Genomic DNA, 57,760 nt, shown 5'->3' on the forward strand with positions numbered 1-57,760 from the left:
GCACACCTGGGAGGGAGCTGTGAAGGAGGAAAGGTTTCCACACACTAGGAAGCCCCTTCACTGGCGGAGACAGGGGGTGGCGGGGGTGGGGGGAAGCTTCAGAGCCACAGAGGACAGTGCAGCAACAGGGGTGTGGAGGGCAAAGTGGAGAGACTCCCGCACAGAGGATCAGTGCCAACCAATACTCACTGGCCCGAGAGGCTTGTCTGCTCACCCACCGGGGCAGGCGGGGGCTGGGAGCTGGGGCTAGGGCTTTGGTCTGATCTCAGGGAGAGGACTGGGGTTGGCTGCGTGAACACAGCCTGAAGGGGGCTAGTGCACCACGGCTAGCCGGGAGGGAGTCCGAGAAAAAGTCTGGAGCTGCCTAAGAGGCAAGAGACCCTTGTTTGGGGGTGAGCGAGGAGAGGGGATTCAGAACACCGCCTAAACGAGCTCCAGAGACGGGCATGAGACACTAAGGCTGCTGCTGCCGCCACCAAGAAGCCTGTGTGTAAGCACAGGTCACTGTCCACACCTCCCCTCCCGGGAGCCTGTGCAGCCCGCCACAGCCAGGGTCCCGGGATCCAGGGACAACTTCCACAGGAGAATGCACGGTGCGCCTCAGGCTGGTGCAACGTCACGCCGGCCTCTGCCGCCGCAGGCTCGCCCCGCATCTGTACCCCTTCCTCCCCCCGGCCTGAGTGAGCCCCTAATCAGCTACTCCTTTAACCCCATACTGTCTGGGCGGGAACAGATGCCCTCAGGCGACCTACACGCAGAGGTGAGGCCAAATCCAAAGCTGAAACCTGGGAGCTGTGCAAACAAAGAAGAAAAAGGGAGATTTCTCCCAGCAGCCTCAGGAGCAGCGGATTAAATCTCCACAATCCACTTGATGTACCCTGCATCTGTGGAATACATGAATACACAACAAATCATCCCAAAATTGAGACAGTGGACTCTGGGAGCAACTGTAGACTTGGGGTTTGCAGTATGTGACTGACTGGTTTACGGTTTTATGTTTACCTTACTTTAGTATTTAGAGTTTATTATCATTGGTAGATTTGTTTATTGATTTGGTTGCTCTCTTCCTTTTTAAAAAAAATAGTTATATATTTTTCCTTTTTCTCTTTTTGTGAGCATGTATGTATATGCTTCTTTGTGTGATTTTGTCTGTAGAGCTTTACTTTTACCATTTCTCCTAGGGTTCTGTCTTTCTGTTTTTTTTTTAATATAGTTTTTAGCGCTTGTTATCATTGGTGGATTTGTTTTATTGGTTTGGTTGTGCTCTTCTTTCTTCTTTTTTATTACTTTTTAATTTTTTTAATTTATTTTTAAAAATAAGTTTAATTTTTAAAATTTTTTTCTTTTTAATAATATTTAAAAAATATAATTTAATAACTTTATTTCTTTTTAATTATGTTTTTCTTTCTATCTATCTTTCTTTTTTCCTCCCTTTTCTTCTGAGCCATGTGGCTGACATGGTCTTCGTACTCTGGCCAGGTGTCAGGCCTGTGCCTCTGAGGTGGGAGAGCCAAGTTCAGAACACTGGTCCAACAAAGACCTCCCAGCTCCATGTAATGTCAAACAGGGAAAGCTCTCCCAGAGATCTCCATCTCAACACTAGCTCCAGCTCCACTCAAAAAGCAGCAAGCTCCAGTGCTGGACACTCTATGCCAAACAACTAGCAAGACAGGAACACAACCCCACCCATTAGCAGAGAGGCTGCCTAAAATCATAATAGGGTCACAGACACCCCAAAACACACCACCAGACGTGGACCTGCCCACCAGAAAGACAAGATCCAGCCTCATTCACCAGAAGACAGGCATCACTCCCCTCCACCAGGAAGCCTACACAACCCACTGAACCAACCTTAGCCACTGGGAGCAGACACCAAAAACAACAGGAACTACGAACCTGCAGCCTGCAAAAGGAAGACCCCAAACACAGTAAGCTAAGCAAAGTGAGAAGACAGAGAAACACACAGCAGATGAAGGAGCAAGGTAAAAACCCACCAGACCAAACAAATGAAGAGGAAACAGGCAGTCTACCTGAAAAATAATTCAAAGTAATGATTGTAAAGATATCCAAAATCTTGGAAATAGAATGGAGAAAATACAAGAAATGTTTAACAAGGACCTAGAAGAACTAAAGAACAAACAAACAATGATGAACAACACAGTAAATGAAATTAAAAATTCTCTAGAAGGAATCAATAGCAGAATAACTGAGGCAGAAGAACAGATAAGTGACTGGGAAGATAAAATACTGGAAATAACTACTGCAGACCAGAATAAAGAAAAAAGAATGAAAAGAATTTAGGACAGTCTTCTTCAATTTAAGAAAATCGAAATCATATCAAGAATCTTTTACGACCACAAAGCTATGAGATTAGAAATTAATTACAGGGAAAAAAACGTAAAATACACAAACACAAGGAGGCTAAACAATATGTTACTAAATAACCAAGAGATCACTGAAGAAATCAAAGAGGAAATCAACAAATACCTAGAGACAAATGACAATGAAAACACGATGATCTACTACCTGTGGGATGCAGCAAAAGCAGCTCTAAGAGTGAAGTTTATAGTAATACAATCCTACTTCAAGAAACAAGAAACATCTCAAATAAACAATCTGACCTTACACCGAAAGCAATTACAGAAAGAACAAAAATCCCCCAAAGTTAGCAGAAGGAAAAAAATCATAAAGATCAGATCAGAAATAAATGAAAAGGAAATTAAGGAAGTGATAGCAAAGATCAATAAAACTAAAAGCTGGTTCTTTGAGAAGATAAACAAAATTGATAAATCATTAGCCAGACTCAAGAAAAAAAGGGAGAAGACTCAAATCAATAGATTTAGAAATGAAAAAGGAGAAGTAACCACTGACACTGCAGAAATACAAAGGATCATGAGAGGTTACTACAAGCAACGCTATGCCAATAAAATGGATAACCTGGAAGAAGTGGACAAATTCTTAGAAAAGCACAACCTTCTGAGACTGGACCAGGAAGAAATAGAAAATATAAGCAGACCAATCACAAGCCCTGAAATTGAGACTGTGATTAAAAATCTTCCAACAAACAAAAGCCCAGGGCCAGATGGTTTCACAGGCGAATTCTATCAAACACTTAGAGAAGAGCTAACCCCTATCCTTCTCAAACTTCCAAAATATAGCAGAGGTAGGAACACTCCCAAACTCATTCTACGAGGTCACCATCACCTGGCTACCAAAACCAGACAAAGATGTCACAAGGAAGTAAAACTACAGGCCAATATCACTGATGAACATAGATGCAAAAGTCCTCAACAAAATACTAGCAAACAGCACATTAAAAGGATCATACACCATGATCAAGTGGGGTTTATCCCAGGAATGCATGGATTCTTCAATATATGCAAGTCAATCAATGTGATACACCATATTAACAAAATGAAGGAGAAAAACCATATGATCATCTCAATAGATGCAGAGAAAGCTTTCAAAAATATTCAACACCCATTTATGATAAAAACCCTGCAGAAAGTAGGCACAGAGGGAACTTACCTCAACATAATAAACTCCATATATGACAAACCCACAGCCAACATCGTTCTCAGTGGTGAGAAACTGAAACCATTTCCTCTAAGATCAGGAACAAGACAAGGTTTCCCACTCTCACAACTATTATTCAACATAGTTTTGGAAGTTTTAGCCACAGCTATGAGAGAAGAAAAAGAAATAAAAGGAATCCAAATTGGAAAAGAAGAAGTAAAGCTATCACTGCTGGCAGATTACATGAGACTACACATAGAGAGTCCTAAAGATGCTATCAGAAAACTACTAGAGCTAATCAATGAATTTGGTAAAGTAGCAGGATACAAAATTAATGCACAGAAATCTCTTGTATTGCTATACATTAATGATGAAAAATCTGAAAGAGACATTAAGGAAACACTCCCATTTACCACTGCAACCAAAAGAATAAAATACCTAGGAACAAACCTACCTAAGGAGACAAAAGACCTGTATGCAGAAAACTAAAAGACACTGATAAAAGAAATTAAAGATGATACAAACAGATGGAGAGATATACATGTTCTTGGAATGGAAGAATCAACATTGTGAAAATGACTATACTACCCAAAGCAATCTACAGATTCAGTGCAATCCCTATCAAACTACCAATGGCATTCTTCACAGAACTAGAACAAAAAATTTCACAATTTGTATGGAAACAGAAAAGATCCTGAATAACCAAATCAATCTTGAGAATGAAACATGGACTGGAGGAATCAGGCTCCCTGACTTCAGACTATACTACAAAGCCACAGTAATCAAGACAGTATGGTACTGGCACAAAAACAGAAATATAGATCAGCAGATCAGGATAGAAAGCCCAGAGATAAACCCACACACATATCATCACCTTATCTTTGATAAAGGAGTCAAGAATATACAATGGAGAAAAGACAGCCTCTTCAGTAAGTGGTGCTAGGAAAACTGCACAGCTACATGTAAAAGAAGCAAATTAGAACACTCCTTAATACCATACACCAAAATAAACTCAAAATGGATTAAAGACCTAAGTGTAAGGCCAAACACTATCAAACTCTTAGAGAAAAACATAGGCAGAACACTCTATGACCTAAATTGCAGCAATATCCTTTTTGACCCACCTCCTAGAGAAATGGAAATAAAAACAAAAATAAACAAATGGGACCTAATGAAACTTAACAGCTTTTGCGCAGCAAATGAAACCATAAACAAGATGAAAAGACAGCCCTCAGAATGGGAGAAAATATTTGCAAATGAAGCAACTGACAAAGGATCAATCTCCAAAATTTACAAGCAACTCATGCAGCTCAATATTAAAAAAACAAACAACCCAATCCAAAAATAGGCAGAAGACCTAAATAGACATTTCTCCAAAGAAGATATACAGACTGCCAACAAACACATGAAAGGATGCTCAATATCACTAATCATTAGAGAAATGCAAATCTGAACTACATGAGTTATCACTCACAGCAGTCAGAATGGCCATCATCAAAAATCTACAAACAATAAATGCTGGAGAGGGTGTGGAGAAAAGGGAACCCTCTTGCACTGTTGGTGGGAATGTAAATTCATACAGCCACTATGGAGAAAAGTATGGAGGTTCCTTATAAAACTAAAAATAGAACTACCATACAACCCAGCAATCCCACTACTAGGCATATACCCTTCGAAAACCATAATTCAAAAAAGAGTCAAGTACCACAATGTTTATTGCATCTCTATTTACAGTAGACAGGACATGGAAGCAGCCTAAGTGTCCATCGACAGATGAATGGATAAAGAAGATGTGGCATATATATACAATGGAATATTGCTCAGCCACACAAAGAAATGAAATTGAGTTATTTGTAGTGAGGTAGATGGATCTAGAGTCTGTCATACAGAGTGTAGTAAGTCAGAAAGAGAAAAACAAATACCATATGCTAACACATATATATGGAATCTAAAAAAAAAAAAGTTCTGAAGAACGTAGGGAAAGGACAGGAATAAAGACGCAGACATAGAGAATGGACTTGAGGACATGGGGAGGGGGAAGGGTAAGCTGGGACGAAGTGAGACAGTGGCACTGACATATGTACACTACCAAATGTAAAATAGATAGCTAGTGGGAAGCAGCTGCGTAGCTCAGGGAGATCAGCTTAGTGCTTTGTGACCACCTAGAGGGGTGGGATAGGGAGTGTGTGACAGACACCCAAGGGAGAGGGGATATGGGGATATATGTATACTTATAGCTGATTCACTTTGTTATAAAGCACAAAGTAAGATACCATTTTAAAGCAATTATACTCCAATAAAGATGTTAAAAAAATAAAAAAGAGCACAGGAGCCTATTATGGAGTAATGCATTAAAGCAAAGGCACAATTTTTGAAAGTCTGAGACACTTTCATAGCAAGACAATGGTGAGGAGAGAATGTACGTTTTCAGAGTCAGTTCCTTGTTTCGAAAGATGTTAAATAAATAAATAAGATTTTTAAAAAATTATATAATCTATCCCTAGGTGTAATACGTGGTAGGTACTCTGTTGTGTTTGTCGTGCTTAAACTATGGAGTTGAGACCACATTGCTTCTGGGGTTGGGACTGGGGTCTCCCCTGAAAACAAAGGGCTTACCAGTATCAGTTTTTTGTAAAGGAGGTGATTTATCAGGAAAAATTCTCACAGTTCTTTGGGGTAAGACATCTAAGAGTGTTTCTGCTTGGAACAGATGTGGGACCACCTGCAAGAAAGAGTTAACATAGGAGCATATCAGGTTTTGTTGCTTAGAGGGGGCAACAATTCTCAGCAGAGAGAACTTGTGAATTGGTGGAGTTATCACCAAGTTTCTTTGGGCTGTTCAAGGAACAAGCTGGCCTGTTTCATCTAGCTCCACTGGTGAATAGCATCTTTTCCACATTGTTAGGTTGGTGGAAACTGTGAGTCCCCCTTTGGTGAGTGCATTTAAATGGCTGCAGCAGCCTCTGATGTCTGCATGGTGATGGTAGTGATGTAAATGGAAGAGCTCCAAAGGAATGCAAATCCTGAGGGGAAAAAGAATAAGGCTGCAAGGTCCTCTCATCCCTTCCCACTTGGAAAGTCTCCTGCCAGTGCTAGCTTTGGAAGATTGAGGTTTTATTAAATTGAGGAAGTTGTGGGTAGATGCTCATCAATACCACTTCTTCTCCTTGGGCACTTTGGAAGATTACATTTCCCAGCAGTTAGTTTGAGGCTGGTGTGACCCATGAGATGTGGGCAGAAGTGATACATGCCACTGTTAGACCTGGATCCTGAAATCTCCTGTGAGGTTCTTAGCTTACACTCTCTGTTCCTTATCCAACTGCATGTTAGAGCCATTCTATGGAGGCAGCCCAGTTCCCTGAGTATTGCATAGTGGCAAAGTGCCCAGGAAATTCATTTACCCTATGCTGGACTGAGACATGAATAAGAATTAAATTTCTGCTGTATTGAGTCCCTGAGATTTGAAGGTTAATTTGCTACAACATCATTGCCCAGTTTTTGTACAAAAAGGTTGAAAGAGCACTAATCAGTGAACTGTTGCTGATTATCTGCAGAAAGGGGTACAGTGGTATATGACACGGCTCTGCTTTCTGCCTGTTAATGATCTAGATGAGGACACTGGTAGTTTGCTGATCAAATTGGAAACTGATGGGAGACTGGAAGGGATAACTGTGTACCTGATGGTATCATAGAAATTTAAAAATAAGTAAAAAAATTAGAATAATGGGCCAAAATAAACCTCTGTAGGGCTAAATGGAAACACCTAGACATTTGCTCATGGCCATTTATATATCTTCTTTGGAGAAATGTCTATTCAGATCCTTTCTCATTTTTAAATTGGGTTGTTTGTCTTTTTATTGTTCACCAGTATTGGTTCTTTTTAGAGTCTGGATACTAGACTCTGAACAGACACATGATTTGCAAATATTCTATCCCATTTTTTGATTTCTCTTTGTAATTTGTTTTTTTTTTTAGATTATTAGAAACAAATTACAAGCATATTCCTTTTCTCATATTAAAAAGAAAGTATATGACTGGAAATATTCAGAGATGAAAACTGGGTTAAACCAATTCCCAAGTCCTTATCAAATAAGATATCAATAAAGGAAAAGATATTTTGGAACTTAAAATTAGGGAAACCTATACACAATTTAGAAGGGGGGAAAGAGAAAAAAAACTAACCACAATAAAGTCAGAGTGTTTACATTTTACAGTCTTTAAGCACAAAAACTGTACTATTTAATATATTTCTCCATGAACTTTTTGTGAAATTCAGATTGCAGCATATCATTCACAAATCTTTTTCTTCTGATCATCCACACCTTTTGCACAGTCTTTGAAAACAAAGTCATCATCCCACCTTCTTTTAACTTCGAAGTTGGCCTGAGGCTGGGATGGACCTCCTTAATCTCAGTGAGATTAAGGAGAGGATTTCCATTCAGAATGTTTTTCATAGGAATCCTTTTTTCTTCACCTTTTTGTTCTTGTTCTTTCCTGGCCTGCTCTTCAGCTCTTTCTTTGTTAATCTTTTCCAGTTCTGCAAGAGCTACAGTATCATCATCATCACTCTCTTTATCAAAGTTTTCATCTTCATCTTATCCGTTAGAGGATCAGCTGCATCAAGGTTGGCAGTGGGAATCTGGTCTAATCAAGGCTTCTTTGACACTGAAGAGGAGGTTGTATGTTCTCGGTTGGAATCTCTCTTATTTTTTTCTCTCTCTTTCAACTCTCTCCTGAAATCATGGTTCCTAACCTCTTCAGGGACATCCTGAGTGGTTTGTCTATATTTTATCTGTATGAGAGGGTAGGTCTCTACTTGAATATTGCTTTGAGAGTTGGCTCAAATCACCTTCTCCTTTTCCTCTCCTACCTATTGCAGGTTCAAAAGTTGGCCTAGCTACTGCTGTCATCTTTTATGGGTGGCTGAGGTCCAATGCACCAGTCTCTGGAGGTTATACAGACACCATTATGACTCTGTAATTTCTTTTTTTTTTTTTTTTTTTTTTTTTTTTTTGCGGTATGTGGGCCTCTCATTGTTGTGGCCTCTCCCGTTGCGAAGCACAGGCTCCGGACGCGCAGGCTCAGCAGCCATGGCTCACAGGCCCAGCCGCTCCGCGGCATGTGGGATCTTCCCAGACCGGGGCACGAACCCGTGTCCCCTGCATCGGCAGGCGGACTCTCAACCACTGCGCCACCAGGGAAGCCCTGTAATTTCTTGATAGTATCTTTTGATGCACAAAATTTTTAATTTTGATAAAATTCAATGTATTTTCTTGTTGGTTGCTTGGGCTATAGGTGTCATATCTAGGAGGTTATTGCCTAGTCCAAGACCATGAAGATTTAACCTAAGTTTATTTCTTACATTTAGGTCTTTGATCTATTGGGGGTAAATTTATTTTGAGCAAAAATATGGTGCAAGGTAGAGGTCCAACTCCATTCTTTGCATGTGTATATTCAGTTGTCCCAGCACCATTTCTTGAAGACTGTTTTTCTCCCCCCTTGAATGGTCATGGCACCCTTGTCAAAAATCAATTGAACATAAATGTGTGGATATATTTCTAGACTTTCAATTCTATTCCATTGATTTATACATCTATCTTTATACCACTACTATACTGTTTTGACTTTGTAGTAAGTGTTGAAATTTGGAAGTGTGAGTCCTCCAACTTTTTCAAGATTTTGGCTATTCTGATTTCCTTGAATTTCTATATGAATGTTAGGATCAGCTTGTCAATTTCTGCAAAAAAAGAAAGCCATCTGGATTTGTGATAAGGATGGCATGAATCTGTACATCACTTTGGGGAGTATTGCCACCGGAACAATATTGAATCTTCCAATCTGTTCACACGGGGTGTCTTTCTGTTTAATTAGGTCTCCTTTAGTTTCTTTCAATGATGTTTTATAGTTTTCAGTGTATAAGCCTTGTACTTGTTTTGCTAAATTTAAACCTTAGTATTTCATTCTTTTTGATACTATTGTAAGTGGAATTATTTTCTCAATTTCGTTTTTAGATTGTTCATTGCTAGTGTATAGAAATACAACTAACTTTTGTTTATTTTTTATCCTACTACTGTGCTGAAATGGTTTATTAGCTCTAAAATATTTTTTTTGTGTTTGTGTGAATTCTTTAGAATTTTCTATATACAAGATTATGAGTTTGGAAGTGTTCTCTCTTCTTCAAGTTTTTGGAAGAGTTTGAGAAGGTTTGGTGTTAATTCTTCTTTAAATGTTTGGTGGAATTCATCAGTCAAGCCATCTGGTTGTAGGCTCTTCTTTGTTGGGAGGTTTCTTATCCCTTGAGCCACTCTATGTCTTTAGGTTGGTGATTTAATATATTACATTTAAAGTAATTATTGATAGATAAGGATTTATGATCACCATTTTTGCTAATTGTTTTCAGTATGTGTTCACACACACAAAATATATATATATTTTGTAGTGGTGTGAATTGATTCCTTTCTCTTCATCTTTGGGGGTCTATTAAAGGTTTTTTCTATGTCATAACTAGGAAGTTTATATAAAATAGCTTGTATTTAAGATGTTATAAGAGCCTATTTAAAGCTTATAACTTCAGTTACATACAAAAAACATAATTTTATGCCCCATATTTTGCATTGTTAATTTACATATTTTAAAATTGTATATCTATTATTCTAGTTATAGTTATTTTAAATAGTTTCACCTTTTAACTTTTATAGTAAACAGTGACTTACAAGGCATATCATTTTCAAATTATAGAAAATCAGAGATAAAGAAAAAATCATGAAGGAAACCAGAGGGAAAAAATATCTTACCTATAAAGGAACTAAGATAAGAATTACATCTGACTTCTCAGAAACCATGTGAGCAAGGAGTGGAGTAAAATAAAGTATTGAGAGAAAAAACCTTACAACCTAGTATTTTGTACACTGGAAATTATTCTTCAAAAGTGAAGAAGCAATAAAGGACTTTCATAGGCTATTAAAAACTGAGAGAATTTACTGCCAGTACACTCGTTTAGTCTGTTCTTGTTGCTATTTGTTATTGTTTGTGCATTTGTTTCATGACTTGTCTGAACTAATGTTGTGAAGTCTATATTTTTTGCTATGTGTGGCCACTTAAGTCTCTGCTCAGTTAGCTAAATGGTGCTGGGGAAGTAGGCTATACATGTAGAATATAGAACTTGACTTCTAGTCACCCCCCATACAAAAAATAATTCCCTATGGATTATAAATCTGTATCTTAAAGATGACATGATAAAGTTACATTTGGATGAGTTCTACATGATTTCAGAGTATAAAAACATTCTTAGCACAGTAAAGAAAGGTACTAACCTACAAAAATTGATGTTGAAAAAAAATTGATGTTGATTTATTTTCCCACATTCAAGAGTAAAAGAAAATATGATTATCTCAACAGATGCAGAAATTCAACATCCTCTCATGAAAAAAGCAAAGCAACAAAACAAAACAAAACCCCAGAAAATAAGAAATCCTTTGCTAACTAACAATAGAAATGAGTAGTTATCATAGATGAGTATCTTTCTATGTGTAGGCCTCTTTTTTTTTTTTCTGCAGCTACTGATATGATCATACAATTTTGCTTTCTTTTTCTGATTCAGAACATTTTAAATTTATTTTTTATACAGCAGGTTCTTATAAGTTATCTATGTTATACATATTAGTGCATATATGTCAATCCCAATCTCCCAATTCATTCCACACACCACCACCCTCCCCTTCCCCCCTTGGTGTCCATATGTTTGTTCTCTACATCTGTGTCTCTGTTTCTGCCTTGCAAACTGGTTCATCTGTATCATTTTTCTAGATTACACATATATGCATTAATATATTTGTTTTTCTCTTTCTGACTGACTTCACTCTGTGTAGCAGTCTCTATGTCCATCCACATCTCTACAAATGACCCAATTCCATTCCTTTTTATGACAGAGTAATATTTCATTATATATATGGAATATTACTGTTGATGGGCATTTAGGTTGCTTCCATGACCTGGCTATTGTAAATAGTGCTGCAGTGAACATTGGGGTGTATGTGTTTTTTGAATTATGGTTTTCTCAGGGTATATGCCCAGTAGTGGGATTGCTGGGTCATATGGTAATTCTATTTTTAGTTTTTTAAGGAACCTCCATACTGTTCTCCATAGTGGCTATATCAATTTACATTCCCACCAACAGTGCAAGAGGGTTCCCTTTTCTCCACATCCTCTACAGCATTTGTTGTTTGTAGATTTTCTGATGATTCCCATTCTAACCAGTGTGAGGTGATAACCTCATTGTAATTTTGATTTGCATTTCTCTAATAATCAGTGATGTTGAGCATCTTTTCATGGCCATCTGTATGTCTTCTTTGGAGAAATGTCTATTTAGGTCTTCTGCCCATTTTTGGATTGGGTTCTTTGTTTTTTTAATATTGAGCTGCATGAGATGTTTATATATTTTGGAGATTAATCCTTTGTCCATTCATTAGTTTGCAAATATTTTCTCCCATTCTGAGGGTTGTCTTTTTTTAAAATTTTTATATTTTATTTATTTATTTATATTTTTGGCTGCATTGGGTCATCATTGCTGTACGTGGGCTTTCTCTCTTTGTCACAGGTGGGGACTACTCTTTGTTGTGGTGTGCGGGCTTCTCATTGCGGTGGCTTCTCTTGTTGTGGAGCATGAGCTCTAGGCATGTGGGCTCAGTAGTTGCAGTGCACGGGCTTAGTTGCTCCATGGCATGTGGGATCTTCCTAGACCAGGGCTTGAACCCATGTCCCCTGCATTGGCAGATGGATTCTTAACCACTGTGCCACCAGGGAAGTCCTGAGGGTTGTCTTTTCATCTTGTTTATAGTTTTCTTTGTGGTGCAAAAGGTTTAAGTTTCATTAGGTCCCATTTGTTTATTTTTGTTTTTATTTCCGTTACTCTAGGAGGTGGGTCAAAGAAGATCTTGCTGTGATTTATGTCAAAGAGTGTTCTTCCTATGTTTTCCTCTAAGAGTTTTATAGTGTCCAGTCTTACATTTAGGTCTTTAATACATTCTGAGTTTATTTTTGTATATGGTGTTAGGGAATGTTCTAATTTCATTCTTTTACATGTAGCTGTCCAGTTTTCCCAGCATCACTTATTGTAGAGACTGTCTTTTCTCCATTGTATATCCTTGCCTCCTTTGTCATAGATTAGTTGACCATAGGTGTGTGGGTTAATCTCTGGGTTTTCTATCCTGTTCCATTGATCTATATTTCTGTTTTTGTGCCAGTACCATATTGTCTTGATTACTGTAGCTTTGTAGTATAGTGTGAAGTCAGGGAGTCTGATTCCTCCAGCTCTGTTCTTTTCCCTCAAGATTGCTTTGGCTATTCGGGATCTTTTGTGTCTCCATGCAAATTTTCAGATTTTTTGTTCTAGTTCTGTAAAAAAATGCCGTTGGTAATTTGATAGGGATTGTGTTGAATCTTTAGATTGCTTTGGGTAGTATAGTCATTTTCACAATATTGATTCTTCAAATCCAAGAACATGGTATATCTCTCCATCTGTTTGTGTTATCTTTTATTTCTTTCATCAGTGTCTTATAGTTTTCTGAGTACAGGTCTTTTACCTCCTTAGGTAGGTTTATTCCAAGGTATCTTATTCTTTTTGTTGCAGTGGTGAATGGGATTGTTTCCTTAATTTCTCTTTCTGATCTTTCATTGTTAGTGTATAGGAATGCACGAGATTTCTGTGCATTAATTTTGTATCCTGCAACTTTACCAAATTCATTGATTAGCTCTAGTAGTTTTCTGGTGGCATCTTTAGGATTCTCTATATAGAGTATGTCATCTGCAAACAGTGAGAGTTTTACTTCTTCTTTCCAATTTGTATTCCTTTTATTTCTTTTTCTTCTCTGATTGCTGTGGCTAGGACTTCCAAAACTATGTTGAATAATTGTGATGAGAGTGGACGTCCTTGTCTTGCTCTTCTAAGAATTTGTCCATTTCTTCCAGGATGTCCATTTTATTGGCATAGAGTTGCTTGTAGTAGTCTCTTAAAATGCTTTGTATTCTTCCAGTGTCTGTTGTAACTTCTCCTTTTTCATTTCTAATTTTATTAATTTGAGTCCTCTCCCTCTTTTTCTTGATGAGTCTGGTTAACAGTTTATCAATTTTGTTTATCTTCTCAAAGAACCAGCTTTTAGTTTTATTGATCTTTCCTATTGTTTTCCTTGTTTCTATTTCATTTATTTCTGCTCTGATCTTTATGATTTCTTTCCTTCTGCTAACTTTGCGTTTTGTTTGTCCTTCTTTCTCTAGTATCTTTAGGTGGAAGGTTAGATTGTTTATTTGAGATTTTTCTTGTTTCTTGATGTAGGATTGTATTGCTATAAACTTCCCTCTTAGAACTGCTTTTGCTGCTTCCCATAGGTTTTGGATCATCGTGTTTTCATTGTCATTTGTCCCTAGGTATTTGTTGATTTCCTCTTTGATTTCTTCAGCAATCTCTTGGTTATTTAGTAATGTATTGTTTAGCCTCCATGTGTTTGTGTATTTTACGTTTTTTTCCCTGTAATTAATTTCTAATCTCATAGCTTTGTGGCCGGAAAAGATTCTTGATATGATTTCAATTTTCTTAAATTTACTGAGACTTGATTTGTGACCCAAGATGTGATCTATCCTGGAGAATGTTCTGTGTGCACTTGAGAAGTAAGTGTAATCTGCTGTTTTTGGATAGAATGTCCTATAAATATCAATTAAATCTATCTGGTCTATTGTGTCATTTAAAGCTTGTGTTTCCTTATTAATTTTCTTTCTTTTTTTTGGATGATCTGTCCATTGGTGTAAGTGAGGTGTTAAAATCCCCTACTATTATTTTGTACGTGTCAATTTCCTCTTTTATAGCTGTTAGCATTTGTCTTACGTATTAAGGTCCTCCTATGCTGGGTGCATATATATTTATAATTTCTATATCTTCTTCTTGGATTGATCCTTTGATCATTATGTAGTGTCCTTCCTTGTTCTTGTAACATTCTTTATTTTTAAGTCTATTTTTTCTGATGTGAGTATTACTACTCCAGTTTTCTTCTGATTTCCATTTGCATGGAATATCTTTTTCCACCCCCTCACTTTCAGTCTGTATGTGTCCTTAGGTCTGAAGGGGGTCTCTTGTAGACAGCATATATGTGGGTGTTGCTTTTGTATCCATTCAGCGAGCCTGTGTCTTTTGGTTGGAGCATTTAATCCATTCTCACTTAAGGTAATTATTGATATGTATGTACCTGTTACCATTTTCTTAATTGTTTTGGGTTTGTTTTTGTAGGTCCTTTTGTTTTCTTGTGTTTCCCACTTAGAGAAGTTCCTTCAGTGTTTGTTGTAGACATGGTTTGGTGGTGCTGCATTCTCTTAGCTTTTGCTTGTCTGTAAAGCTTTTGATTTCTCTGTCGAATGTGAATGACATCCTTGCCAGGTAGAGTAATCTTGGTTGTAGTTTCTTCCCTTTCATCACTTTAGATATAATGTGCCTCTCCTTTCTGGCTTGTAGAGTTTCTGCTGAGAAATCAGCTGTTAACGTTATGGGAGTTCCCATGTATGTTATTTGTTGTTTTCCCTTGTTGCTTTTAACAATTTTTCTTTGTCTTTAATTGTTATCAATTTGATTACCATGTGTCTTGGCATGTTTCTCCTTGGGTTTATCCTACCTGGGACTCTCTGCACTTTCTGGACTTGGGTGGCTATTTCCTTTCCCATGTTAGGGAAGTTTTCAACTATAATGTCTTCAAATATATTCTTGGGTCCTTTCTCTTTCTCTTCTCCTTCTGGGACCCCTATAATGTGAATGTTGGTGTGTTTAATGTTGTCCCAGAGGTCATTTATGTTATCTTCATTTCTTTTCATTCTTTTTTCTTTATTCTGTTCTGCAGCAGTGAATTCCATTATTCTGTTTTCCAGGTCATTTATATGTTCTTCTCCCTCAGTTATTCTGCCATTGATTCATTCTAGTGTATTTTTCATTTCAGTTATTGTATTGTTCATCTCTGTTTGTTTGTTCTTTAATTCTTCTAGGTCTTTGTTAAACATTTCTTGCATCTTCTCGATCTTTGCCTCCATTCTTTTTTCAAGGACCTGGATCATCTTCACTATCATTATTATTAATTCTTTTCTGGAAGGTTGCCTATCTCCACTTCATTTAGTTGTTTTTCTGGGGTTTTATCTTTTTCATTCATCTGGTACATAGTCCTCTGCCTTTTCATTTTGTCTGTCTTTCTGTGAAAGTGGTTTTCGTTCCACAGGCTGCAGGATTGTAGTTCTTCTTGCTTCTTCTGTCTGCCCTCTGGTGTGTTGTGTAGGTGTATCTTTAGACGCTCCATTCTACTCCATTGTTGCATTTGTCTGTCGTAGCTCCAATATCATACTCTCTTAATTTTCAAAATGTGATGTCCAGTAGAGTTGGCACTCTAATATTTTTGTGCTTCAAAATTATACTGATTTTTGGGCTTCACTGGTGGTGCAGTGGTTAAGAATCCACCTGCCAGTGCAGGGGACACAGGTTCAATCCCTGGTCCAGGAAGATCCCACATTCCACAGAGCAGCTAAGCCCATGTGCCACAACTAATGAAGGTCACATGCCTAGAGCCAATGCTCTTCAGGAAGAGAAGCCACCACAGTGAGAAGCCTGTGCACTGCAACAAAGAGTAGCCTCCACTAGCCGCATCCAGAGAAGAGCCCGAGTGCAGCAATGAAGACCCAACACAGCCATAAATAAATAAATTAAATTAATTTATTTAAAAAATTATACTGATTTTTATCTTTTGTATTTCCATGTAACATTTAGAATCACCTTGTCAATTTCCAGAATGAAAACACTAAAACATGTTGGTATTTTCTTTTGGAGTGCATTGAATTAATAAATCAGTTTAGGGAAATTGATATCGTGACAATGTTGAGTTTCTCAATGTATGTACATATACCTACTTAGATATTTTTTAATTTCCTCAGTAATATTTTATAGCTTTCTATGTAGAAGTCTTGCATATGATTTTCTGTTTGATTTTTTTCACAGATATTTTATGCATTTGGATGTTATTGCAAATGAAATCTCTTAAAACTTTATTTTCATTTTTTTCTGGTATAAAGAAGTATGATTAATTGGCATAATAGGGTTGTTCAGATAAACAGAACCAACAGGATATATATAAGTATGTATGAGGAGATATATTTTAGGAATTTGCTCATGCTGTATGGAGGCCAAGAAGTCCTTTGACTTGCTGTTTCCAAGCTGGAGAACCAGGAATGCTAGTGGCATAATTCACTCTGAGTCTGAAGGCCTGAGAATTGGGCTCTGATGGCATAACTTCCAGTGTGAGTCTGAAAGCCTGAACGCCAGGAGCACTGAAGGGCAGAAGATGGAAGTCTCAGCTCAAACAGAGCAAATTTGCTCCTTTTCTGCCTTTTTGTTCTTTTCAGGCTCTCAAAGGAATGGATGATGGTCACCCATGTGAGTAATGGAGATCTTTAAGCAGTCTACTGATTCAAATGCTAATCTCTTTCAGAAATACCTTCACAGACATACCCTGAAATAATGCTTTACCAGCTATCTTGGCATCCCTTAGCCCAGTCAAGTTGGCACAGAATATTAACCATCACAATTGATATATTTACCCCATGAAAGCTGTAACCTTATAAATATGATTTTAAATTTTAATAGCTTGTAATTGTACTTTGAACTTTCTACATATACAATCTTGCTTTCTGCAAAAAAGAAAAAAAAAAAAGAGGAAAGTGTTGTTTTATTACTTCTTCCTCTCCAACACGTATATACTTATTTCTTTTTCTGCCTTCACTGTGCTGACTAGAACTTTTATTAAAATGTGAATATAGTGGGTTGTGTAAGCTTCCTGGTGGAGGGAACTAGTGCCTGTGTTCTGGTGGAAGAGGCTGGATCTTGTCTTTCTGGTGGGCAGGTCCACGTCTGGTGGTGTGTTTTGGGGTGTCTGTGGACTTGTTATGATTTTAGGCAGCCTCTCTGCTAATGGATGGGGTTGTGTTCCTGTCTTGCTAGTTGTTTGGCATAGGGTGTCCAGCACTATAGCTTGCTGGTCGTTGAGTGAAGCTGGGTGCTAGTGTTGAGATGGAGATCTCTGGGAGATTTTCCCCATTTGATATTACGTGGAGCTGGGAGGTCTCTTGTGGACCAGTGTCCTGAACTTGGCTCTCCCACCTCAGAGGCACAGCCCTGACACCTGGTTTGAGCACCAGAAGCCTGTCATCCACACAGCTCAGAATAAAAGGAAGGAAGGAAGGAAGGAAGGAAGGAAGGAAGGAAGGAAGAAAGGAAGAAAGAAAGAAAGAAAAAGATAAAATAAAATAAAATTAAAAAGTTATTAAAATAAAAAACAAAAAAAATTATTTAAAAAGTTTTTTAAAGTAATTAAACAAAGAAAGAAGAGAACCAAACCAAGAAACAAATCCACCTATGATAACAAGAGCTGAAACCTATACTAAAAAAACCAAAAGCAAACAAAGAAAAAAAACTGGACAGACAGAACCCTAGGACAAATGGTAAAAGCAAAGCTATACAGACAAAATCACACACAGAAGCATACGCATACACACTCACAAAAAGAGAAAAAGGGGAAATAAAGTATATAAAATATATAATATATATATATCTATCTCATTGCTCCCAAAGTCCACCTCCTCAGTTTGGGATGATTCGTTGTCTATTCAGGTATTCCACAGATGCAGGGTACATCAAGTTGATTCTGGAGATTTAATCTGCTGCTCCTGAGGCTTCTGGGAGAGATTTCCCTTTCTCTTCTTTGTTCTCACAGCTCCCGGGGCTCAGCTTTGGATTTGATCCCGCCTCTGCATGTAGGTCACCTGAGGGCGTCTGTTCTTCGCTCAGACAAGACGGGGTAAAAGGAGCAGCCGCTTCGGGGACTCTGGCTCACTCAGGCCGGGGGGAGGGAGGGGTACGGGTGCGGGGCGAGCCTGCGGCGGCAGAGGCTGGCGTGACGTTGCACCAGCCTGAGGTGCACCGTGTGTTCTCCCAGGGAAGTTGTCCCTGGATCCTGGGACCCTGGCAGTGGCGGGCTGCACAGGCTCCCGGGAGGGGAGGTGTGGACAGTGACCTGTGCTTGCACACAGGCTTCTTGGTGGCGGCAGCAGCAGCCTTAGTGTCTCATGCCCGTCTCTGGGGTCTGCGCTGATAGCCACAGCTCACGCCCGTCTCTGGAGCTCCTTTAAGCGGCGCTCTTAATCCCGTCTCCTCGCGCAACAGGAAACAAAGAGGCAAGAAAAAGTCTCTTGCCTCTTCAGCAGCTCCAGAGCTTTTCCCGGACTCCCTCCCGGCTAGCTGTGGCGCACTAGCCACCAGTTCTCTCCCTGCGATCCGACCAAAGCCCGAGCCTCAGCTCCCAGCCCCTCAGCTCCCAGCCCCCGCCCGCCCCGGCGGGTGAGCAGACAAGCCTCTCGGGCTGGTGAGTGCCGGTCGGCACCGATCCTCTGTGCGGGAATCTCTCCGCTTTGCCCTCCGCACCCCTGTTGCTGTGCTCTCCTCCGTGGCTCTGAAGCTTCCCCTCCGCCACCCACAGTCTCCGCCCGCGAAAGGGCTTCCTAGTGTGTGGAAACCTTTCCTCCTTCACAGCTCCCTCCCACTGGTGCAGGTCCCGTCCCTATCCTTTTGTCTCTGTTTTTTCTTTTTTCTTTTGCCTTACCCAGGTACGTGGGGAGTTTCTTGCCTTTTGGGAGGTCTGAGGTCTTCTGCCAGCGTTCAGTAGGTGTTCTGTAGGGGTTGTTCCACATGTAGATGCATTTCTGATGTAATTGTGGAGAGGAAGGTGATCTCCACGTCTTACTCTTCTGCCATCTTGAAGCTCCTCCTCCTGGACAGATAGTCTTTAATACATAAAAAAAATTCCCTTCTATTCTTTGTTAACAGATTTATTTTTTATGAAAGGATGTTACATTTCTGCATCTGTTTAGGTGATCATATTTTGTCTTTTATTATGTTAATGTGGTAAAATACATTTTAAAAAATTCTCCCCTCCAGCTCTGTCACGTATTCAGGTAACTTTCTGGGAGAAGTAGTAATAAGAGTTCTGTTATATCTTCAAAACAGGAAGGGAATGAAAACAAATCTGGCCTCTGTACCCTGACACTGAATGAATTCTCAGAGTTTTGGGTGAAGTAGAAAAGAATAGCTTTATTCTTTGCCAAGCAAGGTGGGCCACAGCAGGCTTTTGCCTTCAAAACTGTGTCTCAGCCTGGAGGGGGTAGTGAGAAGTTTTATAGTAATGTTCAAAGACGGCGTGATTAGCTCGTGGACATTCTTCTGACAGATTGGTAGTCAGGTAATTGGGAGTCAGCATCATCAACCTTCTGCAAGCTATTTCATGGATTACTGCGAGTCATTGCCCAGTTTTCAAGTCACATAAATGGAGAGAGAGGGGCCACTCCCATGCGAATCCCTTCCTGGATTACTTCTAGGATTTTCCAGCTCTTCTGCATCCCTCGATGACAAACGTTTCAAAGGGATGTGTAGAGCAAGAGGCAAACAACACATACTTTGAAGTTCAGCAACAGGTGGGGGGCCCCAGAATCCAGAAGTCATTTAGAGTCAGTGACAGAAGCCTGCTCCTCTGGGCTCAGCAGCTGCAGCGAGCAGTACTTTCTGGTGGTTCTGGAGCCACAGAAGGCTTGATTCGTAGTTCTGCAGATTAGCCACAGTGGGTTGCTACTCGCCAGCTGCACAGTTGGCCCTGCTGCTCAGCTGCTGAATTCTGTGGAAATGCTTCTGAAGGCATCCCAGAGCAGCAGGCTGCCACTATGAGAGGGCCCAGACAGCAGTGATCCTCAGCACCTCTAGCGTCTGCTGGCAGCCCAGCGTCCGGATTATGGTTACAACACCAGACACGGAGCATCCCGCCATCCACGCATTTGGTTACTGTCTCTGTCAGAGGCAGTTGAGGGAAGATTCAGGGATAGCAAGGCCTGCTGTCGTCGTAGTAGAAGGCTGGGATTTGGGCCTGTAAGCAAAGGCACTGGCCAACACGAGAGGCCGGCTGGCCAGCATGATGTGTCATTAACCAGGTGGCGAGTGAGCACGTTATCCGAGCAGGGGGGCATAAGGGCCTGGAGTTGGGCACGCACTCGAGGCCGAGGAGAGGTGGCTGAAGAAGAGGCCTCGTGGTGCAGCCCTCAGCGGACCAAGTTGCTCATCTCCAAACAAGAGGCAGTCGCTTAAGCCGACGAACGCCACGCCATTAGTTGCCAGGTGCTATGGGTAGCTCAGCGCATCATTGCTCACGACGCTCGTTGCACTCCCAAACCCAGCCGTCCGCGCATGCTCAGCACAGGCAGCACTAGCTGCTGGCCGAGTGCAGAGTCTCAATTCAGAGATGTTCCGGGGCAGCCGCGACGCCAGAAGCAGAAATTCTCGCTCTGGCTCCAGGCTCCAGTGCAGGGTCTGGCGCAGGCTCCGGCTGCCGCTCCTGCTGCAGCTCCAGCTCCAGCTTCTGCTCAGCCCAAAGAGCCTCCACCAGCCTGTGCTTTAGGAAATTCAGCCCCTCTTTATGCTTCAGCCTGCAACGTGAGTACTTCCTCCCTGGCAGCCATGACTGCCTGTTTTGGAAATGGTCAGTACGTTGATTTTTGAATGTTTAATCAAACGTGTTTTTTTTCTTTCTTAAACCCAAATCGGTCATGATGTGTTATCCTTTCTGTATGTTATTAGATTTGGTTTGCTAAAATTTTGCGTAAAACGTTTCAATATATGTAAATATGAGAGACGGACCTCTAATTTTCCTTTATTTAATATCCTTGGCAAGTTTTGTGCTTTCCTCATTGAGTGAGCTGGGAAATAGTCCCTCTTTTAATACTCTACAGAATTTGTCAGTCTGATGTAATTTATTCCTTAAATATGTTCACTAAAAAAAAGTGCACAATGTGAGAATTGTGAGTTAAGTTTTATTTGGGGCAAAATGAGTTGTAGCTTGGGAGACAGCCTATCAGATAGTTCTGAGGACCTGCTCCAAAGAGGTAAGGGGAGAAGTCAGTATATATGTGATTTTAGGGGATACAGTGCAATCAAGCACACGTTTTGGCAGAAGGCTGCTGCTAGTGGCGAGATGCAGATGTCTGCATATGTCCGTAATGATTTTAGTGCTTTTCTAGGTATGAGAAGATGCAAGAAATTGGGCTCATAGAATAAGTTCACCGTAAAAACAACTTTTCCATAAGGGAAAAATTTCTTTCAAGTTTACAATCTTCTTATCACAAACTTACACAAGGTATTCCTCTCAGAAGTCCCATTCAGTAGACTTCTTATATCTCAATGGCCAGAACTACGTTGACTCTTAGATACAAGAGTGTTCAGGGAATTGATCATTTTCACCTGGGCCCACTGCTGCCACAAGCAAGACTGGGGTTCTGTTAGATCACAGCAAAAAGCAAGTAAGAGGATCTTAGTTCTTTAGCTTTTGTATTTTTTAAGATTCCTCATAAAAGCAATATCATATGATATTTGTCTTTTGTTGTCTGACTTACTTCACTCAGTATGATAATCTCCAGGTCCATCCATTGTTGCTGCAAATGGCATTATTTCATTCTTTTTAATGTTTGAATAATATTCCATTGTATATATGTACCACATCTTCTTTACCCATTCATCTGCTGATGGATATTTACATTGCTTCCATTTCTTGGCTGTCGTAAACAGTGCTGCAATGAGTATTGGGGTGCATGTATCCTTTTGAACCATGGTTTTCTCCGGGTATATGCCCAGTAGTGGGATTGCTGGGTCATATGGTAATTCTATTTTTAGTTTTTTAAGGAACCTCCATACTGTTCTCCATAGTGGCTGTATCAATTTACATTCCCACCAACAGTGTAGGAGGGTTCCCTTTTCTCCACACCCTCTCCAGCATTTATTGTTTGTAGATTTTTTTTTTTTTTTTTTGCGGTACGCAGGCATCTCACTGTTGTGGCCTCTCCCATTGCGGAGCACAGGCTCCGGACGCACAGGCTTAGCGGCCATGGCTCACGGGCCCAGCCGCTCCGTGGCATGTGGGATCTTCCCGGACCGGGGCACGAATCCATGTCCCCTGCATCGGCAGGTGGACTCTCAACCACTGCGCCACCAGGGAAGCCCCTGTTTGTAGATTTTTTTTTTTTTTTTTTTTTTTCTTTTTTTTTTTTTTTGCGGTACGCGGGCCTCTCACTGTTGTGGTCTCTCCCGTTGCGGAGCACAGGCTCCGGACGTGCAGGCTCAGCGGCCATGGCTCACGGGCCCAGCAGCTCCGCGGCATGTGGGATCTTCCCGGACCGGGGCACGAACCCGTGTCCCCTGCATCGGCAGGCGGACTCGCTACCACTGCGCCACCAGGGAAGCCCCTGTTTGTAGATTTTTTGATGATGGACACTGTAACTGGTGTGAGGTGATATCTCATTGAATGTTTTTTTCAACTTTTTATTTTATATTGGAGTATAGGTGATTAACAATGTTGTGTTAGTTTCAGATGTACAGCAAAGTGATTCAGTTATACATATACATGTATCTATTGTTTTTCAAATTCTTTTCCCATTCAGGTTGTTACATAATATTGAGCAGAGTTCCCTATGCTATACAGTAGGTCCTTGTTGGTTATCCATTTTAAATATAGCAGTGTGTACATGTCAATCCCAAACTCCTTAACTATTCCTCCCCTGCACCCTTCCCCCTGGTAACCTAAGTTCATTCTCTAAATCTGTGAGTCTGTTTCTGTTTTGTAAATAAGTTCATTTATATCATTTTTTAGATTCTGCATATAGGCAATAGCATACGATACTTGTCTTTGTCTGACTTACTTCACTCAGTATGACAATCTCTAGGTCCATCCATGTTGCTGCAAGTGGCATTATTTCATTCTTTTTAATGGCTGAGTAATATTCCATTGCATATATGTACTATATCTTCTTTATTCATTCCTTTGTCAACAGACATTTAGGTTGCTTCCATGTCTTGGCTATTGTAAACAGTGCTGTAGTGAACACTGGGGTGCATGCATCCTCTTGGATCATGTTTTTCTCCGGATATATGCCCAGTAGTGGGATTGCAGGATAATATGGTAGCTTTATTTTTAGTTTTTTAAGGAACCTCCATACTGTTCTCCATAGTGGCTGTATCAATTTACATTCCCACCAGCAGTGCAAGAGGGTTCCTTTTATCTCACACCCTCTCTGGCATTTATTGTTTGTGGATTTTTTGATGATAGCCATTCTGGCTGGTGTGAAGTGGTATCTCATTGTAGTTTTGATTTGCATTTCTCTAATAATTAGCAATGTTGAGCATCTTTTCATGTGCTGCTTGACCATCTGTATGTCTTCTTTGCAGAAATGTCTATTTAAGTCTTCTGCCCATTTTTTTTATTGAGTTTTTTTTTTTTTTTTTTTTTTTTGATATTGGCCTGCATGAGCTGTTTGTAGATTTTGGAGATTAATCCCTTGTCGGTCCCATTGTTTGCAAATATTTTCGCCCATTCTGTGAGTTGTTTTTTTGTTTTGTATATGGTTTCCTTTGCTGTACAAAAGCTTTTGAGTTTAATTAGGTCCCACTTGTTTATTTTTGTTTTTATTTCCATTACTCTAGGAGGTGGATCCAAAAAGATATTGCTGTGATTTATGTCAAAGAGTGTTCTACCTATGGTTTCCTCTAAGAGTTTGATAATATCAGATCTTACATTTAAGTCTTTAATCCATTTTGAGTTTATTTTTGTGTATGGTGTTAAAGAATGTTCTAATTTCATTCTTTTACATGTAGCTGTCCAGTTTTCCCATCTCCATTTATTGAAGAGAGTGTCTTTTCTTCATTGTATAGTCTTGCTTCCTTTGTTGTAGATTAATTGAGCATTGGTGCATGGGTTTATTTCTGGGCTTTCTATCCTGTTCCATTGATCTATATTTCTGTTTTTGTGCCAGTGTGGTTACTGTCTTGATGACTGTAGTTTTGTAGTATAGTCAGAAATCAGGGAGCCTGATTCCTCCAGCTCCGTTTTTCTTTCTCAAGATTGTTTTGGCTATTTGGGGTCTTTTGTATCTCCATATAAATTTTAAGACTTTTTGTTCTAGTTCTGTGAAAAATGCCATTGGTAATTTGATAGGGATTACATTGAATCTGTAGATTGCTTTGGGTAGTATAGTCGTTTTGACTGTATTGATTCTTCCAATCCAAGAACACAGTATATTGTTCCATCTGTTTGTGTCATCTTTGATTTCTTTCATTAGTGTCTTATAGTTTTCAGAGTACAGGTCTTTTGCCTCCTTAGGTAGGTTTATTCCAAGATATTTTATTCTTTTTGATGTGATGGTAAGTGGGATTGTTTCTTTAATTTCTCTTTCTTATCTTTCATTGTTAGTGTATAGATATGCAACAGATTTCTGTGTATTAATTTTGTATTCTGAAACTTTACTGAATTCATTGATGAGCTGTAGTAGTTTTCTGGTAGCATCTTTAGGATTTTTTATGTATAGTATGATGTCATCTGCAAGCAGTGACAATTTTACTACTTCTTTTCCAATTTGGATTACTTTTATTTCTTTTTCTTCTCTGATTGCTGTGGCTAGGACTTCCAAATCTATTTTGAATAGAAGTGGTGAAAGTGGACATCCTTGTCTTGTTCCTGATCTTAGAGGAAATGCTTTCAGCTTTTCACCATTGAGTATGATGTTAGCTGTGGGTTTGTCATATATGACCATTATTATGTGGAGGTATGTTCCCTCTGTGCCCACTTTCTGGAGAGTTTTTGTCATAAAACGGTGTTGAATTTTGTCAAAAGCTTTTTCTGCATGTATTGAGATGATCATATGGTTTTTATTCTTCAATTTGTTGATGTGTGTATCACACTAATTGATTTGTGGAGATTGAAGAATCTCCACCCTTCAATACCAGCAGGTAGGTCTGGCCTAGGTTTCAATGAGGTCACTTCTTTTTTTCCTGGGTCCTGGTGCACACGAGACCTTCTGTGCGCCCTCTAAGAGTGGAGTTTTGTTTCCCCTAGTCCTGTGGAATTCCTGCGATCAAACCCCACTGGCCTCAAAGCCAGATTCTTTGGGGGCTCCTCCTCCTGTTGTCAGACCCCCAGGCTAGGGAGCCTGACATGGGACTCAGAACTTTCACTTCTGTGGGAGAACTTCTGTGATATAGTTATTTTCCAGTTTGTGGGTCACCCACCCAGTGGGTATGGGATTTGATTTTATCACAATCACGCTCCTCCTACTGTCTCGTTGTGGCGGCTTCTTTGACTTTGGATGTAGGATATCTTTTTTGGTAGGTTCCAGCGTTTTTTGGTCGATGATTGTTCAGTAGTTAGTTGTGATTTTGGTGTTTTTGTAAGAAGAGGTGAGCTCATGTCCTTCTACACTGCTGTCTTGTCCCCTCCTCTCCTGTATGGGATGTTTTATTTTGCATTCTTGAATTAATCTTTAACTGACTTCTTATATCTGATGTCTTATTCCATTTAGGCTGCTATAACAAAAATACCATAGACTGGGTATTTTATTTTATTTTATTTTTTTAAGTGTAAATTCTTGCAGAGTTTTTTTTTTTAATGAGTTTCTGGTGGCTTTTTTTTTTTAACTTTTATTTATTTATTTTTAGCTGCGTTGGGTCTTCATTGTTGTGTGCAGGCCCTCTTAGTTTCAGTGAGTGGGGGCTACTCTTTGTTGTGATGCGCAGGCCTCTCATTGTGGAGGCTTCTCATTGCAGTGGCTTCTCTTGTTTCCAAGCACGGGCTCTAGGCGTGCGGGCTTCAGTAGTTGTGGTGCACAGGCTTAGTTGCTCTGCAGCATGTGAGATCTTCCCAGACCAGAGCTCAAACCTGTGTCCCCTGCATTGGCAGGCGGATTCTTAACCACTGCCCACCAGGGAAGTGGTGCACAGAAGGTCTCGTGTGCACCAGCCTTCCATGTGATTCTAATAGAGTATGCAGGAAGCTTTTTCCCTTTTAAGACCACCTTTAATCCAATAAACTTCTCAGTAGCCCAGCTTTCTTATCAGCTTATTTCAATTTTACAGTCATAGAAGGCTTAAGGGGGTTCCACTACATGTTCATCACCAATTGAGGACTAAGGTCCAGAACACTCTAAACCAGTATCTTTTAACAAAATGAGCACTTAAGGAAAGTATTGATCAGATTAGGAGTAAGAGTTAATCCAATAGTTTCTCTGCCATGCATTTCTCAACATGCACTTCCAAGTAGTATCCTTCCATGCACAACAGTAGCAGGATGGGCAAGAATGAAACTCAAGAGTATTGAATAGGCTGGTCTGTTATATCCCACAGAAACTTCAAGGAATCACCCCCACCAACCTACCCAAGATCCAATAATAGGCCATCTTCAACCCTAGATTATTATTATTATAGATTATTTGGACAAATCATAATTAATGCACACTTCTCCAACAGATTTATTTATTTAAAGGAATGGATTTTGAAGAGAAAAAACATGGGGCAGAGAGGTATGGAATAGAAAATAAATACCAATGTAAGCTGTTTTGCTAATTGCTTTATAACCACAACAAACTAGTACAGAGAATGCCCTGTACAAAACAACACTATAAAGATCGAGGTGTTCCCTTAGGCAAAGCTGAAGATTTCAGTCTCTGGTATTTGGAATTTAGGTGGCAGCTCTTGTGATGGATCACAGGGTATGTGGCACAGTCCATGCTTTTAACCAGATTTGAACAGGAGAATGGCCCTTTTCCCAGGTAGAAGTAGATGAAGTCTTTGGTTTCATGTGTCACATAACTACGAAGTTCTCCCCATGATGCAGTGCCAGGTGGGGTTGTACTTTTTGTCAAACTCCTTCTTGATATGGGCCGCAATGTCCTTCTCTATATTATATTTCTCCAGTGCCTGAGTAGCACACTACACCAAGTCCTGTTGCATCTCCTCTGGTGTATTGGCATTTTTGATCATGGCCTTTTGGTCACACATGGTTACCAATAAGCAGGGGCTGGCCGACTGCAATGGCCTCCTGGGAGAGGGGCTGGTGAGGCTCAGACACGTTGGGAGTAGCCAGATGGGGCATTTTAAACAACAAATATTTATTTCTCACCGTTCTGGAGGCTGGAAAGTCCAAGATCAAGATGCCAGCAGGCGTGATGTCTGGTGAGAACTCACTTCTGGTTCATAAAGTCTTCTTCTGAAAAATATTTATCTGAAGACCTGTTCTGCCAGTTTTTCTCAGAGCACAGAGTGCCTCATTCCTGATCTCTACCCTAAACTCCTTCCAGAGTATGTTGAAGGTCAGTGGCCAGAGACTTCATCCTTGTAGAGGCAGATGGCAAGTGACAATTTTTAATTGGCAAATATTTGATGGAAGGGACTGGTGAATTCTTCTGGATTTAAGATTCTCATTGAGGGAAGGCTTTAGATTATGGGCTTATTCCTGTAATAGAAATAGAACTATTTGGAGTTTATTTTTGGATTTGGTAAGTTGAGCTTTCCTTAGGGTACATTTCATCTAAATTTTTAAATTAATTAGCTTAAAGTTGTTTATAATAAGCTCTTATGATTTTTCCAATATAGGACCTGTAATGATGTCACCTTTTCCTTTTTTTTTTAACATTTTTTCATTTTTTAAACTTTATTTTGTTTATTTTTTATACAGCAGGTTCTTATTAGTTACCTATTTTATACATATTAGTGTATATATGTCAATCCCAATCTCCCAATTCATCCCACCACCAACTCCCCCACCCCCCAACCCTGCTTTCCCCCCTTGGTGTCCGTACGTTTGTTCTCTACATCTGTGTCTCTATTTCTACCTTGCAGTCCAGTTCATCTGTACCATTTTTCAAGATTCCACATATATGTGTTAATATACAATATTTATTTTGCTCTTTCTGACTTACTTTACTCTGTATAACAGTCTCTAAGTCCATCCACATCTCTACAAATGACCCAGTTTCATTCCTTTTTATGGCTGAGTAATATTCCATTGTATATATGTACCACAACTTCTTTATCCATTTGTCTGTCGATGGGCATTTAGGTTGCTTCCATGACCTGGCTATTGTAAATAGTGCTGCAGTGAACATTGGGGTGCATGTATCTTTTTGAATTATGGGTTTCTCTGGGTATATGCCCAGTAGTGGGATTGCTGGGTCATATGGTAATTCTGTTTTTAGTTTTTTAAGGAACCTCCATACTGTTCTCAATAGTGGCTGTATCAATTTACATTGAAAAAAGTGTTCCCTTTTCTCCACATCCTCTCCAGCACTTTTGTTTGTAGATTTTCTGCTGATGCCCATTCTAACCAGTGTGAGCTGATAACCTCATTGTAGTTTTGATTTGCATTTCTCTAATAATCAGTGATGTCATGGTGTCAGTCCAGCTGAGCTCTTCCTTGGAGACTCCGGGAAAGAATCTGCTTCCAGGGACATTCATGATGTTGACAGGATTCTGTTCCTTGTGGCCAAAGGGCTGAGGTCCTTGTTTTCTTTCAGGGGCCAATTTCAGCTTTGGAGGGCACCTGCATTTCTTTCTACTTTTCCTCTCCATCTTCAGGGCAGCAATGGTACATCAAATCCTTGTGCTTTGTATCTCTGACTTCTCTCTCTTCCATGAGCTGGAGAAAGCGCTGCGTTTAAAGGGCTTATTCAGTTTAAGTTAGGCCCAACTGGATAATCTTTCCTTTGCCATATAAAGTAACATAATCACAGGAGTGACATCTCATTGTGTTCACAGATTCCACCCACACTCAAAAGGGAAGGGGTACAAAGTGAAGGTCACGGTGAGTCATTCTTAGAATTCCATCTAACACACTCATTTCACTGCACATCACAGCAAAGTTTGGTCCTGAAAGTTTGGTTTCGGGCATCAGAAATGATACTGATGGAAAGGTGGTGGAACCCACTGTACTTGTGAGACAAATAGTGGACTCCTGAGGACTGTTCAGCCCTGGGGAATTCTAGAGGGAAATGGGATACTTCTGGGAGTGGCAGTACCCTTTCAGCTTGGTAGACCAGTGGCACTGGCAGGAATAGACTTGATTATGGACCCATGAGAGCTACCTTGTAGAGAACTATAGAAAGACTGAAGAAAAAGAATTTCCAAAGGGTAGGTGATCCTGTAGCAGCAGATGGGGGCCACACATGAATCAAATATGAATAATTACTACTGTTCAGGTGACATGTTTGTGTATATAAGGTAGTGAGGACTGGGGAAATGTCCCCCTGTTGGAGCAGATGTTAGTAACTTAATCTGATGAGGTCTTGAAGATCTGATGCATGGCCTTCTATGGTCTTTTGATTTCCCATGGATGGGAAACAAGTGGCACACTTGCTGTGATTCACCACTCCCATGCCCCAGCACTGGCTGACCGCATAGACCTCCCTGCCGGGCCTCAGAATCGTCAAGACTCTGCTTCTGACCACCACTGCCAGTGAAACAGAGTTGAAATCCAGGGTGGAACTCATCTCCCATCCCTGGACTACATTATACCTCAAATTCCAGCCATCCCAGAAACAGAAAATTTCTACTTATTTCTTATTCTAGCTGCAAAATTGCATACTGTAAATGTTAGAGGATTACCTTGACTCCCTCTATTATGTACCATTAGTTGAATCTGACTAGAGAAAGGGAAGTAAGGAGAATTGAAATCTTTTATACATTTTTTTAGGGCTATTACTCAAATTTATATGAATTCTGGGATCCTCTTCTCCTAGCAGTCCCCTTTTCTAATGAATGGAAAAGGAATTAAAATGATTAGATGGCAGGAATACTGACCCATAGAGGATGTAGTCAAGTCATTTGTGCTATTTAGCCTTCTTAGAGAGAACTCGGTATGTTAACATTAAGAGGTTGTGCCCTGTTCCCATGGAGAAGCAGACCAGGCTTGGGAGAGTTGTCAGGAAGCTCAAGCGAATGCAAGTTACTGAAAGCTATGTGAGCTATTGCCAGGAGAGGCAGAGGGGTCTCTTGGGTGGTGCGGGAGGTACGGAGATATAGAAGGGGCTACTGGAGCCTTGTGTGGTACTGAGGTTTGAACCTTGAAGGTTAACTTTTTTTTTAAATTTATGTTTTATTGAAGTATAGTTGATTTACAGTGTTGTGTTCGTTTCTGGTATACAGCAAAGTGATTCAGTTATACATATATATGTGTGTGTGTATATGTATATAATATATACTTTTTCATATTCATTTCCATTATGCTCTATTAGAGGATACTGAATATAATTCCCTGTGCTATACATAGGACCTTGTTGTTTATCCATTCTGTATATATTTAATAGTTTGCATCGGCTAATCCCAAGCTCCCAATCCATCCCTCTCCCACCCTCACCCCCCTCTTGGCAACCACAAATCTGTTCTCTATATCTGTGAGTCTGTTTCTTTAACTTCTTTATATTGATGTCTCACGGATGGAACTACGCATCGCAGCCAGCTCACACACAAGAGATCAGGTATTCCTAGATTAGACAGTTGAGTCAAAGAGAAAAACCATGACTCAGTCTAAAAGACAATAAACAGAGGTTACCTGTAACTTGGCCTTCCAGAGCCCAATGATATAACTCTGACCTATTCCCCATCACTTTTCATGATCTAGGTGGGAGCCAGCCCGGTCTCAAGGCTTTCTGGATGGCTGTTCTTTCTTCCTGGTCTGCTCTTTTCTCCCTCTTGTCTGGTTAGCTATGGTTCAGTCCTCAGATCTCAGTTTAAGTGTCATGCCCTGCAGACCTGATCAGATGCCCCAGTTACATACCTGTCTAGAGCCCTGTACTTGGTCTCAGTTACACTTGTAGTTACTTTTTAGTAATTCTTACTAAATAATTAATTACTTGTGGAGTTCTTTGTTTAATAAGGGTGTAGGTTCCTTGAGGGCAGGGCTTAGCTCTTTCTTCTTCACTTCTGTATCTGCACAGCTTACCTCCATATTTAACACTCAGGCAGGGGGCCAGTAAACATGTACTGAATGAATGAAAGAACCAGAACACTAGGACATGGCCTTTGGAGCACTGGCTGTGATGAAAGCGTCCTGCAGGTGGGTTTTTTTTTTTTAAACATCTTTATTGGGGTATAATTGCTTTACAATGATGTGTTAGTTTCTGCTGTATAACAAAGTGAATCAGCTATAAGTATACATATATCCCCATATCTCCTTCCTCTTGCCTCTCCCTCCCACCCTCCCTATCCCACCCCGGGTCTGGTTTTTGGTATGCCTTCCCCCTCCTGTAGTATCTGTCTTCCTGCAAACATCCACCAATTCTGAGTTCATGTGCATAGGGCTTACTAGGCTCTCAGTTGGCTGTCTGGTATTTCCCCAGTTAAGGAGCTCAGCTGACATGACCAGGCCTATTTTATTGTTGGAGAATCTTAACAATGTATTTCTAGGTTCCAGGTGCTGGGAAGATTCTAAATTGGTAACCAAGGTACTGATCTAGGAAATGTCATGTGCTTTAGAGGTTCTCCTCAGACAGCTAAAGGAATGTCTAAAATCAGGCCACATGGCAGATGCTGATAGGTGGGAGGGAATTGTTTTGTGGTGGCGATGTGGAGGGAGGTGGATCAAACAACTGTTTCTGTTTTTTTATTTTTATTTTATTTATTTATTTATTTTGTGGTACGTGGGCCTCTCGCTGCTGTGGCCTCTCCCGTTGCGGAGCACAGGCTCCGGACGCGCAGGCTCAGCGGCCATGGCTCACGGGCCCAGCCGCTCCGCGGCACGTGGGATCTTCCTGGACCGGGGCACGAACCCGTGTCCCCTGCATCGGCAGGAGGACCCTCAACCACTGCGCCACCAGGGAAGCCCCTGTTTCTGTTTTTTAACAGCAGCTGTGATAGTCGAAAATGTCTGCAAGACATCTGGCATTTTTATTACACCTCTAGAAACTGTACACCTCAATAATATGTGCCTTACAGGCAAGGGCTCTGCTTGTTGGTTGATTGTGGGTGGGTTGTTGGTTGGTTGGCTGGTTGGTTAATTGTTTGTTTTCTTCTGGTCAAGTCTTGACTTTCTAATTGACTAACGAAGTCATGAGACTCCATTACCTTGCCTGAAATGGGACTTTCTTGTCAGAATTAATCACGTGTGCCTTGGTACTCCCAGAGGGGTTGGTAGACCTTTTATTTCATTCTCAGTGCTCCCCAGCAGGCAGCAGGCCATTTAGGGTAGGAAGCGCATCGCTCAGATCTGTGTCCAGAGCCTCAACCACAGTGCATCACAAGTTTGTCCTCCAGACAGGTGTGTTAGTCTAAAGTGAACTGAATGTGTTTGAGTATTCACCTGGCCTCTCCGTCACCACCAAGCATGGACTGGCCGTGGAGAAACAGATCCAAAGCATCTGGCCCCCTTCCTTTTCCTTTGTTTCATGAGTCTTCCTTCTGTCTTCTCCCCTTGCCTCCCTTCTGGCTTTCCTTCTCTTCCCTTCTCTCTTCGACCTTCCCTCTCAGTTTCATTCTCTGCCTCTCCGTTTGTCTCTTTCTGCGTGATTCTTTTTATTCTTCTTTCTTTGTCTGATTCTCTCTTCTCTTCCCCCTTCCCTGTGCCACGTAATGGTTTGTAGGTAGTTAACTGCACAAGGATACCTTGCCAAGAAGAGACATGAGGGTGGAAATCCAGCCTACACTGTTGGCTGAGGCCTAAGCACTGGCATGGGGTTTTGTCTGCCCAGAGGAAGCATCTTTTTCTAATTTACAAAACATTTTGGGGGCTAACAGCAGCTCTTTCTTTCCTTAGAATACTCTGAGGGGAAGCCGTCATTCTGTATTTTTCTCTTGACCCAGGCTTCTTCTGAATCTCAACAGGAACCTCCTTTTTCCTTCTTCTCTCACCTGCTGACCAAACCTGAGAAGGTTAGAATTGCATTTGTATCGGAAACATACCATTTAAAAAGTCTTTCTGCAATAGTCTAGTGGTTTCATCTTTTTTCTGCTTATCCTTTATTTTTTATTTATTTATTTATTTATTTATTTTTTGCCTGAATTCTTTTTTTTTTATTTTGCTTTATAACAAATTTAATCAGTTATACATATACATATGTTCCCATATCCCCTCCCTTTTGCGTCTCCCTCCCACCCTCCCTATCCCACCCCTCCAGGCGGTCACAAAGCACCGAGCTGATCTCCCTGTGCTATGCGGCTGCTTCCCACTAGCTATCTACCTTACGTTTGGTAGTGTATATATGTCCATGCCTCTCTTTCACTTTGTCACAGCTTACCCTTCCCCCTCCCCATATCCTCAAGTCCATTCTCTAGTAGGTCTGTGTCTTTATTCCTGTCTTACCCCTATGTTCTTCATGACATTTTTTTTTTCTTAAATTCCATATATATGTGTCAGCATACAGTATTTGTCTTTCTCTTTCTGACTTACTTCACTCTGTATGACAGACTCTAGGTCCATCCACCTCATTACAAATAGCTCAATTTCATTTCTTTTTATGGCTGAGTAATATTCCATTGTATATATGTGCCACATCTTCTTTACCCATTCATCCGATGATGGACACTTAGGTTGTTTCCATCTCTGGGCTATTGTAAATAGGGCTGCTATGAACATTTTGGTACATGTCTCTTTTTGAATTATGGTTTTCTCAGGGTATATGCCCAGTAGTGGGATTGCTGGGTCATATGGTAGTTCTATTTGTAGTTTTTTAAGGAACCTCCATACCGTTCTCCATAGTGGCTGTACCAATTCACATTCCCACCAGCAGTGCAAGAGTGTTCCCTTTTTTCCACACCCTCTCCAGCATTTATTGTTTCTAGATTTTTTGATGATGGCCATTCTGACTGGTGTGAGATGATATCTCATTGTAGTTTTGATTTGCATTTCTCTAATGAGTAAAGATGCTGAGCATCCTTTCATGTGTTTGTTGTCAGTCTGTATATCTTCTGTGGAGAAATGTCTATTTAGGTCTTCTGCCCATTTTTGGATTGGGCTGTTTGTTTTTTTGTTATTGAGCTGCATGAGCTGCTTATAAATTTTGGAGATTAATCCTTTGTCAGTTGCTTCATTTGCAAATATTTTCTCCCATTCTGAGGGTTGTCTTTTAGTCTTGTTTATGGTTTCCTTTGCTGTGCAAAAGCTTTTAAGTTTCATTAGGTCCCATGTGTTTATTTTTGTCTTTATTTCCATTTCTCTAGGAGGTGGGTCAAAAAGGATCTTGCTGTGATTTATGTCATAGAGTGTTCTGCCTATGTTTTCCTCTAAGAGTTTGATGGTGTCTGGCCTTACATTTAGGTCTTTAATCTATTTTGAGCTTATTTTTGTGTATGGTGTTAGGGAGTGATCTAATCTCATACTTTTACATGTCCCTATCCAGTTTTCCCAACACCACTTATTGAAGAGACTGTCCTTTCTCCACTGTACATTCCTGCTCCTTTATCAAAGATAAGGTGACCATATGTCCGTGGGTTTATCTTGGGGATTTCTATCCTGTTCCATTGATCTATCTTTCTGTTTTTGTGCCAGTACCATACTGTCTTGATTACTATAGCTTTGTGGTATAGTCTGAAGTCAGGGAGCCTGATTCCTCCAGCTCCATTTTTCGTTCTCAAGATTGCTTTGGCTATTCGGGGTCTTTTGTGTTTCCATACAAATTGTGAAATTTTTTGCTCTAGTTCTGTGAAAAATGCCAGTGGTAGTTTGATAGGGATTGCATTGAATCTGTAGATTGCTTTGGGTAGTAGAGTCATTTTCACAATGTTGATTCTTCCAATCCAAGAACATGGTACATCTCTCCATCTATTTGTATCATCTTTAATTTCTTTCATCAGTGTCTTATAATTTTCTGCATACAGGTCTTTTGTCTCCTTAGGTAGGTTTATTCCTAGATATTTTATTCTTTTTGTTGCAATGGTGAATGGGAGTGTTTCCTTGATTTCACTTTCAGATTTTTCATCATTAGTATATAGGAATGCCACAGATTTCTGTGCATTAATTTTGTATCCTGCAACTTTACCAAATTCATTGATTAGCTCTAGTAGTTTTCTGGTAGCATCTTTAGGATTCTCTATGTATAGTATCATGTCATCTGCAAACAGTGACAGCTTTACTTCTTCTTTTCCGATTTGGATTCCTTTTATTTCCTTTTCTTCTCTGATTGCTGTGGCTAAAACTTCCAGAAGTATGTTGAATAAGAGTGGTGAGAGTGGGCAACCTTGTCTTGTTCATCTTAGTGGAAATGGTTTCAGTTTTTCACCATTGAGGACGATGCTGGCTGTGGGTTTGTCATATATGGCCTTTATTATGTTGAGGAAAGTTCCCTCTATGCCTACTTTCTGCATGGTTTTTATCATAAATGGGTGTTGAATTGTGTCGAAAGCTTTCTCTGCATCTATTGAGATGATCATATGGTTTTTCTCCTTCAATTTGTTAATATGGTGTATCACGTTGATTGATTTGCGTATATTGAAGAATCCTTGCATTCCTGGAATAAACCCCACTTGATCATGGTATATGATCCTTTTAATGTGCTGTTGGATTCTGTTTGCTAGTATTTTGTTGAGGATTTTTGCATCTATGTTCATCAGTGATATTGGCCTGTAGTTTTCTTTCTTTGTGACATCCTTGTCTGGTTTTGGTATCAAGGTGATGGTGGCCTCGTAGAATGAGTTTGGGAGTGTTCCTCCCTCTGGTATATTTTGGAAGAGTTTGAGAAGGATAGGTGTTAGCTCTTCTCTAAATGCTTGATAGAATTCGCCTGTGAAGCCATCTGGTCCTGGGCTGTTGTTTGTTGGAAGATTTTTTATCACAGTTTCAATTTCAGTGCTTGTGATTGGTCTGTTCATATGTTCTATTTCTTCCTGATTCAGTCTTGGCAGGTTGTGCATTTCTAAGAATTTGTCCATTTCTTCCAGGTTGTCCATTTTATTGGCATAGAGTTGCTTATAGTAATCTCTCATGATCTTTTGTATTTCTGCAGTGTCAGTTGTTACTTCTCCTTTTTCATTTCTAATTCTATTGATTTGAGTCTTCTCCCTTTTTTTCTTGATGAGTCTGGCTAATGGTTTATCAATTTTGTTTATCTTCTCAAAGAACCAGCTTTTAGTTTTATTGATCTTTGCTATCGTTTCCTTCATTTCTTTTTCATTTATTTCTGATCTGATTTTTATGATTTCTTTCCTTCTGCTAACTTTGGGATGTTTTTGTTCTTCTTTCTCTAATTGCTTTAGGTGCAAGGTTAGGTTGTTTATTCGAGATGTTTCCTGTTTCTTAAGGTGGGATTGTATTGCTATAAACTTCCCTCTTAGAACTGCTTTTGCTGCATCCCATAGGTTTTGGGTCGTCGTGTCTCCATTGTCATTTGTTTCTAGGTATTTTTTAATTTCCCCTTTGATTTCTTCAGTGATCACTTCGTTATTAAGTAGTGTATTGTTTAGCCTCCATGTGTTTGTATTTTTTACAGCTCTTTTCCTGTAATTGATATCTAGTCTCATAGCATTGTGGTCAGAAAAGATACTTGATACAATTTCAATTTTCTTAAATTTACCAAGGCTTGATTTGTGACCCAAGATATGATCTATCCTGGAGAATGTTCCATGAGCACTTGAGAAAAATGTGTATTCTGTTGTTTTTGGATGGAATGTCCTATAAATATCAATTAAGTCCATCTTGTTTAATGTATCATTTAAAGCTTGTGTTTCCTTATTTATTTTCATTTTGGATGATCTGTCCATTGGTGAAAGTGGGGTGTTAAAGTCCCCTACTATGATTGTGTTATATTTATTTATTTTTTTTTTTACAACTTTTTTGGAGTATAATTGTTTCACAATGGTGTATTAGTTTCTGCTTTATAACAAAGTGAATCAGTTATACATATACATCTGTTCCCGTATCTCTTCCCTCTTGTGTCTCCCTCCCTCCCACCCTCCCTATCCCAACCCTCCAGGCGGTCACAAAGCACCGAGCTGATCTCCCTCTGCTATGCGGCTGCTTCCCGCTATCTATATGTTTGGTAGTGTATATATGTCCATGCCTCTCTCTCGTTTTGTCACAGCTTAGCCTTCCCCCTCCCCGTGTCCTCAAGTCCATTCTCTAGTAGGTCTGTGTCTTTATTCCTGTTTTACCCCTACGTTCTTCATGACATTTTTTTTTCTTAAATTCCATATACATGTGTTAGCATGTGGTATTTGTCTTTCTCTTTCTGACTTACTTCACTCTGTATGACAGACTCTAGGTCCATCCACCTCACTACAAATAACTCAATTTCATTTCATTTTATGGCTGAGTAATATTCTATTGTATATAAGTAATATTCTATTGTATTTATATGCCACATCTTCTTTATCCATGTATATTGAATTTTATCAGATGCTTTTTCTGCATCTTTTGAGATGATCTTGTGGATTCTGTCTTTTCTTTTGTTGATGTGGTGTATCACATTGTTTGATTTGTGTATGTTGAACCATTCTTGTGACCCTGTGATGAATTCAGCTTGATCATGGGGTATGATCTTTTCTATGCATTCCTGGATTTCGTTTGATAACTTTTTTGTTATTTTTTTTATTGCAGTATAGTTGATTTACAGTGTTGTGTTAGTTGCAGGTGTACAGGAAAGTGATTCAGTTACACATAGATATATATCTATTCTTTTTCAGATTCTTTTTCCTTATAGGTTATTACAAAACATTGAGTATACTTCCCTGTGCTTTACAGTAGGTCTTTGTTGGTTATTTATTTATATATAGTAGTGTGTATTTGTTAATCCCAAACTCCTAATTAATCCTTTCCTCCCCACTTCCCCTTTGGTAACCATAAGTTTGTTTTCTATGTCTGTGAGTCTATTTCTGTTGTTTATATAAGTTCATTTGTATCATTTTTTTAGATTCCGCATATAAGCAATATGATATGATATTTGTCTTTGTCTGGCTTACTTCACGTAGTCTGATAATCTCTAAGTCCATCCACGTTGCTGCAAATGGCATTATTTCATTCTTTTTTATGGCTGAGTAATATTCTATTGTATAAAATACCACATCTTCTTTATCCATCATCTGTCAATGGACATTTAGGTTGCTTCCATGTTTTAGCTCTTGTAAATAGTCCCGCTATGAAAAATGCAGTGCATGTATCTTTTCAAATTATAGTTTCCTTCGGATATATGCCCAGGAGTGAGATTGCAGGATCATGTGGTAGCTCTATTTTTAGTTTTTTAAGGAACCTCCATACTGTTTTCCATAGTGGCTGTATCAACTTACATTCCCACCAACAATGTAGGAGGGTTCCCTTTTCTCCACATCCTCTCCACCATTTATTATTTGTAGAGTTTGTTTTTAATTTATTTATTTTATTTTTGGCTGTGTTGGGTCTTCGTTGCTGCGCGTGGGCTTTCTCTAGTTGAGGCAAGCAGAGGCTACTCTTCGTTGAGGTGCGCAGTCTTCTCATTGCGGTGGCTTCTCTTGTTGCAGAGCATGGGCTCTAGGCATGTGGTCTTCAGTGGTTGTGGCACGTGGGTTCAGTAGTTGTGGCTCGTGGGCTCTAGAGCACAGGCTCAGTAGTTGTGGTGCATGGGCTTAGTTGCTCCATGGCACATGGGATCCTCCCAGACCACGGCTTGAACCTGTGTCCCCTGCATTGACAGGTGGACTCTCAACCACTGCACCACCAGGGAAGCCCGTTTGTAGAGTTTTTAATGATGGCCATTCTGACTGGTGTGAAGTGGTACCTCATTGTAGCTTTGTTGCATTTGTCTAATAATTAGCAGTGTTGAGTATGGTTCCATATGTCTTTTGGCCACCTGTATATCTTCTTTGGAAAAATGTCTATATAGATCTTTTACCCATTTCTTGATTGGGTTGATTTTTTGTTATTGAGTTGTATGAGCTGTTTGTGTATTTTGGAGATTAATCCCTTGTCAGTTGCATTGTTTGCAAATATATTCTCCCATTCTGTAGGTTGTCTTTTCATTTTGTATATGGCTTCCTGTGCTATGCAAAGGCTTTTAAGTTTGATGAGGTCCCGTTTATTTTTGTTTTTATTTCCATTACTCTAGGAGAGAGATCAAAAAAAATTGCTGCAATTTATGTCAGAGAGTATTCTGCCTATGTTTTCCTCTAGGAGTTTCATAGTATCCAGTTGAACATTCAGGTCTTTGATCCATTTGAGTTTATTTTTGTGTATGGTGTTAGAGAATGTTCTAATTTCATTTTTTTACATGTAGCTGTCCAGTTTTCCCAGCACCACTTATTAAAAAGACTCTTTTCTTCAATGTATATTCTTGCTTCCTTTGTTGTAGATTAATTGACCATAGGTATGTGGGCTTCTTTCCAGGCTTTCTATCCTGTTCCATTGATCTATATTTCTGTTTTTGTGCCAGTACCATACTGTTTTGATGACTGTAGCTTTGTAGTATAGTCTGAAGTCAGGGAGCCTGATTCCTCCAACTCCATTTTTCTTTCTCAAGATTGTTTTGGCTATTTGGGGTCTTTTGTGTTTCCATAAAATTTTTAAATATTTGTTCTAATTCTGTGAATAATGCCATTAGTAATTTGATAGGGATTGCATAGAATCTATAGATTGCCTTAGGTGGTATAGTCATTTTGACAATATTGATCCTTCCAATCCAAGAACACAGTATATCTTTCAATCTTTTTGTGTCATCTTCAATTTCTTTCATCAGCATCTTAACAGTTTTCAGTGTACAGGTCTTTTGGCTCCTTAGGTAGGTTTATTCCAGGGTATTTTATTCTTTTTGGTGTGATGGTAAATGGGATTATTTCTTTAATTTCTCTTTCTGATATTTTGTTGTTACTGTATAGAAATGCAACAGATTTCTGTGTATTAATTTCGTATCCTGAGACTTTACCAAAGAACATTGATGAGGTTTAATAAATACTTTTCTGGTAGCGTCTGAAAGATTTTCTATGTACAGTATCATGCCATCTGCAAATATAACAGTTTTACTTCTTTTTCAATTTGGAAAAGAAATCTTTTATTTCTTTTTCTTCTCTGATTGCTGTGGCTAGGACTTCCAAAACTCTGTTGAATAAAAATGGCGAGAGTGGACATCCTTGTCTTGTTCCTGATCTTACAGGAAATGCTTTCAGCTTTTCACTAGTGAGTATGATGTTAGCTGTGAGTTTATCATATATGACCTTTATTATTTTGAGATATGTTTCCTCTGTGCCCATGTTCTGGAGAGTTTTTATCATAAATGGGTGTTGAATTTTTATCAAAAGCTTTTTCTACATCTATTGAGATGATCATATGGTTTGTATTCAATAATATGGTGTATCACACTTATTGATTTGTGGATATTGAAAAGCCCCTTGCATCCCTGGGATAAATCCCACTTGATTATGGTGTATGATCCTTTTAATGTATTGTTGGAGTCACTTTGCTAGTATTTTTTTTTTACATCTTTCTTGGGGTATAATTGCTTTACAATGGTGTGTTAGTTTCTGCTTTATAACAAAGTGAGTCAGTTATACATATACATATGTTCCCATATCTCCTCCCTCTTGCATCTCCCTCCCTCCCAGCCTCCCTATCCCACCCCTCTAGGTGGTCACAAAGCACCGAGCTGATCTCCCTGTGCTATGCAGCTGCTTCCCACTAGCTATCTATTTTTCGTTTGGTAGTGTATATATGTTCATGCCACTCTCTCACTTTGTCACAGCTTACCCTTCCCCCTCCCCATATCCTCAAGTCCATTCTCTAGTAGGTCTGTGTCTATATTCCTGTCTTACTCCTACATTCTTCATGACATTTTTTTCCTTCTTAAATTCCATATATATGTGTTAGCATACGGTATTTGTCTTTCTCTTTCTGACTTACTTCACTCTGTATGACAGACTCTAGGTCTATCTACCTCATTACAAATAGCTCAATTTCGTTTCTTTTTATGGCTGAGTAATATTCCATCCTTTATTTTTATTGGGACTCTTTTGAGTAGAAGAGCTAACCTTTCCATCATGTGCCTTAGATGTTTAACTCTAATCTTCTCTTTTCAGTTGTCTACATAACTAAACCCTCCTAAGCTCTTGTTGATCCATTGCCATGGTAGTGTTTATTTAACAGTGGTGTTGGTTCCATAATCCCTGACAGGAAATCTTAGGATGGGATATCGTTGCAAGCTGCTGGACAGTCAGAGGACTGTAGACTTGGAAGTTCAAGTTCTTGGAATGCTCTTGAGATTAAGGTCATTTCTCATTCTCATTTGTATCTGTAGTGCCTGGCATGTTGCTTGGCTGGCGCTAGATAGGCATTCATCAAGGCTGCTGAATGCCCCCAAAGAAGGGCATAAATAAAGCCTCCTTGCACTGAAGGCTGCCTAGGGGACTCAACCTGGTTGTAAAAGTAGCCATTATAAATCCACGTCCAGGTGGTGCACTGATGCTCACATTCAGCTGACCCGGGGTAGAGTGAGGTGATACCAGCGTTAGGCTCTTGAGAAATGCAAGAAACAGGAGCATGTTAGGTTAAGCCAGTTAAAAAACATAAAGTACATGGGGAAAGCCAGTTGCCATAGAGCAAGGCCTCATTAAAAAACATAAAGTACATGGGGAAAGCCAGTTTCCATAGAGCAAGGCCTCATGCTAGGTCCGTCAGGTGAGGAGAGCAGGAGAGATTGTGCCTTCATCTCCTGTTCCGCCATTGTGGTGACAGCAGTTTTGGTCTGCCCTTTTTGTTCCTACTGACCGACTTCCTGCTGTCCTCCAGCCTCCTGGCTCCTGCTTGGTGGTTGGTGTTAGAGTGTCCCTCAGCTTCTGGAGTCCCTCCTTTCTGGTGGCCTCTCTCTGTAGGTGCCATCCTCCAGCTTTTCAGGAGGGCCCTAGTGGGGTGCTGGGCCATGTCCAGCAGAGGACCCACTGCACTGGGCAGAGCCCTGTACCAGGCTGTGGCAGGGACAGTGCCTTGTATATGGTGAGCCCCTCAGACAGGGACTGTGGGGGGCAGGTATTCAAGGCTTCCTAGAAGTGGTCAGAGTGCATGGCCTTCATACCTTGTGAGGATTGCTGCTGCCCCTTGAGTGTCAAACCAGGATGTTTTTAAGGCTACAGTCATATCCCATTCAGCACTGACCCATTTAGTGAAGCTTGTCCCAGGAATACTTTTTTTTTTTTTTTGTGGTATGCGGGCCTCTCACTGTAGTGGCCTCTCCCGTTGCAGAGCACAGGCTCCGAACGCGCAGGCTCAGCAGCCATGGCTCACGGGCCCAGCCGCTCCGCGGCATGTGGGATCCTCCCGGACCGGGGCACGAACCTGTGTCCCCTGCATCGGCAGGCAGACTCTCAACCACTGTGCCACCAGGGAAGCCCCCCAGGAATACTTTCAGGGTACATAAACAAATCCAGTATGGTACTGAAACAGTCAGTAAAAGGACAGTGGAGCAAGTCAATCAGTAGAGGGAACATCATCGAAGCTCTTGGCCACTGGGTACTTGTAAGTCATAGAGACCTAGCTTTGCTTGATTCACAGTCATTTTTACTTGGCTGTGATTTCCTTTTATGTCATTGACTCAAATGACTGACAAAAGGTGCTAGAGGTGCCTCAAAAGTGCCAAGGGAGAGTACCCCACTGGAGTGTTTTACCGAAGTTTGGGTCTCCTTCAAGAAAATGGTTCAGAAAACAGAATTAGGCCATTAGGGACTGGCAGAAATCCTTTGACATTATGAAAGAAGGACATCATACAACTCCCTGCAGCCTGGGAGGACTGACTAAAGATTATATGGAATTGGAAAAAATGATGGTTGGAGCTTGCCAGACTTCAGGGGATTTGATGGGGACAGTCACCGCCTCTTTACGGATTACGCTATCATGATTCAGTTGGTGCTTTCATTTTGGGGAATGTGTTATCTTCAACCTCCCACCACCATGCTGTTTCCCAAGAAATGAACTCAAGACAGTAACCAGGAGAGCCCCGATCTTTCCCCCATCCTCACACAAGTGGCACTCACTGGGATTTTCTCTGCCAGTGTGAGGAATAAAGGGGGCTGAATCTGTTCTCTCGTCCCACAGTGAGTGTCGCCATAAGCCCAGAATACAGTTTTCCTTTTGGAGACTTGGCAGCTAGCCCAAGCCTCCTGCCTGGGATTGGGGTTGGGGGGAACTGAGGAGACGCCGCCCAGGTCATCGTCCTTGTCCCCCTTGATCTCTCCCTTTAAGCGGCAGACTCAGTCACTGACGCCATCCATCCAGCACATTTCATAAACAGTAAATTCATTTTAAAAACCTGCCACTGAGCAGCCATCTGTCAGTCTCCATTTTGGTCAGTCTGCTATTATAACAATGCTACTGTACTGTGAGGCTATCTTTCCCGGAAGATTCCTTGATCTGAAGGAGAACATGTTAAACATGGAGACAAAAGCGATGGGCCGGCTGACAGCATTTCTACCCAGTAGCCTTTCATCACTGGAGCTTGGAATTTAAATCTTGTTTTGGACCTAAGGTGATGATATTGATGGTTTCTACATTTCGCTGTGCTTGATTTATAGACTTTAAGATTACAGGGCATTCCAACATCCTGATTTATAACATATTAGGAAGAAGGCAGACAGATGCTGTTACCACTTGAGCATTGCTGGTGGATAAACTGAGGCATAGAGTAGTTAAGTTTCCAAGGTCAGATAGCAAAGGAGGAAAAATTGGAATGTATCTTGGAGTTATGATCTCACTCTTGAACAACCAGGTCATCTCCCTTTATCTGTGTGTGTGTGTGTGTGTGTGTGTGTGTGTGTGTGTGTGTGTGTACTATTTAAGCATTTCACAAAACTGCTACACATGGACATTTTTCTCTTCAGAGACCAGTCCGAATATAGCAAAGAGAACTGGAACCAGCCCTGGGCTGAGTTGTAAGAAGCTGACCGCTGGATCCCAAGCCAGTTTTTAATACATAACATCCTACAATGTTTCTTCCTGCGGCACTCAAGACCTCTCTTCACTTTTATTAGGGGGGAAAACATTAAACAAAACCCCAAAACCTCAACAACATAAAAATCTCTGAAACCAAGCCAAGGATGCAGACGGCACCAGAAGGGGTTGTAGGCAGTGGGAACTCCTCTTACAAAGGAAGCTTGTTAATTTATGCTGTGTCCCCATGTGCTTGTCTCTAGATGGAATCATTTGCAAGAGCTCGGAGTATATTTTCCTATGCTTACCATCAGTGAACGCCCTTAAAAGCCATTTTGGATGATAGAAGAAGAGTTTAGGTGGGGAACAAGAAGAAGAGTTTAGGTGGGGAACAGGTTTTCAGAACTCTTGGGCATTTCATTATTTCCATGACCACACCAAACTTTTATCTGTTAACACAGAGACTTATCTAAAACAGTCAGATCTAATCTGCAGGCATGGATTTCAAGGAAGGCAGCCATCCTGCTGTGCTCACCCCTGCAGCATCCTGGGCTGTCACTAGCTTTGCTTCCCTCTACTTTGCTTTGAGGGAAGTGCTTGGCATTGACACATTCCCACCAGTCTCTGTGTTAATCCTCTTTCCCACTGCTTCGTTTTTTTTGTTTTTGATACACTGAGCACAGTACCTCCTTCCTGCTGGAATCGAAAGGGCCACCTTGCCTTTGAACAGTCAGTGGATGTTAAGAAAAACACTTCTGCCTTACTCTTGTTCCTTGGGTCGATGGTTATAAGTGTCAACTTGGATAGGTAGGGCATCCAGTTGTTTGGGGAAATATTAGCCTAGACATTGCTGTAAGGTATTTTTTAGATGTGGGTAACATTTAAACCAGTAAACGTTGAGCAAAGCAGATTACTCTCCATAACGTAGGTGGGCCTCACCCAATCTGTCGAAGAGGAAGAGCAGGCCGCTGCTGGAAAGGCTGTACCCAAGGAGGACTGGGTGCAGAGCGAGTGGGCTGCTCCAGGATCCAAGTTTACTGCTGGTCACAGACTGGTGTGTGGGTGCAGGTGTCCCCCGTGTCTGCCCAGCAGTTCTCTGCTGAGGAGTGCGCTGTGCTCCCAGTGCTCAGGCCACTGGTGGGGTGGGGACCACTGCCGAGTGGTCTGAAGTGTTCTTCACCAGACTCTTCACCAGAACATGGAAATACGGTTGACCAAAAAGTGACTTAAGAGAGTATTTGCTGTGGATTATTATGAGGATTCAGTGAGGGTGGACCTGCCACACAGTGAATGCTGTGTGTTTATTGAATTAATCTAGTATTGCAGTCTGTTGATGTGATGTTGTAGGCATAAAAAGATGTCCGTGTATGTACTATTGCGTGAGCAGGGGTGGAGCAAACTGTGGAATGCCCTTCATAGTGTTCCCAAATTGTTGTTTCTAGTTGTTCTGAAGGCATGTGGTTGGTGTGGTGGTGGAGGAAAGAGCGTGCACATTTGGAGGTAAATAAAGCCACCTTCAAATCCTTGTCCGCCCATCTGTGAGCTTTATGGTTTAGAGCAAATGGTATTATCTTCTGGAGACTCCAGACTTTCTCTTTTTTTTTTTTCAGTTGAAGTATAGTTAATCTACAATGTTGTGTTAATTTTTGCTGTACAGCAAAGTGATTCAGTTATACATATATGTATACATTATTTTTTAATATTCTTTTCCATTTATCATAGGATACTGAATACAGTTCCCTGTGCTCTACAGTAGGACCTTGTTGTTTATCCATTCCATATATAACAGCTTCCATCTGCTAACCTCAACCTCCCACTCCATCTCTTCCCCAACCCCCTCCCCCTGAGCAACCACAAGTCCGTGAGTCTGTTTCTGTTCCATAGATAGGTTCATTTGTGTCCTATTTTAGATTTTACATATAAGTGATATCATATGGTATTTGTCTTTCTCTTTCTCACTTCACTCAGTATGACAGTCTCTAGGTCCATCCATGTTGCTGCAAATGCATTATTTCATTCTTTTTTATGGCTGAGTAGTATTCCATTGTGTATATGTACCACATCTTCTTTATCCATTCATCTGTTGATGGACATTTAGGTTGTTTCCCTGTCTTGGCTATTGTAAATAGTGCTGCTGTGAATATAGAGGTGCCTGTATCTTTTTGAATTATAGTTTTCTCCGGATATATGCCCAAGAGTGGGATTGCTAGATCATATGGTGATTCTATTTTTAGTTTTCTGAGGAACCTCCATACTGATTTCCATAGTGGCTTCACCAACTTACATTCCCACAAAAAGCAGGAGGGTTCCCTTTTCTCCACATCCTTTCCAGCATTTGTTATTTGTAGACTTTTTAATGGTGACCATTCTGACTGGTGTGAGGTGATACCTCATTGTAGTTTTGATTTGCATTTCTCTAATAATTAGCGATGTTGAGCATCTTTTCATGTGCCTATTGGCCATTTGTATTTCTTCTTTGGAGAAATGTTTATTTAGGTCTTCTGCCCATGTTTCAATTGGGTTGTTTGTTTTGTTATTGAGTTATATGAGCTGTTTGTATATTTTGGAAATTAAGCCCTTGTCAGTCACAACATTGGCAAATATTTTCTTCCATTCTGTAGGTTGTCTTTTCACCATTTTTAATGGTTTCCTTTGCTGTGTAAAAGCTTGTAAGTTTGATTAGGTCCCATTTGTTGATTTTTGATTTTATTTCTATTGCCTTGGGAGACTGACTTAAGAAAATATTGGTATGATTTATGTCAGAGAATGTTTTGCCTATGGTCTCTTCTAGGAGTTTTATGGTGTCATGTCTTATATTTAAGTCTTTAAAGCCAATTTGAGTTTATTTTTGTGTACGGTGAGAGGGTATGTTCTAACTTCATCAATTTCCATGCGGTGGTCCAACTTTCCCAACATCACTTGCTGAAGAGACTGGACTCCAGACTTTTTAAGACTCTCAATTTGACCCTGGCTTGATAGGGGTGGAGGTCTTGGGAAATATGCTTAGGTGGGTCCACAGAGAATGCACCTTGAGAGGATGCATGCTTTGGTGGATCACCCTAGCTGACAACCGCTGAGAAGCAAGCCTTCTGAATGTGACACCATGTCATGCCACTGGAATCTTCCCCAATTTTGCCACAAAATTTGTCCCAAACTGCTCAAGAGTGATGGTTATAGACATACTGGAAGCCTTATAAAGAGCTATAAAACCTCATGAGTAGAGCAGCAAAAGTAATTGCGGGTAGAGGACAAGCAGAAAACAGAACAGCTGCCTTTGGAAGGTGAAGAAGGGTCTTTCCCGTGAACAGCTGTGAGAAGTCCCAACTACGCACAAGGCTGGGGGATGGAAGGAAGCTCGACACCCCAGGGACATTGCTTGGTGACGGTGGAGGTGGTATCCATTTTTAACAGCAACAGTAAAATTGGGATTTTTTTTTTTTCTCATTCTCTTGAGCAGTGGTTCTTAGCCAGTAGAGAGGTTACTGCCCCCCAGGGGACATTTGACAATGTCTGGAGTCATATTTGATTGTCACGCCTGAGGTAAGGGGTGCTGTTGTCATCCAATGGCATGTAGAGCTGCTAAGCAGCCCACAGTGCACAGGACAGCCTCACAACAAAGCATCTGACTCCAATTGTGACTAGTGCGGAGATGGAGAAACCCTGCTGTAGAGGCCCTCCCTGCCCTACGTGAAGGGGAGGCTCTCCGAGCGCGTGCTGCCAGGCTGCTGGCAGTGAAAGCACAGGAGGCACATTGCAGCCTGTCGGAGAACAGGAGACCCAAATGCATTTTGGATGTTTCCTCCAAGACAAAGGATTCCATTCAAGGCCGAGTTTGGTGCTACGGGAGCTGCCACATCAAAACCAGATACCCGATCGAAGGATTTGAAACCAGTTCACCTCATTGCCTCAGCGTGATAGTGAGGTGAAGCCAAGATGGATTTCATGACAGTGTAAGAGCTTCCCTGACAAAGTGATCTTGTCTCTGCCATTCATTTGGTGCTTCCTGTGTGGCCTCCTATAGCTCCAGGTTTCATCTCCCCAGTTAGAGGGCAAACTCAGAGCAGCCAAGGGCTACGGATTCTCCCCGTTTCTGGGCCTCCTGCCATTCCTAACAAAGGGCAAGCCCTCAGGAAAGAAATGTGTAATAAAGGCAAGTCGCCATCTAGCTCAATGTAGTCCAAAGGGCTGACAACCTGAAAAAAAAAAAAAAAAATTAGGACAGGAAGAGGAAAACCATCCTCAGTGATGAATGTTCTAAAATTAGAGTCTGCAGTACAGGTGTTGTATTTCCTCAGAATATTAATGTGCCCTCCCTGTAGTACATCATCGAGATTTCACTGGAAAATTAGGAAGGGCAAGGGAAGAGTTTCAGGCTGGAAGGATTTTTTGAATATCTTAAGTGATTGAAATAAGCACATTTAAAAATGAACTTGTTTTATTCAGGACCAGATTAATGACAAGGCAGTAAGTTTTAGGTCGTTTTTGTGGTGGCAGATTGGAAGCATCAGAGGATTCTTGTGTCCCAAAGAGCCGTTCATCAAAATATTTTCCAGATTCTTCAAGTTGCAAGGGAACATAAAGAATGGTGTTTCCGGGCTTCCCTGGTGGCGCAGTGGTTGAGAGTTCGCCTGCCTATGCAGGCGACACGGGTTCGTGCCCCGGTCCGGGAAGATGCCACATGCCGCAGAGTGGCTGGGCCCGTGAGCCATGGCCGCTGAGCCTGTGCGTCCGGAGCCTGTGCTCCGCAACGGGAGAGGCCACAGCAGTGAGAGGCCCGCGTACCACAAAAAAAAAAAAAAAAAAGAAAAAGAAAAAGAAAAAAGAAAAAAGAATGGTGTTTCCAATCTACCCTGCTTAAGAGGTTGTGACCTGTTCAAGAAAACTTAGTGGCAAAGTCAGGACTAAAACCAATTTCTCAACTGCTAGACTATCATCCTGTGCTGCTTCACCGGCCATTTGTCACGGTGCCTGATATTCCACCACTGACAGGCAGGGAGATGAAAAGATGGTAGGTGTTTGGTCAGGCAGATGTAGGCATGCATCCCAGCTTTGCTGCTCCCTTTCTGTGGGGCTTGGTTAGCTTTCCTGACTCTTGGTTTCTCATCTGGGAGTAGAGAAAGTGAAACCCATGAGCAGTTTATTAATCTGTGCCACAAAAGTTCCTAGGTCTCCTAAAGCTCTTTATTGCAATGCAGTTATTACAAGTGTTCATAACTTAGACTAGCACTTCTCAGAATGTGATTTGGGAAACACGTGTTCTGCAAGATGTCTTCAGAAGTTTTCTCTGATTAACGTGTCTCATGGCTAAATAAGTGTCTGAGACACTAGTTAAACCAAGGTAAACAGACATGGGAATTCTCAGAGCCTTTAATAGGTTAATGGGTACTGTGATTCACCAAAAGGATATAATAAACAGCACTTCACAAATTTTGTGACTATAGCACTCTTTTTTTTAGTGGAATATCTCATAACATCTTCTGGAACATTCGTTTCTGTGGAAGACAGTTTTGGAATTATGGTAGGTTGATTGCACTGAAGGCCCCACCCCTTGTCTGGGCTCAGCCATGTGACTTATTTTGGCCAATTGGTGGTCAGCAAGTGTGATGAAAACAGAGACTTGGAAAGTCGTTGTGCATTGAGGCTTGCTCCCTTGCTGCTCTTCATAATCATAACCTTAATCATACTCTTCTCTTGCTCCTTCATCATTATCATGAGTATATGCTAGGGCTGGGCTGCTGGAAGGATGCAAGACACTTAACGGAGGAGAGTGGATTTGTCACAGCTGAGGTCATTGAGACATGCCTGCTTCAAGCCAACCACCAGCCAACTACCACCAGAAACATGATCCCCGTCAGCAGCTAGTTGACTTAAAGTTCATGCAAGTGAACCTAAGATCAGGAGAAATTCCCAACTTAAGTCACAAACCTGTAGACCTTGTGAGCTAAATAAATGATTGTTTTAAGCCATTCATTGTGGGGTGGTCTGTTACGCACCATTATGTGTGGCAGTAGAAAATTGGAATGGAAACTGGTACAGAAGTGATGAATGTCTACACTCTGATCCCAGCTATTCATTTTATTCACATGTGCAGAATATGCTTACCCCCTCCCTCCAAGATCCCTGATGATCTCATTTAATCATAGCCCCAGGCTCAAGGTCCAGGGTCTCAAGACATGTAACATGTTCGAATGTGGCTCCTGGTTGTAAATTCTTTTTGACGAAGGCCTATGAATGAAGAAGATAAGCTCTTTTACCCCCAAACCTAATACACTAGGGTAAGAAAGGACAGGATAATCCTAGCAGACAATCCCATTCAAAAGGATGAAGAATGGAAGTTACATGAGGCAGTAGTTCATAGCAGTTCTGAAGTCTCTAGTCCTGTGAATGCTGCCAGGACCTCCTGTTCCAGAGGAGGGGAATATTCCTTGATTGGGCCTCAGTTCTGCTCCCTGAGAGTGACTCTGCAGTCCATTGTTTTCTATGGCTCTCTGCTCTACCATCCAGGATGACTTTAGTTATCCACTCTCTGTGTGCTTTGAGCAATTTTCTCACCCTCCTTTTTGTTTGTGGAAATGGGGGACCCAGAGATTTTCCTACTTCTTCAACAGTCTCAGTTTCTTTTAGTATAAATTGGTAGAACTCTTGCCAATGCAGTACCCACAAAGTTTTTGTGAGTTTCTTACAAATCTGATGAGCCAAAAGCAAAACCTACAATTCTTTTAGAGCTAGATCTCTCTCTAGACTTAATTACTGTTATTTGGGCATGTCAGGTTGCTATGGGGCAAGGCTCTTAAGATTCCTAGCAGCCCTTTTGTCTAGCTTAGAGGTTCTGCTACGTTCTGCTTGCTTTCTTTCAGAAGTCATAATAAAAGGTCTTAAATGTTTGTTTGGATCCTTGCCCCAGGCATTATTTTACTTTGAGAATCTTTTGCTGACTGAAGAGACTAGAAGTAAGAAATAATTTTGTTTTCCAACCAAGAAGTTATGGTCCTTCTATAGTCCCTCTAAACTTGCTTACACACTGGTTGGTTATTTCTTGAACCCTTCTCTTTTCTTACAGGAACCTTATCAATATGTACGTAGTGAGAGCCACTGATACTTTCAACATTCTGCCTGGAAATGTTATTACTCAAATCCCAAAGTTCAATAGGTACATTTCCTGTCTTTTGAATTACGAAATGAGTTTTACCAGTTTTTTTTTTTTTTGCTGCTACATAATAAATGTTGCTATTTTCCCATCCTTCTATAGCAGTTTTCTCATTACTTTCCCAGACTCTGCCCACTTCTTGGTCTCAAAGCCAATGCCACATGTTTTACTTTTTTGTTATAACAGCACCCTAATTCTAAATCACAATTTCTGTGTTAGTTATCTATTGCCACAAATAATGCTGCATAACAAGTCACCCCAAAATTTAGTGGCTTAAAACAACCATTTATTTAAGCTCACAAGTCTGCCAGCCAACAATTAAGGCTGGGGACTTCCCTGGTAGCGCAGTGGTTAAGAATCCACCTGCCAATGCAGAGGACACGGCTTCGATCCCTGGTCCAGGAAGATCCCACATGCCACGGAGCAACTAGGCTCGTGCACCGCAACTACTGAACCTGCGAGCCACAACTGCTGAGCCCACATGCCTAGAGCCCGTGCTCTGCAACAAGAGAAGCCACCGCAATGGGAAGCCCACACACTGCAACAAAGAGTAGTCCCCGCTCACTGCAACTAGAGAAAGCCCGCGCACAGCAACAAAGACCCAATGCAGCCAAAAAAAAAATAAAATAAAAACCCAATTAAGGCTGAATTATACTTATTGTCTTTGACATGAGATCAGCTGGCTATAAGCTGATCTAGGGTGGCCTTGACTCAGGCCACTTGCCTCAATTACTTATATTATTCATCCTCCCATAGGCTAGCCTGATATATTCTTATAGCCATGTCAGAGTGTAAGAGTGCACAAACCCAGTCATGCAAGAGGGCAAACAGAAATTGGCAGGTGCTTGTCAAGCTTCTGCTAACATCTCTTTGGCCAAAAGCAGGTCAAAATGACCAAGTCCAGAGTTGGAGTGGGAGGAGGTTACAGAATTACAGGGAAAGAGGAGTAGATACAGATTAGCCATTAAATAGGGCTGTTAATAATCTCCACCTGCTATAGGAATTGTTGCTGTAAATATAAGATTTCCTGGGTTAGAACCTTGCTCCAGGGCCTCCCTGGAACAGGGCTCATTGATGTCCTCGTGGGTTAGCTAGCTCAGTTTCCTTCCCTTTTCTGACTCTTCCGTGAATTTTTTTGAAAGTTTTCAAACCCACCTACATTTTTTGCCAGTGTCATGTTTTCAGAGTATGTTTCATATATTTATTCTCTACGTGGTTAGTGGCACCTTCTCTTATTTGTCCTAAGTTAATCATCTTCCTGGGAAGAGTGAATACCTGATAGAAATAGAAGGAGAAGAGGGAAGAACCTGAGGGGCAAAAATGATTACTGAAAGCAGAGATGTTTGAGTGTCAGTATAGTTGTTTCTGTGTAATTGTGGCTACATCTGTGTACATTTGCATTGTGTATGATATACACACGTGTGTACATGAAGTTTTATTAGCGTGTGAACATATACATGTTTGTGCACATGTGCATTCATGCCTGTATATATGCATAGTGGTGGGTGTTTCTTCCCAGTTTATTAAAATATTCCACTATACTTGACCTGATAAATCATGAGACAGTGAGATGAGCACTTACAGGGCAAAGCCTTATGGGAAAAGAAGGAAATAGGAGTCCAAAGCGGGGTTATAAGAACAAAGCAGGAGTTGGGTGCTTCGAGGGTTGAGAAATTTCCAGCAGCAGTAATGAGGATTTCCTCACCCCTTCTCCTCCCATGTTTTTCCTTAAACCTGGATGCTGGAGAAGCATGAGGTAAAACATCCATGTTGCCTTTCCATAAAGTAATATGAAGCAGAGAAGCACAAGATAGATTTATCCCTTCTATTCTCCCACCAAAATGTCCCCTCCTTACTGGAGATCGAGGACCAGGGATAACCTACCTATTTCTTTCTCAGTCCCAAGATTGGGATGTTGTTCTGTTTCCTTTGAAATATTTTATATTTGAAAAAACACACCAGGTTTGTCTTTGCCAAGACTGTCTTCCAGGAGGTCTGGTGTGAGTTCAGAGCTTTACTGGTTCTTCATTGATTTCATGAGTCCCTAAAACCTCCCAGTGAGGCCACAGGAATCTGGAGTTCTTCGGAGGCCTCGTTCTAGATCCACACAGTCCACCAGGCTCTTGGGACTGTGGGAGATTTCCGGTTACGTTGTGTTAAAGCATTTGTTATTCCAGGGAGGAATCAGAAAGCTGAATCCACTTGATATGTTAGTGGTGACCTCTGAGGGGATATACTTTCCAACTGGCAGTGGACTCTGAGGCCGTGAGATTGAAAACATTTGATAGAAAACGTTTGCTAAGGTCTATGAACTTAGATGACCTAGTAAGACCCAGATAATGGATAAAATTACAGAAAGACCCTATGAGACAGGTTGTTACTGTTATCCCCATTTCAGAGATTTAGTCATGTTCCTATGATCACTCACTTGGAATGATTCCAGAAAAATGCTCTTGAATGCCTCACTATACTGCCTCTACGACCAGGCAATCTCCTTCCATGGCCGAAAAGCTGGAAGCTTCATTTCTCAGCCTGTAGAACCAAGCAGCGATATATAAAATACTTGACTGTAGGTTGGCATAGTCTAGATTTTGCTGTCCTCTGCCACCCACAGTTTGATTGTATACCAGGCCCAGCACCACAAAGCCTTTTCTTTGGCATACATTGAACCAAAGTTACCGTTACTGGCTCAAGGAACAGATACTGAGGTGCAAAACCCTTCCCAGTTGCTGCCCAGCCTTAGGAAGTGACAGTTATCCTCACCAAGAATTCATAGCACTTTCTATTTGAAACTTGATTTACTGTCATAAAAATGATACATGAGATGTTGATTTGATGTAACAATCAATGCCTGTTTAATAAACCACCCACAGTGGTGTTCATACATTATCTCCGCCTGAAGACAGTGTTTGACTTGCCAGCCCATATTTCACATTCTGTATCAAAAAATACTAGAGAAACCAACCCTCACTTAGGCATAAACATATTCAAAGGCAAAAGATTTATTTATTGATGAGCGCCTCAACTTGACCAATTTTTAGCTTTTTCCATTATTCTTAGAAAGAAGAATGCTTTCCAAAAAGAGATTGCTACCAGATGTCGTGGGTTACATAGCACTTGCTCAGATGAAAAACATATGAAATGGAATATTCCGGTTTCTGATTCAGTCCTATTCTTATCTACACATAGCTCTTCTTAAGTGAACCTGACAGTGTTGGGGTTGGTATTAAGACAGACTACTTTAGTAAACAAGAAAAAGAGTTTTACTCCCTACAGTAGCAAATGAGCTTTATATAGAAATTTCTTTGTGCAGGGGAAGATATTACAATTTTCAACACACAATAAATATATTTTGCTAGATGAAAAAAAAAGCATTTCATTACATGCAATGCATTTTCTATTGTACATTAACCACTTTTTTGCTTTGTATAGAAAAGTACCATCTTCTACTGTAAAATGTTTGCAGTTTATTTTGTGAGTCTGTTTTTCCCGTGAAGTAAGAACATTCCATTCCATAGCCCTGTACAATACATGTACATTATAAAAGAGGTGAAATGTGCATTAGAAACGTCTGAGCTTTATTGTTTGGGTATCTGTACAGTTCTGAGAGCAGGCAAACAGAGTTAAGATTTTGGACCCGAACAGCTTATTTTATTAACACAACCAGTCTGTAATTAATAGATCTACTGGAGTCTTTTACTTTGATACTCTCAGCAACTGTAATAGATATGTATGTTCTCTAAAATAATACTGTTGCATGTTCCAGCTACAACTATAATTTTTCCTGACAGTGTTTCTTCTGGGTTAAAGAAAACATAATACTTTACTTAATCCTCGCATACTGTATACCTAGTTGACCATCATTCAAAATGGCAGTTGCCCAGAGCCGTATAGTTTCTTCCCAGTTGAATGTATATGACCCTGATTACTGTTTGTTGGAAATACGCGAAATAAGTAAAAAGGGAGGTGTAACAAAGAATTCTGGCTCTAGATATACTCCTTGCTGAGGGTCACTGTGATGGTGACTGCCCACTTGACTATAAGAGCTGTGAGTGTGTTTGCAGGTTAGAGAGTTGCAACAATTTTGCTTATGTTGGTCTTAACGTATTTAATGGACTATTGAACATATTTAATGGACTATTTGTGTGGGTGATGCTTATACTTGTCTTATTTTATTCGTATGTTTAGAAACATATTGACTGTTTATCCCTAAAGACAGGAATTGGCTAAGAGCAGGGAAAGGACTTGCCTGCTTTGCTTGGGATGATATATCTAAAGTACTGTTTCTGAAGAAACCAATGCCTTCAGTCTCCCTGGCTCTGATTTGTGTGCTTTATGCACTCTCTCTTATTTAATCATCACAGCGATCCTCCGACATAGGTGTTAACAGTACCGTATCATGAATCTGGGACTAGCACCTCACTGGGTTTCAGTAACGAGCTTTAGTCACAAGGCCAGTGAAGGTTAGGGCTGGGACTCAACTCTGACACAGACTGCACGCTCTCCTACATAGTATGAGAAATTGCTAAATGTTTGAAGCCCAAAAATTGAAAAAAAAAAATCCACTAGAAAGCAGAAGAGGGAAATTAGAGTTGGTGTAACTAGAAACACAGTATTTTTAATGATCTAATATATAAACACATTCATTATAAATTAACTCTGAAATGTTCATGTTTGGTGTGCTACACATAAAAGTATAGTTTATTCAGATACTAATGACAAACTGAATATACATGTGAACCTTTTACCATTTTGATATAAAGTGAGCCAGGCTATAAGATTTTAGGAGTCTAACATCTCTTTATTTTCTCAGCTTATGAGGAGAAACTATGAGCATTATGGTAAAGTAGTTCTTACGTTTTCAGGATAAAACATCTTTTATTGAGTGTAACAGATATACACAGCACCCATTTTTAGAAAAGGAATTTAAAAAAAAAAACGTCAAAGTAAAACATCCCCAACCCTTACCAAGAAAAAACGTGTCACATACCATATTTGTTGCATGGATGTTTGTTTAAACAGTCTCGTTTTCTACACAGTTACCGCCAACATTTTCTACTTTTGTCGTTTCTTTTTTATTACTCTCATTGAAAATGAGAGGTTTATCAAGATGGAAACAAACTTCTCTACACTTTCAAATGTTGTTTTTGATGTGGTATTTACTAAAAGTATTTGAGTACTTTCAAGTATAGACAACTGACTTTTCCTTGCTCCAACAGAAAAAGGATACTTAAGCCAGCCGGAAGAGTTCTCATACAATGGAATATTATTCAGCCTCCAAAAGGAATGGAATTCTGACACATGCTACCACATGGATGAACCTTGACAACACTTAGCTAAGTGAAGTAAGTGAGACAGAAGGGCAAATACTGTATGGTTCCACATGTATGAGAGACCTAGAATAGGCAAATTCAAAGAGACGTAAAGTAGAAGAGAGGTTGCCAGGGGTTGAAGGAGGGGGCATAGGGAGTTATTGTTTAATGGGTACCGTAACATTTGTTGGGGATGATGATGAAAAAGTTATAAATATAGTGGTGACTGGTTATGTACCATTGTGAATGTACTTCATGCCCCTGAATTATACAATTACGAATGGTTAAAAGATAAATATTATGTTATACACATTTTTCCACACAAAAAATTTTTTTCAAAAAGGCAAGAATGCTGCCAAGGTCTTACAACTGAGGGAAAGAAAGTTCTAGCCTGTATTACTGGACCTAATATCTCAATATGTTCTGATTCAACAAATTCAGAAAATTCCTGTGTGGGCTTTTCTTTCATGCATTGGGTTCATTCAGTCCATAAGTACTTAAAAGTCATGGTATGTCATGTCAGTCTGAGGGACTAGAGGGATGAGTAAGGGAGGTCTCCAGCCTGCAGGACGTGGGAGAGACAGCTGCATTCATCAATGGTTAACATACAGCAGTAGGGCTGCAGTAGAAATATACTGAAGTAGTAGTGGGAACACAGGAGAGGAGATTCCTGAGGGGATCAGGGCTTCATAGAAGAGTTAATAATTGACCTGGGTTTGAACTTCAAGAAGGAATTGGGTTGCTTTTTGTATTTCAATAGTATGTAGTACATTATCACTCACATTGTCTGTCTTGGAATCTTGGATCTAAACTATTTGCAGCCTTTTCAAATACTTTGTAATTTTTCCTTTTGTATCTAAGCAAACTGGTGGTCTCTGGAGGCAGGAAAACATCTTGGTTCCTTCTCTGTCCTGCTTTCTAAATATTTATAAGTAAAACCACTTTGAGAAATAATTCAAAGTAAACGAGACATGCTTGGATCCCTCAAAGAACTTGTGGTCTAACGGGGAGATGAGGCAAAGACAGCTGGGCAGTAAATGCCTTAATAAATAGTCAATGTG

The 57,760-nt window shown here is 40.5% G+C and overlaps 2 pseudogenes across 2 annotated transcripts; both read right to left on the minus strand.

Moving 5' to 3' along the window:
* Nucleotides 1-7,751: 7,751 nt before the first annotated feature.
* LOC307065057 (spliceosome-associated protein CWC15 homolog) lies at nt 7,752-8,426 on the minus strand (annotated as a pseudogene). The gene has a single exon. The product of its transcript is annotated as a spliceosome-associated protein CWC15 homolog (transcript).
* Nucleotides 8,427-27,175: 18,749 nt separating this feature from the next.
* Nucleotides 27,176-27,442, minus strand: LOC307065174 (dynein light chain 1, cytoplasmic-like; annotated as a pseudogene). The gene has a single exon. The product of its transcript is annotated as a dynein light chain 1, cytoplasmic-like (transcript).
* Nucleotides 27,443-57,760: the final 30,318 nt, after the last annotated feature.

The sequence above is a fragment of the Hyperoodon ampullatus genome (genome assembly GCF_949752795.1).
Source record: "Hyperoodon ampullatus genome assembly, chromosome: 16".
Lineage (NCBI taxonomy): Eukaryota > Metazoa > Chordata > Mammalia > Artiodactyla > Ziphiidae > Hyperoodon > Hyperoodon ampullatus.